Genomic DNA, 62696 nt, shown 5'->3' with positions numbered 1-62696 from the left:
GTCTGCTGTTAGCAGCACTTCCCAGATCACTCTTACTCCCGCTCAACAAATTGATTCTTGTCATCCCTATTTTTTAACTTCTTCTGATAATCCTGGAATTAACCTTATCAACATAAGCTTTGATGGATCTAGTTATGCAAACTGGCGTAGAGGAGTTCTTATTTCCCTTTCGGCTAAGAACAAATTGGGGTTCATCAATGGTACTTGTCAATGCCCATCTGTTGATTCTCCTCTCTTTGAGCTATGGAAAAGATCCAATGACATGGTCATTGCATGGCTTCTTAACTCACTCAGCAAGGATATTGGAGGAAGTGTGATTTATTCACAAACTGCTGAAGAGTTATGGAATGAGCTCGAGCAGAGGTATGGTCAAGCTGATGGCACAAAGTTATTCCAACTGTAGAGAGAATTAAACAGCATCAGCCAAGGATCTAGTGATGTGGCAGGATACTTCACTAAGCTTAAAAGAATTTGGGATCAAATGAAGGTGCTTAATACCTTCATGATATGCAACTGTGACTGCAAGTGTGGTGCAAAAACACACAATGTTAAGATGAATGAAGACCAAAAACTGATCCAATTTCTAATGGGGTTAAATGATTCTTATACTAGTGTAAGGGGAAATATTTTGATGATGAAGCCTCTTCCTAGCACTGCTCAGGCATACTCTATTCTCCTCCACCAAGAGACACAAAAGGAGGTACACTTAACTTACATTCCATTTCTGATTCTTCTGCTTTTATGACATCTGGACAGAAATGGACACCACAAAGGAACTCAGGAGACTACAAAGTACATAATTCTAATACCTCAGTTGGAGGAAAAAGGAGTGAGTTATTTTGCAAGTACTGTAAAAAATCTGGGCATATCAAAGAAGAGTGCTACAAACTAGTGGGATATCCTCAAAATTTCAAGTTCACCAAGCCAAAGAGGGGGAACTTTGGGAATCAACAAGCACACACAGCAACAGTTGGAAATGAACTTACCACAGTTGGAGGAGATATTGTTTCAACTCTTGTTAGCAGCCAAGGATTTACTAAGGAGCAGTGTGACCAGCTCATTCAGATGTTCCAGTCTGTTCAGGGAGCATCTACCTCTTTTTTCGAGTCCTCTGCTATAGCTAACCTAGCTGGTATACATCATGCTTGCTTTGTTTTCACTTCCTTTTTGTCTAAACTCACCAATGTTCCTTGGATTCTTGACACTGGTGCTACACAACACATGACATTTGATAAGTCTTTGTTGCATGGCATAAGAGCACTTCCTTTTCCTCTCTTGGTCAATTTGGCTAACTCATCCAAGGTAAAAGCTTATTCTATAGGCAGCCTACACTTGTCACCTGAATTAAAATTGGATCATGTACTTTATGTTCCAGCATTTAAACATAATCTTCTATCAGTAAGTCAACTTGTTCATCAATTACCTTTTGATCTTTTATTTACTAAAGGAGGATGTATACTGCAGGCCCCCTCACTAAGGAAGGACCAGCTCTTTGGTAAAGCTGCAGTAGGCCTCTATGTGCTGAAGGATAATACCTCTAGTTTCTGCAACAAGCCACAAGCTCCAGTTTCTATTTCTTCTTGCAATATGTCAAAGTCTTGTTTGTTTGAGTCTTTTCCTTTTATTTCAGAGTCAGTTTGTCATAGGCCTGGGTGCCCTGTTTTTTCTGGTCCTGCTTGTCCTGAACAATTAAATGAGAAAATGAATCACAGTTCTGTTGTTTCACAAATGACTGATTTGGAGAAACTATGGCATTGTCATTTAGGACATCTACCTTATCGTGCAATGAAAAACATAAAAGGCATTCCAATATCTTTCAGTAACAAGAAGATTGTTTGTGAAGTTTGCCCTATGGCAAGGCAATCAAGACCACCTTTTCCTAAGAGCAGAATCAGTTTAAAGACCTGTTTTGATTTATTACATATCGATACATGGGGACTCTATAACACACCAACTTACAAATGGGAGAAATATTTTTTAACAATAGTGGATGATTTTTCCAGAACCACTTGTACTTTTCTCCTCTCTGCAAAGTCCAATGCATTCCCAATATTGAAATCGTTTCTAGCCCTAGTTGAAAGACAATTCTCAGCTAAGGTGAAGGTGATTAGGTCAGATAATGCCTATGAATTGGGAACAGGACAAGAACAAAGAGATTTTTTTCTTTTCTCAGGGGATCATTCATCAAACGACTAGTGTTGGGACTCCCCAGCAAAATGGAGTAGTTGAACGTAAATATAGACACATGTTAGAGACTTGTAGGGCTTTGATGTTTCAGTCACATGCACCAAAAAGGTACTGGGGGAGTCCTTGCTCACAGCAACATAATCGATTCCTTTCCCAGGTACTTAGGAATAAATCTCCTTATCGAGTGTTATTTGGAAAAGACCCTGATTATTCCTACCTAAAGCCATTTGGTTGCCTATGTTTCAACTCCACTCTCTCTAGGAACAGGGACAAATTAAGCCCTAGAGCTTTTTCAGGGATCTTTCTTGGTTATCCTTTTGGAAAGAAAAGATATAAAATCCTTAACTTGCAAGATAATACAATCTTCATTTCTAGAAACGTCAAATTCATTGAGTCTGTTTTTCCTTTCTCTTCTCCTTCACCACTGTCTAAATTGTTTCCTGCTTGTTTTCCATCTACTAATGATCATTTTTTTCTTCTTCTTCTACTGTGCTTTCTCCAAATCTATCTTTACAGAGCACACCTCTTTCTATATCTGCCTCTAAGTCTAAATCTTTACAGTCTAAATCTTCCCTTTGTCTCCCGTTTATGATTCCATTGTTGGTTCAGCTCCCAGAACTGAAGTATTACCCACAACACCAGAGGATCAGCTACAGCGCTCACAAAGAGAACATCATCCTCCTAAGTATTTATCTGATTATGTTTGTAATTCTGCTTTCTCTGTTATTTCCCCTAACCCACCTTTTTATCCCTTTTATCATTCTACTTTTTCTGCAATGACACCCCAAAATCAATGCATCATCAATTCTATTTGCCAAATAAATAAACCAACTTCTTATCAACAAGCAATGATGCATCCCGGCTGGAAAGCAGCAATGGACAAGGAATTTGAAGCCTTGAATTCCAACAGAACATGGGACATAGTGCAGCTTCCAGCTGGAAAGAAAGCGTTGCCCTGCAAGTGGGTTTATAAAGTGAAACTGAAATCAAATGGTGCTTTAGAAAGGCTCAAGGCACGACTGGTCATCAGGGGAGATACACAACGAGAAGGTATTGATTATACAGAGACATTCTCTCCTGTGGTAAAAATGACAACAATTCGATGCATTCTAGCTATAGCAGTAAAGAAAAGTTGGGATCTTTACCAGCTTGATGTGAATAACGCCTTTTTGCACGGGGACTTGCACGAAGAAGTGTACATGAGGTTTCCCCCTGGATTGAGTCCTCCTTCTCCAACACATGTATATCGCCTTCGCAAATCTCTGTACGGTCTTAAACAAGCTTCGCGCCAATGGTATTCCCGTTTGTCTTCAGCTCTTGCCACGAGAGGATTTAGTTCTTCGCTCAATGATTACTCCCTCTTCTTCAAATTAACTGGTGATTTGATCACTATCCTTGCTGTCTATGTATACGATATTCTGATCACTAGGAACAACAAAGCAGAAATCAATGACATTAAGCAATTCTTGGACTATGAGTTCAAAATTAAAGATTTGGGAGAAGCTCACTATTTCTTGGGAATGGTGTTGGTACGAGAAATGGAGGACTTGTTGTAACCCAAAGAAAATTTTCCCTAGAATTGCTCTCTGAATTTGATTGCATGAACTGTAGACTTGTTTCTACCCCTTTGGAGCCTACTCTTAAACTTTCCTTCGACTCTGGTACACCCCTTCCTGATCCAATTGTGTATCGAAGACTGTTGGGCAAGTTGAATTTTTTGACGAACACAAGGCCTGACCTTTCTTATACAGTTCAACCCTCAGTCAATATATGCAAACCCCCTTTTCCGGACATTATCAGGCTGCTTTACGCACTTTACGTTATTTGGCTGGGAATCCGGGGCTTGGTTTGTTCATGACACCAGAGCCCTCACTTCAAATTCTGGCCTTTTGCGACTCTGATTGGGCATCTTGTGCCGACACTCGATGATCTGTGAGTGGCTTTTTCCTGAGTCTAGGAGGCTGTCCAATTTCCTGGAAATCGAAAAAACAATCAGTTGTTGCCCTCTCTTCAGCAGAAGCGGAATACAGATCTATGAGGCGTTTGGTAGCAGAAATTACTTGGATTGTTCGTCTTCTTCACGATCTCAGTACTCCGGTAATTTTTGTCAGTCCCTCTTCACTGTGACAACCAAGCCACAATACATATTGCGAGGAACCCCGTTTTTCACGAACGAACGAAGCATATTGAGCTTGATTGTCACTTCGTTCGTGAAAAATTGCTTGATGGGTTAATCTCATTTTCCTATGTTCCATCTTCTTCACAGCTTGCTGGTTTATTTACAAAAGCTCTTACTAGACCGTTGCATCGTACTCTTCTTCACAAGTTGGGTGTCCGATCGGCGTCCTCCCACTTGAGGGGGGGTGTCGCCGGAGATAATCTTTCTGCCGGAATTTCACAAGAAGAAGCAGATAGAGATGATGGAGGAGTGACCTAAATAATATCGATCTATTTTGACTTGAATATGCTCGTATGTTTGTGTCTGAAAGGAGTCAGGGGCTTATTAGTTTTTGGGCTGAAGATGTTTGCTCTTTATTCACTTGGGCTCAATATTATTTTTTGGACCTTCCAGAAGACACCTAAGAATTTATCCAGATTTATCCACTGTAAATTTTTTATTTATATTTGTATTTATCTAATAGTTAGTTAGAAGGCAGCAAATTGTATAGACACAACTGTTATAGTTAGTTAAGAAGATTCCTTCATTTTTGTATATATACACGAGCTGTACTGAGAGTTATTCATTCAATACATAGAAAATTGAATCAATTCCTTCAAAATTCTTTTACTTCTCCTTTAAACGTTTTCACTCACTACTACTGGGAATTAGAAATTGCTAAATAAAATTACACCAAAAGAATGATAGGAATGAGAAGAGAAGGTTTAAAGGGAGATGAGAAACATATATAGCATAATAATACTAACAACAGCCTGCATATTCTCCTACTTTGCCTCTTATTTATACTTTGCTCTATAATCTTCTTCACATAAATCTGCTCCTATTTGAAGCGATCATGCTTGATCTCGTAGTCACGCAGCTTCAGTTTCATATCTTAACAGCTATCAATCGAGTTTAGACTCATGTCTTCACGTTTCATACACCCAAACAAAATCTAATTCACTAATCAAACAATTGTTTCGGCAGTAAAATTTATTTTCGACAGTAGTCAGTTTCATGTCTTCATTGTTGTAAACGCCTTAAGTTTCTTAGATTATAGATATTCGAAGTAGTACTTATTTATCTACAAAAATGCTTTTGCTCAAATTTATTTGACAACATTGAATTCCACCTATGGGGAAAGAGGCGTGAGAAACAGAGAAAGAAAGGGAGAGAAATAGAGAAGAATGAAGCTTAAAATGGGTAATATTGAAGTCTAATACTTATTTTTTATATAAATAATAAATTATACATGATAACCTCTTTAAAAGGGATAAATAAGTTTGTATTGTAGTATAAATAGGTAAAAATTCCCTGGGAAAATGCTGAACGTTTTGAGCTTGATTTTGTTATCTTTATCTATTTTTACAGCTTGAAAATGTGTTTTATATTAGAAGTACTTGCATAGGAGATGAGCACTGTCTTGAGGATTAAAGTTTTAAGATACTTAAAATAGGCAGTGCAGTTGATGTTATTATAAGATATTGTATACAGTAAAATCATGTGTCCCCGATTTTGTAGGCTCGAGGACTCGCATCGAGGAACATACTCAATATGGGTCGAGCTCGAGCCCGAGGGCAAAAGGTTCAAAGATCGAAGTAAACGATGAGCACCGAAGTCGAGTATGACCAACCCCGAGATGATGCCGTTATGGGTTTGTAACAGAAAGAGCAAGATTCTAGCCACGTCCCCAAGATCATGGCGTATATTCCGGAATAGATTTGTATGAGTTGGTACGAATCCGTACTAGGCGGTTAGACAGCTGTCCCAATAAGATTCGTTACTGCAAATAGGAATGTACCTTATTTAGGGTTCCCTTACTATTTAAAGGGGACCCCAATAATTTGTAACCATGATCAATCATTGGCAAAAAAATATACTCTCTTATTTCCTTTCCATTACTCATCATAATTGTCTCTTAACTTTATTGTTCTTATTTTATTATTCTTGTGAACCCACCTCGAGGCCACCACAGCTCGAGGTCAAGATTGGCTTGAACACTGGTTTGATTCAACTTACTTCTTTCATTCATACGTTAGATTTCTTAGTTATTAATTAGTATTGAACTAAATCACGTATCTTTAAAACCATAAAACAAGTTTAATTGTTACTCGTATTTTTGAGGTAAACAGTTTGGCGCCCACTGTGGGGCTAAAGATAATAGTGGTTATTTCAGTACTGATTCTGATAACACACGTTATTTTCACACTTGTTCTTGTCAAGAATTTTTTGTTCTCAGGATAAAACATGTCAAACTCACAAAACGCACCCGTACACGGGGATGATGGTCTTGGATTTCATGGCGAAAACAACAATGTAGCCGCTCCAGGAGCCGGTGTACCACCGATTAACCCTGGGGAAGTTCCAAATGTGGAACCAGTTGATGTTAGCTCACACATTGCTTTGAATGCGGATTTAGGCGCAGACCCCAGAGGAAGTGTATGCAAGCCAAGGAATGCAGGGTATAGGAGATGGGGCAGTTAGCCTCGAAGTAATATTCGAGATGCTACAAGCTCAATAGGTTGCTATCGCTCAGCTTCAGAGTCAGCATAAAACTCCAAGTGTGGTCAAACAAGAAATCACTCGTCGTACTAAGCCGGTGCCTGAAAGATCAAATGGTAATGGCTCGGGGACTGACCCCATGATTATGAGGATGCTTGAGGAACTCACCAAAAGTATCGAGTCGGGGGAGAAAAAGATTGAGGATAATGACAAAAAGGTGGAGACGTATAACTCCCGTGTTGATCAAATACCGGGAGCACCCCCGGTCTTGAAAGGTTTGGATGCCAAGAAATTCGTACAAAAGCCATTCCCTCCGAGTGCGGCTCCGAAGCCCATTCCTAAAAAGTTCCGTATGCCCGATATACAGGTACAACGGGACGAGTGATCCTAATAAACACATTACCTCGTACACTTGCGGGATTAAAGGAAACGAGTTAAATGATGATGAGATTGAGTCGGTTTTGTTGAAAAATTTTGGGGAAACTTTGTCAAAAGGATCAATGATTTGGTATCACAACTCGCCACCAAATTCTATCGATTCGTTTGCTATCTTAGTAGACGCCTTCGTAAAGGCACATGTCGGGGCCATAAAGGTTGCAACAAGGAAATCGGACATTTTTAAGATAAGATAGAGGAATGATGAGATGCTAAGGGAGTTCGTGTACCGATTTCAAATGGAGCGAATGGAATTACCACCGGTCTCGGATGATTGGGCCGTGCAAGATTTTACACAGGGGTTGAACGAGCGTAGTTCGATCGTGTAACGACAGTTGAAGCAAAATCTGATCGAGTAGCCAGCTGTAACTAGGGCAGATGTGCATAATCGTTACCAATCAAATATTAGGGTCGAGGACGACCAGCTGGGAGCCCCCTCGAGTTCAATTCATCCAAATAGATTGACAGTTAAGGCCCCGAGGGATACGGACAGGGAACCAAGATCAAACAGGGAACAATATCAGCTGTATGTCGCGGATCAGAGAAACAACGGTTCGGGGCGTAACCTTCCTTGGAACGATCGAAGAAATTATCGAGGTCAAAGCTCTTGGGGACTTATGAGTAAGAATGGTTTTGATAAACACACCGATCCTGCGGAAGCGCCTCGGTTATCGGAGTATAATTTCAGTGTTGATGCATCGGGCATCGTATCGGCCATCGGAAGGATCAAAGACACCAGGTGGCCCACACCTATACAAACCGACCCTTCTGAAAGAAATCCAAATTTGATGTGTAAATATCATGGCACGCATGGCCATAGGACCGAAGACTGCAGACAACTGAGGGAGGAGGTATTGTTCAACGAGGGTCATCTTCGAGAGTTTCTCAGTGATTGAGCTAAGAACCACTTCAGAGAAAGAGACACCAACAAAAAGAATGAGTAGGAAGAGCCGCAGCATGTTATACATATGATCGTTGGCGGGGCTTATGTTCCACAGGGTCCTATATTCAAACGTACCAAGGTGTCGATTACCAGAGAAAAATGAACTCGGAGTTATGTGCCCGAGGGCATCATATCTTTCAATGAGGAGGAAGCGGAAGGCATTTCTCAGCCGCACAATGATACCCTGGTAATTTCTATTTTGTTGAATAAAATTCAAGATAAACGTGTTCTCGTGGATCCAGGTAGCTTAGCAAACATAAACAGATCGAGGGTCATAGAGCAGCTCGGCCTGCAGGACCAAATTGTACCTGCATCTCGAGTCCTAAACGGCTTCAACATGGCAAGTGAAACAACAAAGGGGCAGATAATCCTACCAGTGAACGTGGCCGGGACCATCCAAGATACAAAATTCCATGTCGTTGAAGGTGACATGAGATATAACGCACTACTCGGGAGGCCATGGATCCACAACATGAGGGAAGTACCTTCGACCCTTCATTAGATGATGAAATTTCCAACAGTGGATGGTGTGACAACAATTTACGGGGATCAACACGCTGCAAAAGAGATGTTTGCAGTCGATGAGGTGATACCGGTACCAGTACCTTCGATCTCAGAAAAATCGAGCACCAAAGATAAGCAGACAGCCAAATAGCAATCACCGTGTCCAGCCTCGACTGAATCGGAGAAACAGGTAATCGAAGAAGAAGAAGAGGATCTCCTTACTCCTTGAACTTTCGTTGTTCCCGAAGATTCAGATGCAACCAAGTCAACAGTCGAGGAGCTGGAACTGGTCATACTGATCGAGTATATGCCCGAGAAAAAGGTATACCTGGGAACGGAATTAACACCCAAACTCAAGAAAAAACTTATTAAATTTCTTATCGATAACATGGATTGTTTTGCTTGGTCCCATTTAGACATGACAAGGATCCCACCAGAAATAACAACACACCGACTAAGCCTCGAACCTAGGTTAAAACCAGTGAAGCAAAAAAGGAGGCCCCAGTCCGAGGAGAAGCATGCATTCATAAAGGATGAGGTAACTAAACTTCTTAATATAGGGTCTATTCGGGAGGTAAAGTACCCCGAATGGTTAGCCAATGTATTTGTGGTTCCTAAAAATGGGAATAAACTTAGAATGTGCATAGATTATAAGGATTTAAATAAGGCATGCCCTAAAGACTCCTTTCCACTGCCTAACATTGATCGCATGATCGATGCCACGGCCGGCCACGAGATCCTCACCTTTCTCGACGCCTACTCCGGGTACAATCAAATCCAGATGATCCTGGAGGACCAGGAGAAGACCTCGTTTATCACTAAGTTTGGAACATACTGTTACAATGTAATGCCCTTCGGGCTAAAAAATGCTGGAGCCACGTACCAATGCCTAGTTAATAAAATGTTCGAGGAACATATAAGTAAATCAATAGAAGTTTACATTGACGATATGTTGGTTAAGTCCCTGCGCGCAGAGGACCATTTAACTCATTTGCAGGAAATATTCAAAATCTTGAGGAAGTACAATATGAAGCTTAACCCAAAAAAATATGCCTTCAGGGTCGGTTCTGGCAAGTTCCTTGGCTTCATGGTACCAAACCGGGGAATCGAGATCAAGGCCATCGAAGATATCACTATCGTATATAGTGTAAAAGCCGTGCAAAGTCTAACAGGACGAATAGCCGCCTTGGGTCGATTTATTTCGAGGTCATCTGATCGAAGCCACAGGTTTTTTTCCTTGCTCAAAAAGAAAAATGATTTCGCATGGAACCCGGAATGCCAAAAACCATTGAAGGAATTGAAGAGATACTTATCAAGCCCACCTCTGCTTCACACTCTGAAGGTAGATGAAAAGCTTTACTTATATTTGGTAGTGTCCGAGATAGCGGTAAGTGGGGTACTAGTTCGGGAAGAGCAAGGTACGCAATTCCCTTCCTATTACGTAAGCCGAACTCTAAGGAGATGCTGAAACTAGATATCCACACTTAGAAAATTGGCACTTGCATTAATAAGCGCATCTAGAAAGTTAAAGCCATATTTTCAATGTCACCTCATATGTGTGTTAACCACTTATCCCCTTCGAAATGTTTTGCATAAGCACGAGCTATCGGGCCGATTAGCCAAATGGGCCATTGAACTTGGCGGGTACGATATCGAATATCAACCCAGAACGTCCAACAAGTCTCAAATCCTAGCTGAACTCGTGGCCAATTTACACCGACTCTCGTACCTGAAGTGGAGAAGGAACTTCTGCTAAAATCGGGTACGTCGTCGGGGGTATGGACCCTCTTCACAGATGGTGCCTCGAATGTGAAAGGATCAGGGCTTGGCATTGTTTTGAAGCCACCTATAGGTAGCACTATTAGATAATCTATTAAAACTTCTAGGTTGACTAATAATGAGGCCGAGTATGAGTCCACGATTGCAGGTCTCGAGCTAGCTAGAAGCTTGGGGGAAGAAGTCACTGAAGTCAAGTGCGATTCTCTTTTGGTGGTGAACCAAGTAAACAAAAGCTTCGAAGTTCGAGAGGATAGGATGCAAAGATATTTGGACAAGCTACAGGTAACCTTGCACCGCTTCAAGGAGCGGACTCTAAATCGTGTGTCTCGAGAACAATACAGTGAGGCAGATGCACTTGCAAACCTGGGATCATCAGTCGAGGAAGATGATATTATCTCGACGACTGTCGTCCAATTGTCAAAATATGTGATCGAAGAAGGTCATGCCGAGATAAATTCTACAATTTTGACTTGGGATTGGAGGAATAAGTAAATCGAATATTTAAAAAATGGAAAGCTCCCATTGGATCATAAAGAGTCGAGGGATCTACAAACCAAGGCTGCTAGATTCACATTGGATGAAAATGGAACATTATACAGAAGGACGTTCGATGGACCATTGGAGGTATGTTTAGGTCCGGGGGACACCGATTATGTTCTGCGAGAAATCCACGGAGGCACTTGTGGGAATCACTCCGGTGCTGAGTCTTCGATTCGTAAAATTATTAGAGCAGGGTATTACTGGGATAGCATGGAAAAAGACACTAAGGAGTTTGTTAGAAAGTGTGATAGATGTCAAAGGTTTGCACCGATGATTCATCAGCCCGGGGAGCAACATCACTCAGTCCTGTCCCCATGGCCTTTTATGAAATGGGGAATGGACATCGTCGGCCCTCTACTAACGGCCCCAGGTAAAGCTAAATTCATTTTGTTTACGACTGATTACTTTTCTAAATGGGTGGAAGAACAGGCCTTCGAGAAGGTCAGAGAAAAAGAAGTTATTGACTTCATCTGGCATCACATCGTGTGTCGATTTGGGATACCTGCCGAAATCGTATGTGATAATGAGAAGCAATTCGTCGGCAACAAGGTAATGGAGTTCCTCGAAGCACACAAAATAAAGAGGATCTTATCGACGCCCTACCACCCGAGCGGAAACGGACAGGCTTAATCAATAAATAAAAATATCATTCAAAACTTAAAGAAAAGGTTGAACGACGCAAAAGGAATATGGAGAGAAGTTCTATCTGAGGTTCTTTGGGCATATCGAATTGTGAGGCCCCGTAAAATTTTTGGCTCAAAACCTAGTATCTTGTGGTGTCGACTCCGAATATGTGTTAGGAATGCGTAGAATTCTTCGCAGCGAGCTTGCTCGCCGCGGTTCGGACCCTTGGTATTGATCTAAGCTTGTAAAAATCAAAAGAATCAATTTTTCCAGAAAATGCCATTCTGCGGCCCAGAATGCGGTCGCAGATCTAGTATGCGGACCGCATTTCTACCGCAGAGTGAAACAGAAGAGTTGTCAAAATTAATGTTGAAAATGCGGTCTATTATGCGATCGCATAACCAATATGCGGACCGCATAATCGTCGCATAAGTTCCTCAAGGATTTGTGAGGGTCAGTTCTGCGGTGTACAATGCGACCGCATAACAGGAATGCGGACCGCATTCCTGTCGCAGACCCAAACAGAATCATCAGAGTTTTGGGGGCAATTCTGCGGTCCAATCTGCGGACCGCATTTCAGTTCTGCGATCGCAGAATGCGACCGCAGATCTTGCTCGGGCTTCTATTTTCTAAATTTTATACCCGACCCCCTTTTTAATAAAACACCCCCAGCCCCTCATTTTTAACGACCTTCTGCATAAAATAAGAGAGAGGAAGAGAGAGTCTTGAGAGAGAAAGTCATCTTCTCCAAATTTGATTATTCAAAACCATCCGGGCCGGGAAATTTCAAGCTTATCTTCATCCCCCTTTTCTTGCAGGTAACATCCCTAACCCTTTTCACTGAATTTCTGGTTTAAACTGAGGGGGGGGGGGAGTCTCATGCATTGGTTTTTGAAAATAGTGGTTGAACTCATACATGCATGTCATTCTATAACCTAAAACCTAGTGAGAGTAATTGGGTAGGAGTAAAAGATGGTGCAAAGATGGGTTGGTAACCTAAATAAGTTTGAGTAGAAATTGTGAACTTCTTTTCTAAGTCATACGNGTGGTTTGTCGTGGGAAATTATCGTTGTGACCTATCAATGCATATGAGTAGTGGAATACATGGAAATGGTATTGATAGCTATGGAAGTTCATGTAAATCATTGTTGTTGTTTCTTGAGGATTATTGTTGTTATTCTTTGTGAATTGTTGTTGTTGTTGTGTTGTTTGTGAATTGTGATTGTTCGGTGGGATCGGGTTGCGCGCCGCAACACGAAGAAATAAGGTATGGGTTGTGGTGATAAGGGTGGCCGAGGTAGTAAGGGTGGCCGAGGTAATAAGGTTGGAAAGCGATCGAAATCGCTATTGAAATGAACTATGAACAAATTGTGAAATTATTGATTTGGAAATGTGGAAGGGGAAACATGAGAGATTGTAAACTTGTTGGTTTGATTGGTCGTTCTTTGTGGATTTGATTGTTATTTCCATTTCAATTACATGCTTGTTTATGAAGGAGAGATTGTATACCTGTTGGCTTAATTGTTCCTTCCTTGTGGATTTGATTGTCGCTTTTATTACTGCTACTTACTTGCTTATGGTTCGAGTTTACTTGGAGCAAAGTTTGTTCATACATACCAGTATAATTCAAATGTACTGACGTCGCTTTTGCCGGGGCGCTATATTCGTGTTATGATTGTAGGTGGATCCGTAGCAGGTACTCCAGTCCACCGATCGTAGCTCCCCTTCGTCATCCATCAGCTTTTTGGTGAGCCCCTTTCCTCTCGGGGCCCTGCGTGGTTCAGGCCACATCATTTTCGGAGTTTTAGTTGATTTTGTGTAAGGTATAGCCGGAGCCTTGTTACCGGCAAATACTGTATTATCCTGTTGTACTATTAGAGGCTCCGTAGACAGTAGATGTGGGTTAGAAACTTGTGTAGATCCGTGTTTTCATACATTGGTAACGAGTTGGTGATTTCATTACTATTATGTAAGTATGTATGTGTTTTTTAAATTAAAAAGTGTTCTTAATTAATTACTTGGCAAATTCTTGGAATAATTGAGTAAGGAAAACATGGGGTAACATGTGGGTTAGGAAAGGCATCTAGGTTCGCTTGGCTGGGGCTACCTGGTCGGGCGCCGGTCATGTCCCTCGAATTTGGGGCGTGACACGAATGCCATCGAAGTCCATCACGGGGGCAACCCCGTTCTTTTTAGTATATGGATCCGAGGCCTTAATCTCGTTCGAGGTCGGAGAACCCAGCGCCAGATTTCGGCATGCATCGGAGGAGTCAAATCACTAGGCTATGAGTTCTAGCCTCGAGCTATTAGATGAAAAATGAGAAGCTGCATCTAATCGGATGGCGGCGCAAAAGCAAAGAATCAAGAGATATTAAAATAGAAGGGTCAACCTTCGACACTTCGGAATCAGGGACTTGGTCCTAAGGAAAGTTACCGTCAATACTCGAGACCCGAATGAAGGCAAACTAGGCCCGAATTGGGAAGGACCGCACCGAATCATCAGAGTTATCGGGAAAGGATCTTACAAAATTGGCACGATGGGAGGCGAACAATTGCCAAACAACTGGAATGTATCACTACTCAAACGGTATTATTGCTAAGGTATGACTTTCTCCTTTTTCCATTTGTATTTAAGACTAGCTCATTGCAGATGTTCGATCAAAGACAACGAGGGCACTCTTATACACGAAGACCTTAGGTTTTAAAGCACGCGTTGCACTCTTTTTCCCTTAGATCGAGTTTTATCCCAAATCGGTTTTTCCGTCGAGGTTTTTAACGAGGCAACAACTATGTGCTACCTAAGGAGAATTCAATAGTATCCAAGGCTTCTTTTTAATTAACTTCGAATACTGGGGGAATCACCCTCGGAGGTTATATTTTCGAGGAAAAAACTTCACGCCAAAGAGGTCCTCGATAGGAAAACTTTGTAATGGGCCAAACGATCAAACGAACCGTGTTCATATAGGATAGTCGATCCCCAATGGCAAAACATGTACGCATGTATCGATTATTCAAAGAAGCATTCTTTCTATATCAAAACACTTTGTGTCTCAAAGAAAGTTGCTACTATACGAACTCTATACTTGTGATTCCGTGAGAAATGGCTCAAGGGCCAAAACGCAAATACGCCTCAAATACTCGGGGACTGTCATCGACAACGCATTCGAATATCTAAACTCGAATTCATAAGACCTCAAAGAGGCATCCCCCGATGCAAAGGCCAAGGCCATCATACTCGGGGACTAACCTTTTGGACAAGTTCGAAAGGTTATCGGGAAACAAGTCCAAGAGACATACCCGAAGGCTACGGCCATATTAAAAACTACGGTCATACAAAAAGGCTACGACCGAAATAATGCGGCTCGAAGACGTCCGAATTCCGCCATAAATTAAAAGCCTTCAAATACTTTGAAAAACTGGTTAAATAAGTCTACCCTCGGCAAAGCAAATAAAAAAGGGCTTCGATAAAATCAACCCTCGAATAATTTAAAAGCTTCGATAATATCAGCCTTCGAAAAAGCCTCAAGAGGTATTAAATTATCTTAACACAAACGGATTAAGAAAAAATTGGGTTCTGATCGATTGAACCCTCGAAAAACCCAACGGGTACAAAAAACACATGCTAAGTCATAATGAAATTTTCACTAAGTCTTTTAGCCGAAAAGAGGGAAAAATTATAGCCGTTTTAGAGGCCGAATTGGACCAACTTAAAGAGCCTAAGGGCCGACCTAAAAGATCCTAAGGGTCATATAAAAGAGCCTAAGGGCCAATGTGAAAGAGCCTAAGTGCTGATTAGTAAGCCTAAAAGGTCGATATAAATAAGGTTCAAGACCTCGCTCTCACTCAATTCGAACCCAAGCGTTTGATCATCCCGAGCCTAAACTAATAATGGCTTGATCATGGCTCGGAGACTCACCATTATCCGGCACAAGCCCGTAAAGGTCTATTCCCAAAAGCTCGAACTTATTCGAACTCGGCCATGGAAATTTCAAAGAAAAAATCTCAAACACACAATCAAAAAGGATGAAGTCATTACAAGAATTTTACAAGGCAAGAAATATCGAGAAAACAATCAAGGAAATTCTTCTACTATATATTTGGAAAAAGATATATACAAGGGACCGATTAAAGGTCTTACAAAAAGGACAATACAAGAAGAAATGAAAAATCCTATCTATGCCTAGGGCTGGTCTCTCCCTCGGGAGCAGCTTCCTCTTCGGGCCCAGCTTCATTATCAGAACTGTTCTGGCTGCCTTCATCATCATCATCGTCGGAGGAAGAGACGAGGAACTTGGCATCGGTCTTGAGCGCTTTTGCTTGGGCTATCTCCTCGGTGAGGTTGAAGCCTCGAGCATGAATCTCTTCAAAGAAGCCTCGAGCATGAACCTCCGGGATTGGCACGTGGCCAAATCACTTATTCGTTTCTCCCAGTTTGAGGCTTCCCTTAGTTCCACTTGAGCAGCCTCGGCATCCTTTATATACACAACAACGATCTTATCAGCCATGGCCTTCGTCTTTTCGACCTCGACCCTGGCTTCAACAACCTCAGCCCCGGTTGCGGCAAGTTTGACCTCGAGCTCATCGATCTTCTTGGCCTGGGCCAGATTTTTCACTTTGACTCCCCGGAGCTGGGTCTCAGCCGCGGCCAGTTTGGCTAGAGTAGCCTCTTTCTCAACAGCAAGCCGATCCATGTTTTCCTTCCACTGATTGCAGTCGGCCTTAACTTGATCGACCTCCCTTCGAAGCTTCCCGATCATCTCCAATTTTTGCTGCAGCTGAGACACTAAAGTGTTAGCCTCCACAGTCGGGTCAAGTAGACCATACTCTTGCATAATGACGGTTACCTGCTTATCTAACTCGCCCTCATTTCGATGAGCTTTGTCTAAGTCCGCCCGAAGGTCCTTGAGCTCCTCCTCCTTTTGGCTACAAAGGATCCTCAGGGCCTTCCCTTCATCCGAGGACTTTTTGAGCTCGACCTCGCATTGGCTCAACTCGGCCCTAAACTTGGTAATAGCCTATGCAGAAAAAAAGATATCAGTTAGTATGAAAGAAGAAGAAAAAATTGCAACGATGAGAGCTAATGCTTAACCGAGAGAAAAGGCGATGTGCCTCTTCAAGGAGGTTAGATGCATCGTTGAAGTTGGCGGCATCATCGACCCCAGTAAAGCAATCCCGAAAAGGATCTTCTTTACCGAGGACACTGCTCGGATCGGGCGTTCGCAGAGCTTGAGCTTCCTTTATTGCCTCCTCAGAATAAGAGAGTAGAGCAGGGGAGTGACCAATTGGCATGGCCCCGAGCAAGTCACTCGGGGCGCTTTGTCTAGCCTCAGGGGTCTCGGTACTTGCCCCCTTTGGTGTACTTGTTGAAGGCGGGGGAATAATCTCAATCTCAGGTGATTCGAGGGCCTTGCCCGCATTTTTCTTCGAAGCCTCCTCTTCACGAGGCAGGGTTTCCGGTTCCAAGGGCTTGACGGCCTCAATGGCTTCTAGGTTCGGGTTACCAACGCTATTTCTTCGCCCTCGTCCTCTTCTTTGTGATTAAGTTGATGGATTGAATCTATGTTCACTTGAATAAGTTTCCTCCTTTTCCTTCGAGCAGGGGCCTTCTTATCTTGGGGGTCTTCGGGTTTCGAAGCCCTTTTCCTCTTGTTATCTTTTCTCGATTTTGGAATCGGGGACTCGGTCTCTTCCCCGGGCGGTGGCCACATTTTGGAGATGTCTCCAATGCCTGCATAAATGAAAAATAGGCATAAGTAAGACAACGCCTCCAATAAAAGGGAAAGCGTCAAAGGCCTAGGAGAAGAACTAACTGTGGTATTTGGCCTCCCATTTGCCCCTCGACAAGTCACGCCATTTGCACTCGTCATACGAGGAGGTCGCAGCCAATTTTCGGACCTTGTCTTCGAGGTCGTGGATAGCACGGGGCATCCAAGCAACAGATGCAAAAAAGGTAAAAGGCATTACAAAAAATGGAAACAAAATATAAGAAGATACTGGGAAAAGAACTTCACTAACGATTGGGGTTCTATTTTTTTGGGAACGGGATTTTTTCCTCGGGGATGACGTCCAAGGTCCTCACTCGGACGAACCGGCTCATCCAGCCTCGGTCCTTATCCTCATCATTACTAGAGAGAAGGCTTTGCTCGATCGACGTTGGAACTTGATCAAACCTCGAAAAAGCTGAGGCCGATACAATTGGATGAGGTGATTGAGGGTAAACTCTAACCCCTCGGCCTTGCTAGAGAAGTAGCGGAGCATAATCACTATACACCAGAAAGAGGGGTGGATCTGGCCGAGGGTGACTTGATATCTTTTGCAGAAGCCAATCACGACTGGATCATGGGGACCCAGTGTGAAGGGGTAAGTGTAAACACTTAAGAACCCCTCCACATAAGTAGTAATGCTCTCCTCGGGGTCGGGGATCTGTACCACGACCTCGTCCCCCCAGCCACAGTCTTTCTTCATGGCCTTGAGATGCTTCTTCGTTATCGAACGAATATATCGGGATACATGCTCGTATCAGCCAGGGATTGCGGGGGGGGGGGGGTTCAATATTGAAGTCCTTCTTTATAACGTAGGGGCCGGGGATAATCTCGTGAAGGGCCGGCGCCATAAGTTTGGCCGGTCGGGAAGAGGAGGAGGAAGCTTTCTCCTTTTGAGGAACTGTCTTTGAAGTTTTCGCCATTGATTCAAGTTAGAAGAAGTGGAGATAGGCGGAGTTTGGTTTTTTCTGACACTAAAAGGAACGGGAGTAACGGGTAGAGAGAGAAAAGAGATGAAGAGAAGGGTATATAAAAAGTTTGGAGGTGGTTTGAAGATTAAAGTAAAGCTTTCTCCGAAATTAAACCTTGTATTTATAGGCGAGCGGCGACGGTTCAATGGTGCTAGTGGCCGACCACCACTCGAGAAGCATTTAATATTTTGGGGAAGCAAACCGACGGGATGTTTCGGTCACTTCGAGCGCCTACGTCACGGGAATGACGTCATCGTCAGGAACTCCGAAAAATCGAGGTTCAAATCGTTTCTTATCATTTTACTCTAAGAAATGCGAGGACTATCTGTATACGGTAAAATCATGTGTCTCCGATTTTGTGGGCTCGAGGGCTCGCATCGAGGAACAGACTCAATATGGGCCGGGTTCGAGCCCGAGGATAGAACATAAGGTTCGAAGATCGAAGTACACGATGAGCACCAAAGCCGAGTATGACCAACCTCGAGATGATGCCATTATGTGTTTGTAACAGAAAGAGCAAAATTCCCGCCACGTCCCCAAGATCATGGCGTAAATTCCGAAATAGATTTGTACGAGTTAGTACGAATCCGTACTAGGCAGTTAAATAGCTGTCCCAATAAGATTCTTTACTGCAAATAGTAATGTACCTTATTTAGGGTTCCCCTACTATATAAAGGGGACCCAAATCATTTGTAACCATGATCAATCACTGGCAAAAGAATATACTCTCTTATTTCCTTTCCATTACTCATCAGAATTGTCTCTTAACTTTATTGTTCTTATATTATTGTTCTTGTGAACCCACCTCGAGGCCACCACAACTCGAGGTCAAGATTGGCTTGAACACTGGTTTGATTCAACTTACTTCTTTCATTCATACGTTAGATTTCTTGGTTATTAATTAGTATTGAACTAAATCGCATATCTTTAAAACCATAAAACAAGTTTAATTGTTATTCGTATTTTCGAGGTAAACGGATATATATGAAGACGACTTAACCCCGTTTATTTTATCTGGAAGATGTGTATTAATATTGAAAGTACCACTTATGTACTGAGCGTTTTACAAAATATTGTTTGGGTTAGGTATGACGGAAATTATTTTCCATATAGAAAAAAAATACTTATTCTTTGAGTAAATATCAATATTTTCTGATTTTGGTTGGTTAGTGAAATTCTCTTTGTAAAGTTTTTATTATTAAAGATTGATTATAATTAAACCCTAAATCAGTCTTGATGAAATTTTCGAGTAAGAACTGATAATAAATGTCTAAATATTGGTTGAAACAAGTGATATAAAAGTAAAAGTTAAGATAGTTGTAAGGAAATAATTTTCATTCATAAGTGGAAGAAGTCATTTTACTCTGTTTGTTAGTGAGTAAAAAACATTTCTGAAAAAAATATTAAAGATTGATGATAATATAGCCAAACCAAGTAATATTTTAATTTTTCATGAAATTTTTGAGTAAATATTGATATTGATGTCTAAGTGTTGGTTGTAGGAAGTGATAGAAGCCATGGGAGATCAACTGAAGCTAGAAAAAAGTGAGAGATTCTGAGAGGAAATTGGAGAAGAAAGAGCAGAGCTTCTTCATTTCTGAATAATCAACTGTACAAGGACTACAATATTTAACTACTAACTACTTAACAAAAATAACCGCCTCTTTACAAACTAATTATCTAACTAACTCTAGTTAACATGATAATTAGACTTAACTACAGTTAACCATCAGCTTGTGACTCGGCTACTGGTCAACACTCCCCCTCAAGCTGATGATTCAAACAAGTTCTTCAGCCCAAATTTGCCCAGCAGGTACTCATGTTGAGCTTTACCCAATCCCTTCGTAAGCAAATCAGCTAGTTGATCTTCTGTATTTACATGTTCAGTTCTCAGTAGTCCCACGCTAATTTTTTCTCTTACAAAGTGACAATCTATGTCAATGTGCTTTATTCTTTCATGAAATATTGGATTATCAGCTATTTGGATTGCTGCTTTGCTATTACATATCAAGGTTGTTGGCAGTTCAATCTTGACACCTAGCTCATTGAATAAACCAGTTAACCAAATGACCTCTGCTGCACATGATGCCATACTTCTAAACTCTACTTCTGCTAAACTTCTGGAGACAGTACTCTGTTTCTTAGACTTCCAGGATATCAGTGCGTTCCCAAATTTGACTAAGTACCCTGTAACAGACCTCATTGTCTGTATGCATGCCCCCCAATCTGAGTCACAGTAAGCAGTCAGCTTACTTGAAGATTCTTCAGGCATAAGTAGTCCCAGACCTGGTGCCTGCTTTAGATATGTTACTACTCTCAATGCTGCTTCCATATGAGACACTTTAGGACTATGCATGCACTGACTGACCACTTGCACCACAAAGGCAATATCTGGCCTGGTCATAGTGAGATATAGCAACCTTCCTACCAGTCTTTGATATGTACCAGGATTCTTCAGCACTTCATCTGAGTTAGTGTTCTTGGTATTGAAACACTTATCAAATTCAGTGGTTGTTAACTTCTGGTTCAGTTCTAAGTGTGTTCCCGCTGGCTTTGCACCACTTAGTCCTGACTCAGAGATTAACTCTAGTGCATATTTTCTTTGACACATGAGAATTCCATGTCTAGACATTACAAACTCAATACCTAGGAAGAATTTTAGCTCTCCTAGATCCTTCATCTTGAACCTTTTCTTGAGATCTGATCTTGTTTCACATAGTAACTATTGATTGTTCCCAGTGATCAAAAGATCATCTACATATACCAGTATGACTACTATATCACTCCCAGCCTTCTTTGTAAACAAATAATAGTCATAATGGCTTTGCTGGAACCCCATACACACTAGGGCCTCTGTTAACTTCATGTTCCATTGTCTTGGAGCCTGTTTAAGTCCATAGAGGGACTTATGAAGTTTGCAGACTCTCTTGTGATTCTCCCCCTGTCTAGCAAACCCCTCAGGTATATGCATATAAACCTCCTCAAAAAGATCACCATTGAGAAAGGCATTATGAACATCCATCTGAAAAATCAACCAATGTTGAGAGGCTGCTAAGGCAATAATGGATCTAACAGTAACTATCTTAGAAACAGGAGAGAAGGTTTCACCATAGTCTAAACCTTCCTTTTGACTGTATCCCTTAGCAACCAGCCTAGCTTTGAATCTTTCTACCTCCCCAGATGCTTTGTACTTGACTTTATACACCCATCTGCAGCCAATGGGTGTCTTTCCAGGTGGAAGATCCACATCACTCCACGTTTTGTTATCTTCAAGTGCATCAATCTCCAACTGCATAGCTTTCACCCACCTAGGATCAGCAGCAGCCTCTCTTAAGGTAGTAGGTTCTGTAATAGCTGAATAGGCTGTGAGAGCCTGTCTCAAGGTTGGAGAGATATGTGAATAATCAACATAAGAAGAAATAGGATAAGTTCATTTTGAGCCTTTGGAAAGAGTGACATAATCCTGCAACCACGTAGGTGGTTTGCTTGGTCTGGAGGATCTCCTGCATCCTTCAAGGTTCTCAACAAGATCAGACTGACCAACAGATGACTCAGGACAGCCATTGTCTTGAAGATTAGGCATAGTAGAAGGGATAGATTCAGAAGAATTTCTGCCTGGAGAGAAAGAAGGAACTTCTACAGAATAATCAGATGGCATTTGATCTGTAGCAGGTTCAGTTGACCTTTCTACTGTAGGTATTGAAGAAGAAGTAGGGAAGGCATTCAACTCAGGAGAAAGTAGATCTAGAACAGGAAACACCATAGTTCCTGAATCCCTAGTATGCTTGAAGGGAAAGATAGATTCATGAAACACCACATTTCTATTAACTACAAAGTGCTTGGCATGTAGATCATACAGTATGTAGCCCTTTTGAGTAGAAGAGTAGCCTAAGAACACATCTGGTATTGCTCTAGGTGAAAACTCATCAAGGACTTTAGGAGAAGTAGAGTAGCACAGACAACCAAATACCTTGAGGTGAGACAGAGAGGGTGGATGCAGATACAGCCTTTCAAAGGGAGATTTGTTTCCAATCACCTTAGAAGGTAGCCTGTTCAGTAGATACACTTCTGTAGTAACACATTCTCCCCAGAATTTTAAAAAGTCACGGATGCTTGAAATCTAAGAGATCTGGCCATGTCCAAAATGGTTCTATGTTTTCTTTCCACTACCCCATTCTGTTGGGGTGTGTAAACACAAGAGTTCTGATGTACAATACCAAGATTAGACAACAAATTCTTGAATGCAGTGCTAAAGAATTCACTTCCATTATCTCTTCTCAGAGTTTTAACAGTAGTAGAGAACACATTGATCACTTGAGTAAGAAAATCTCTTAGGACTACAATTGCTTCTGATTTGCAGTTCAATAGAAATACCCAAGTAAACCTGCTATAGTCATCAACTATGGAAACAAAGTACCTTTTACCATCATGAGTAGGTACTCTATATGGAACCCAAATATCACAGTGAACTAGCTCAAAAATAGATTTAGAAGTAGAATTACTTAGCTGAAAGGTCATCTTAGTTTGCTTAGCAACAGGACATACAGTACAGGGCTGACTAACAGCTCCTGTTGTCAGACCATTCAATGCTTCTATCTTCTTTATTACATCTATAGGAGCATGTCCAAGTCTCTTATGCCACAAACTACAAATACTAGAGACATGTGTTCTAGATGAAATACTGGAAGCAGGTAAAGAACTAGATTCATCATTTGCTGAAACAGCAGGGACTTCATTTGTTGTGTTGGCACATTTATTTGTTGGCTGAGATGAGTTTGCAACAAAGGTACTCCCATGCAGTATGTATAAACCATATTTTTCTCTACCAATCCCCTTCACCTGACCACTGAAGAGGTCCTGAAAGATACAGAAATCAGGAAAGAAGCCAACCATACATTTTAGTTCCTTAGTAATATTTGAAACTGAGAGTAGGTTGAACTTAAAGTCAGGAACATACAGAACATTAGAGATTTCATGGTTGTTTAGTACAAAGGTATTTCCTGTGTGTGACACTGATGCCACACTACCAGTAGGTAATTGTACTTTTGTTTTCTTCTATGTTTGGGAGTGCTTTATAATCATGTAGTATTTCAAGGCTGGAAGTCATATGATTTGATGCCCAGTGTCAACAATCCACTTGTCATTAACACAATGAGACATAAATGCATTCACTTTGTTTAGAATAAGTGCAGCTGTTGACTTGTTTAAAGCTTCTGATCCTTCTGTGCTTCCCTTGGATAACAGGTGAACTATTTGCTGATACTGTTCAGGGGTGAAAACAGGAGTAGACAGTGGCATTTGCTGACAGAATGCAGGCTGACTAGCTGGCTGTGTTTGTGAGACACCTGCATTAGACTGACTACCAACTCTACCTTGTTGAACCACATTAGAAGCTACATTATTTCCCATACCATATCTGTCTGCATAGTTCAGTTCTGGGCTGTACACCTGATTAGCATACTGTCCACCATTAACACTTTTCTTCCTGGACTTGAAATCAGGAGGATATCCAATTAACTTATTACAGTTTTCCTTGTTATGTCCCTTGTAATGACAATATTCACATTGAACTTGATTCCTTTTCTATTTGTAGCCTCCAGTGTTATTTGTCCCTTTGTTACTGTACATGGCTAAATTCTCCAAAGCTTCAGAAACTTGGGCTACTTGTGGCATAGTAACAAGATTTCTCTGACTTTCCTGATCAACTAACATAGAGTATGCTCTGTTTATACTAGGGAGAGGAGACATCATCATAATTTGGCTTCTTGACTGAGAATAGGACTCATTCAGTCCAGTAAGAAACTGAAGCAGTCTTTGATACTCAAAATGTTGTGCATACATCTTTGATTCAGGACAAGGACATCCAGGACATGGCATAAGAGCATCAAATTCATCCCAAAGTTCTCTTAGTTTTGAGAAATAATCAGTCACTGTCATAACTCCCTGAACTAAGTTGTGAACTTCTCTATGTAGGTACAGAATTCTGGACCCGTTAACTTTATCAAATCTCTCCTTTAGATCTTTCCATACTTTATGAGCACTAGATGCATATAAGACACTACTCAACAAACTTGGTCTCACAGCATTCATTATCCATGACAAAACGATAGCATTCACTTTCTCCCATAAATCATGAAGTTCAGGTTCAAACCTAGACTTAGGAAACCTACCATCAACAAAACCTAACTTGCCTTTACCTAATAAGCCAATTTGTATTGCACGACTCCACAAGGCGTAGTTATCAGATCCGGTAAGCTGAAGAGAGATCAGAGAACTACCTGGTGTGTCATTAGGCTGTAGGTACAGAGGATGGTTGTGATCGACAGCAGGAAATGAGGAGCTGGCCACAAAATTGCCATTCTCTGAGGTCGTAGTTGTAGCAGTACGAGTTGGAGTGGTAGAGGCATTGACTTGATCACCTTCAATCGCCATTGGTACTAGAAAATTAGCTTCGAAGAAAGAACAGCTTCCAAAACCCTAGCTTCGATTCTGAGTTACTCTGAGGCAATTCTGCAATTTGAGATGCAAAATTGAAGTAACCTAAGCGAAGAAATTAGTTTGCTCGTTCAAATTAGATCTTATACCGATGGCTCTGATACCATGATAGAGCCATGGGAGATCAACTGAAGCTAGAAAGAAGTGAGAGATTCAGAGAGGAAATTGGAGAAGAAAGAGCAGAGCTTCTTCATTTCTGAATAATCAACTGTACAAGGACTACAGTATTTAACTACTAACTACTTAACAAAAATAACTGCCTCTTTACAAACTAATTATCTAACTAACTCTAGTTAACATGATAATTAGACTTAACTACAGTTAACCATCAGCTTCACTAACGATTGGGGTTCTATTTTTTTGGGAACGGGATTTTTCCCTCGGGGATGACGTCCGAGGTCCTCACTCGGACGAACCAGCTCATCCAGCCTCGGTCCTTATCCTCATCATTACTAGCGAAGAAGGCTTTGCTCGATCGACGTTGGAGCTTGATCAAACCTCGGAAAAGCTGAGGCCGATACAATTGGATGAGGTGATTGAGGGTAAACTCTAACCCCCCGGCCTTGCTAGAGAAGTAGCAGAGCATAATCATTATACACTAGAAAGAGGGGTGGATCTGGCCGAGGGTCACTTGATATCTTTTGCAGAAGTCAATCACGACTGGATCATGGGGACCCAGTGTGAAAGGGTAAGTGTAAACACTTAAGAACCCCTCCACATAAGTAGTAATGCTCTCCTCGGGGTCGGGGATCTGTACCACGACCTCGTTCCCCCAGCCACAGTCTTTCTTCATGGCCTTGAGATGTTTCTTCGTTATCGAACTGATATATCGGGATACATGCTCGTATCGGCCAGGGATTGCGGGGGGGTTTTCAATATTGAAGTCCTTCTTTATAATGTAGGGGCCGGGGATAATCTCGTGAAGGGCCGGCGCCACAAGTTTGGCTGGCCGGGAAGAGGAGGAGGAAGCTTTCTCCTTTGAGGAACTGTGTTTGAAGTTTTCGCCATTGATTCAAGTTAGAAGAAGTGGAGATAGGCGGAGTTTGGTTTTTTCTAACACTAAAAGGAACGGGAGTAACGGCTAGAGAGAGAAAAGAGATGAAGAGAAGGGGATATAAAAAGTTTGGAGGTGGTTTGAAGATTAAAGTAAAGCTTTCTCCGAAATTAAACCTTGTATTTATAGGCGAGCGGCGACGGTTCAATGGTGCTAGTGGCCGACCACCACTCGAGAAGCATTTAATATTTTGGGGAAGCAAACCGACGGGATGTTTCGGTCACTTCGAGCGCTACGTCACNTGGCTTTTGCCTCTATTGTTGTTGCGGTGGCAGTGTCTCGATCTCCTCACTTCTAAGACACTACGGCAACCGACTTTATTAATTATGTATATGTTGCTCCTCAAGAGAATAGAAGTATGAAAAACGTGGCTCCCATTTTGCTATCTTTAAGATGGTCAATATTCACTTCCCAAATTATTGGTAGAGAAGTGACAAGTTATTGTTAACTTGTCTTGCTCTAATCGTGGTGGTGCTGATAAAACAAACAGGAATTCCGCTTTTTAAGATTACTAGACGAGGAAAGGCCCGTATAAGGGCCCAACATTGTAATTTTATTAAAATTATTATTTATTGGTCTTTAGTTAATTAAATTTTGAGGTTTAACAAGCTATATGTTTTAAAATTACTTTTGAATATAAAAATATTTAGTTTGAAATCGTCTTCATATAGTATGGATAGATGAAAATTATTTAATAATTATTTTTAAATCGCTTTAAGATAGTACGGGTAAATATGAAAATCTTGTAAATATCGATACTTTTTTTTGTTGTTGTATTATTTAAAAATTAATTTTATTTTCTCTATGGAAACTTCTATTTGAATAAAACAAAATTAATAATTTTCCAAAATGATAAAAAGATTGGAAATGAGCATTTGCACTGCACAAACAGTCTAATCAACACATGCATAGTGCGTTTAATGGAAAGTTGTGGCTAGAGAAATGTGAGATCCACGTGTATTTTGCATTTAAGAAATACAAACATGAATTTTTATGAAATGACATATATGCATTTGGTCAACCATCTTTCCTTTTCTAATAAAAATTTATGTCCTCATAATTCATATAGGTGGACAAGTTAAAAATACCTATGGACACCAAATAACTCTCTAAAGATTTTGGAAAATATTGTCTCCTAACTTTTTTTAAAAAAAGTGCCTCCTCACAAGTTACTACGGAGGTGACAGTTGGAAGGGCTCTAATTGAATTTTTTTGTTTTCTTATGAAAAGGCAAAGTGCTCTAATTGACTAGTGTCTCAATAATGATTAGTTTTGGGAGTGAAATAAACTTGGTTGTAGTCTAGATTTTTTTACCTTTCTCTTTTCCAGTTATCTTTCTCTATTTATCTAACAAAACAGAGGCAAGAATACCATTCTATTAGTTACTCAAATGATCACTCAATTATCGGAAATTACTTATTAAAGTCATCTTTCATTCAATTGTAACCGCAAAGTCACTTAACTATGCTTATAGCACTCAGAAGATTACTCAACTAGATTTCTCAAACTTTTGATTGTCAAATACCTATATTACCCTCTAAATCATCAAACTTTTGTCTTCTTTTTATTTTTTTATTAACTGTTTAATACTATAATTTTTTAATTTATATATAGAAAAAATAAATTTTGTTTATAAATTGAAAAATAAAAATACTACATATATATATTGTTGGAATAATAAAATATTAAGCATAGTAAAAAAAATACTTAGAACAATTTGTTTGTAGTAATAATTTTGATATTAGAAACAAAAATTCAAAAATTTATTTAAAAATTGAGAATAAAAGAAAATAAAAGTTGTAAAATATATATTCCATGCACGTAATATAAAAATAATTATTTAAAATAAAGGTATTTTTATAAAATACATTATAAATTATTGAATATTATGCCCAATTATATTATTATTCTAACATTATATAAGCTAAAAAACTAATTTTTATTTTTTATTTTCTAAATAAAATATATTTTTCCTATAGGTAAGTCAAATATGTAGACTAAAAAGAGAAAAATTTTAAAATTTTTGTTTACCCTCAAAATAGGATAACAATTGACTTTGTACGTGGTTTTAAGGATACGCGGATTCGTTTGATACAAAACGATAAATTGAATCAGAATGAACAAGTAAAGGTACAATAAATTCAAACCGTGCGAGGAGAATGATTCTAACCTTAGTATAACGTTCACCCTCGATCCGAGCTCACAGTGGCCAGTATTGATGAATAAGAAAAAGAGCTTTGATAATAGTAAAATAATAATGTGTTTCTTTGGAATGCGTGTTACAATGTGTGTCATGAATTATCAGACCCTCTTTATATAGTAGGGGAGTCCTTCTCTAGGTACAACTCTATAAAAAGTAAAAAATCTTATGATTAACTGATTGTCGGTTCTTCATCGATACGTGCCGAGATCTCCAATGTGATATCCGGTCAGTCACGGATATTACGGCCTTCTATTGGCCATGCTTGATTGCTGACAATGTTCTTCGAAGTCGTTCAAGGCTAGGACCGATCCCGAACCATGACCCCGATATTCTCGAGGGTGGGCGTCATGCCTCCGGATTCTGACTCAATGAGACCTTTGGCTTGATTTCGGTCCTTTGACATCATGTCTCAAGCTTGGCTTATCTTATCGGAGGCCGGGGTGTACCATGAGCCCAGTTTTACCCGTTTACAGACAGTCTCCTCATTTCTAGGAGAGTAAATGACGCGAAACGACATAAGCTCCCGATTCCTTCTTCGATACGTCGTGACAAAAATGACAAAACACCCGAAATGTCTCGTTAGTCATGTCTAGGGGTGTTCATGGTTCGGTTTGGATCGGTTTTTCCCTAAAAAGAAACCAAACCAAGTAAGTCGGTTTTTCAAATATTAGAACCAAACCAAACCAATTAAGTCGGTTTTTTCTCGATTCGGTTTATGTCGGTTTTTTGGTTTTTTCGGTTATTTGTCGGTTTTTTCTTAAATATGAGACATACACTACCAAACACATATTCCGGAGATCACATTTTCAATGTAACACTATCAAATCAATTGCCCTTTGAGAAATCTATTATTTACAAAGATATATTGATGATACTTGAATCAAATAGTGATGAATAATTTAAGGACTCAATTAAAAATATATTATTTTTAACACGAAATGGATTCTTACACTTAACAAAAGAAAACTACCAATCAAACTAGAATGTAAAGGTAAAGAACTATACTAAAAGTGCAACCTATTAACATTTACCATTAAATTTTTGAAATTTTATATAAAAATATACATATATATAGGTGTAATAATAAATTTGAAATAGCTACTCCTATAGTCGGTTTGGTTCGGTTTTTTCCTGATTAAACCAAAACCAAACCAAATTTGATCGGTTTTTAAAATTCAAAACCAAAACCAAACCAAACCAAAAATTATCGATTTTTTTGATCGGTTTGGTTTGGTTTTCGGTTTGGTTCGATTTTTCGGATTTTTATGAACACCCCTAGTCATGTCATAATGGCATTAAATGCGTGTCAGCCGTCGGTTGGCTGTCCCTGAATACAAAACGTCGCTGAACCCCTATAAATACCCCTTTCTTCTTTCATTTTTCACTTCACGTTAAACCTTCCACCCTCGTACCCTTAGGATTTCAATACTCTCTAGCGTTTTTACCTCCGTCACTTAAGGTTCTTCAGTATTTTGCAAATTTGTTTACTCATCTCCTACTCAAGCCAACAAGTCTGATCCTTTAACTTTCAATCTTTCTCCATCTTTTCAAAGCTTTTCGTCCATAACAATGGCAAAAACCTCAAAATTTGTTCCTCAAAAGGACGCCCTCCTTCTTTGCGATCGACCGCTGAGGTCGAGGAGACCGCTCCTGAAGTGGTTGTTGATAAACTGATGGAAGATCCCCCTTGAAAATGTTCATTCCCGGGGGTTTTTCGGTCACCAACGACTTCGAGGTTGAGAAGCCTTCTTCGGTAAAGGGTCGGGGCGAGGAGGCATCGAGTACATTTGCTCAATTACCGAACAGGTCCTCCCCTCACTCCTAAAAGACTACAACTAGGCCGACAAAGACATAGTGGTCCTCGACTCCGAGGAGGCCATTACTACCCATGTTGAGGGATATCTAAGTTTTTACACTTATCCCTTTACATTGGGCCTGATGGACCCGGTCATCTTAGACTTCTACAGAAGGTATAACGTATACCTTGGCAAAATTCATCCATCTCTATGGAGGATCGTGATCCTCCTTCGATTCTTTGTGAACAAAATCGATGAGTGCTTGTTCACCATCGATCATCTACTCCGCTTGTACAGTCCCCAAATCTTCCGAGGGGAACTAATAAAGCTTGTACGTCGGGCAAGCAAAGCCCCATTCTCGAGCATCAACAAGGACCGAGATCGGGGTTGGAAAGGACGTTTTACCCGGGTGAGGACCGCTGACCTGGTACCTTCCGAGTGGAAGTCATTTCCCAAGAGGTGGAACGTATCACGTAAGTATAACTCCCTTTAAGTGTTGATTTTATGATTTATCTTCCCTTTTGTTATCGGTGTTTATTATGGTGCAGCCCTTGCTCGAGTTCCCAATGCTATTCCTCGACTCAAAGAGTGGGTCGAGGATATTGTGTCACAGATGCCCTACTCCGAGCGCTCGTGCCGCAAACTTTCTAAAGGCCGTTGAAAGGCCCGTTCCCATGGTAAGGTTCCTTCCCAGAGCAAGTCATATTGAAGTTCTTCCCCTAGCATCGTGTTCTCATTTCTGTTATTTCCTTTTGTAGGTTTGCCTAAGACCATTGAGCTTAGGCCTCCGGTTGGAGGCGAGGGCTTGCCTGTTAAGTCTCCTACTCCGGGACATGCCGGAGAAAAGAAAAAGAGGAGGGCTCCGAGTTCCCCGGGCTCGGAGAAAAAGAAAATGAAAAGGAGGCTGGTCCGTAAACCAAAGGAAACCTCCAGCTCCCAAGTGCTTGACTCGGACTCACTTCTCCGGCCTAGGGATGAGCCCAAGGAGGATGATCTCTTTACGGCCCACGAGCCGTCTGTGCCCAAGGAACGGGCGACAGCGGAGGGGGAAACGACGGAGGCTAATCCCTCTCAAGTTCATGAGGCTGATGCAATAGTGAGGGTTGAGAACCCTCAAGATGCCGGTTCTGCCCTGCCCGATGTAATAGATGTTACGAGATCGCCTTCATTCACAGAATCAATGTTTAATGAAGCCCGAACGACGAAGGAGCGATCTAATGAGGGGGTTCATAGAGCGGACGATCCCGTTCGAAGCTTTTTTGACCGCGTAGACCCATCCGCCCCTGAGGACTTTACTGGTTTGGGTGAATTAGAGGTGCCGAGAAGAGTCCATCCTTGGATATTGGTGGGCCGAGCTCGAGCCCGAGGTTGGCCAACTGGTTTCCGGCTCCGAGCAGGATCCTGGTTGGAAGCAGTCCATCATTATCACCGTCCCGAGGACGCCCGAATTCTTTACTCTTCTGTCGGAGTAGCTAGTTACCTCTGGTGCCGGCTATCGACGAAGACCAGGCAAAAATGAATGAGGTGGATGCGCCATGCCTGTTCAATGAAGCACAACAGGCGCTGAACCGGGTAAGGTGTTGCCAAACTTTTTATTTTTCAGCTTTAGTTCTTGATGATTCTAATATTTCTTCTCATATTCGCAAGCCCGGTGCTTCACCATGAGACCTTTCTCCGGTATCGAGATGAGCTGAGCCAAACTGAGGTCGAACCCAAAGAGCTTGCTGAGAAGAGAGACATGTACAAAATTCTCAGCGAGCAACGTGAAGGAGAGGTCAAGAGCCTTCGAGCCGAGTTGGACGCGGTTCAGAAAGAACATGCCGACCTGGTAGAACAGGTAAAAATCTTTGAAGTTAGTGATGATGAGCTAGACACGGTGACTAATGGTCAGAACCCGCAGGTCTAACAGAAGATTAACTGGATCAACCAACTATGAGCCGAGATGGACGTGATCACGGTAAAGGCCGAGGAATGGAAAGGCAAGATGGTTCGTCTGGCCTCAAAAAAGGAGACTGTCCGGGAGCAGCTGGCTTCTGCTGAGGCCCAACTTCGAGCGATGAGGGAGAAGTCTGAGGCCTGATCTCAACAAATCGAAGATCTCCAGTCTCAATTGGGTTCAGCAGTTGCCGATCAGGATACCCTTGCCAATGAGCCTAAGGCAGCTAAGTCACCGGCGTACATAACCAAGGCCGATGCCGAGGAGATGGTGGTACCGCCTGAAAGACATCATTGACTACGTGAAGTGGCAGTCCCGAAGAGAAGCCCTCGAAGAAGTTCATGCTCAGGGTTTTAATTTATCGGCCGAGATCGAAAATGTTATGAAGCTCAAGGCCGAGGCCAAGAGGTTGTCATATCCCTAGGACGAGGAAGGCTCGAGGGTTCCGGTGGATCCGAGGGCGGAGAAGACCTCGATGGTCCCGATGATAAGGTGGGCTCCGGCGAGGACCAGGCCGCTTAGGTGCTTTGTAGAATTTTCTTTTGTTTTTTCACTTTTGTACTTTTTTGGTGAGGCCGTTTGGCCTTTTGTAAAGATCTTTACATATATACAAGGCTCTTTTTCCCTTCGACAATTTTTAGGCTTGTTTCTTTTTGCTCTTTCATTACGATTGCAAAGATTTAAAATGCCTTAGCATGTAATAATAAAGCCTTGTTCGGAGGATCGAACAAGGCTAGTTCTCAAAGAAATTTTGCTTACGATTAACGGGGGCTTGGTATGACCTGAAGCTTTCACCAAAAGTGCTTACTTAGAAAATTTTAGATTAAAATTTTGTTGAGGGTAGCCTTTTGAACCGGTTTGAAAATTTTTTGAAGGCCTTGTGTTTTGGTTACGAGTTTCGGATGTCTCCGAGCTGTTTCTAGGATGGTCGTAGCCTTTTAACTTTGGGTATTGCCAAATAGGCTCATTACCTCGGGCTTTGATACCCGAGCCATCCGGGCTTGCCTAGGACGACAGTCCCCGAATGAGGGTGGCTGTAGCCTTTAAGTTTTCGTGCCCCTAGGCTTTAATAGCCCGAACCGTCTGAGTTTTCTTTGGACGACAGCCCCCGAGTGGGGGTGATCTCTTGGATCCGGATAGAGGTGGCCCTTGTGCCCGATATCCTTAGGGAACAAAATGTAGTAGTTTCTTAAAAGACAACAAATGTATAAGCTTCAAATTATTGCTTAAGTGGTCTATGTGGGCATGGTTCATTTGACCGTTTTACCTTTACAATAAATCCTATCCACTAAGCCCAGACTTGCTCAAGCACAAAGTTTCCTTTCTTGCTAAAATCCTTATCCGAGGGTGATGGCCCCGGTATCCGAGTCCGATCGTAGAGTGGGCTCAAATACTGTTGATGTAATCCTCGACTCCGGTTTATAGCCGATCTTGAATTCTAAGTTAGCACGATCCACTGCTGCCTCATTAAAAAGCTTGCCGGAAAACCCATTTAGGACAAAACCGATTCAAGAGAAAAGGAGTGCAACGCGTGCTTTCAGGCCTAAAAGTTGCATCATTCCTTAACTGTTACCTGCAAGTGTTAGTCGAATCTGTAATACATGTAAAGGAAAGAAATGAATGGGGTCGTACCTTAGTAGTAGTATCATTTCAAGTGGGCTACGTTCCAGTTGCTCGGTAATCGCTCACCGTTTAGCATTTCGAGTTTATGCGATCCTTTGCCGGTGATCTCGATTATTCGATATGGACCTTCCCAAATCGGTCCCAGCTTCCCTTCATTCAGGTTCCGGGTAATTAGTGTCACCTTCCTCAACACCAAGTCCTCGATATTAAAATGTCGAAGGTTGGTTCTTTGATTATAAAATCTCTCGATCCGTTTCTTTTGGGCAGCCAACCGAACGAGGGCGGCCTCGCACCTTTCATCTAAAAGTTCCAAACTTGTACTCATAGCCTCGTCGTTTGACCCTTCGGTCGCAAATCAAAACCTGAGACTCGGTTCTCCTACTTCAACTGGTATTAGAGCTTCGGCACCGTAGACCAACGAGAACGGGATGGCCCCGGTACTGGATTTTGAGGTCTTACGATATGCCCATAGGACTTCGGGCAAAATTTCCTTCCATTTTCCTTTGGTGTCGGTCAACCTCTTTATGAGGTTTTGGAGTATGGTTTTGTTCGTGGACTCCTCTTGCCCGTTCCCACTAGGGTGATAGGGTGTTTATAGGATCCTCTTGATCTTATGGTCCTCAAAAAACTTGCTCACTTTTCCCCCGATGAAATGCTTCCTATTATCGCACACGATCTCGGCCGGCATTCCGAACCGGCATATTATGTGGTCCCAAATGAAGACAAAAACTTCCTTTTGCCTGACTTTCTCAAATGCCTTGGCTTGCACCCATCTAGAAAAATAGTCAGTCATAAATAATATAAATTGAGCCTTACTGGGTACCCATGGCAGGGGGCCAATAATGTCCATTCCCCACTTCATGAATAGCCAGGGTGATAAGACCGAATGCAGCAGCTCCCCGGGCTGATGAATCATCGGAGCATGCCTTTGACATTCGTCGCATTTTCGCACGAACTCCTTCGCGTCCTTTTCCATGTCGATCCAGTAGTAGCCGGCTTTGATTACCTTCCGGACCAGCAATTCGGCGCCCGAATGATCTTCGCATGTGCCTTCATGAACCCCTAAAAACATACTCGGTATCTCCCGGTCCTAGACAAATGGCTAGTGGGCCATCGAATGTTCTCCTGAATAGGGTACCGTCTTTGGACAAGCTGCATCGGGCCACCTTCGTATGTAGAGTTCTCGATTCTTTTGGATCCGAGGGCAGTTTTTCGGTCTTTAGGTAGTCTATATATTTGTTTCTCCAGTCCCAGCTCAAGCTTGTCGAGTTTATCTCGGTGTGACCTTCTTCTACTATCGATTTCATGAGTTATACGCCGTTCTCGAGTTGAATTCTGTCATCGACCGATGATCCCAAATTAGCAAGAGCATCGGCTTCGCTGTTCTGTTCTCGAGGTACATGTTGCAGAGCCCACTCCTCGAACCGATGTAGGGTTACTTGCAATGTATCCAGGTACCTTTGCATTCGTTTCCCTGACTTCGAACGTCCCATTGACTTGGTTCACCACAAGGAGGGAGTCTGATAACTAGGGAATATGATGCATTTTACACTCCTTCATGCTCAAGTTTTGATTAGAAATGTGTATAAAATAGTCCCAAAGGCTCACTAGTTGTCCTTGATTGCAAGTTTGATCAACAAGGTGACAGAGTGTAAAAAAAACCAGCTCAAAAAGGAGTGAAACTTGCATAAGTACCAAGACAAGACAAAGCTCAGTCAACCAGGGCCAGTGCGGCCGCACACCATTCTATGCGGTCCGCACAAGTGATGTTCAGAGAGGTTGTTATTCAGGCCAAAAGGCAATGCGGCCGTAAGGGGTTTTGTGCGGTCCGCATTGGGATCATTGCGGCCGCACTCGATTTAGTGCGGTCCGCGGAGCCAAGGTTCAGAGAGTGGTGTTTTTGAGGTTGAAGCTCAATGCGGTCCGCGGTCCTTTTTGTGCGGACCGCAATGGAAGCCACCGCGGACGCACTCGATTTCGTGCGGTCTGCATTGCCAAGTTTAGAGAGCTGATTATTCAAGTTCAGAGCCTTAGTGCGGCCGCACTTGTTTTTGTGCGGTCCGCACTAGCCCCGCAGGGGTATTTTTGTCTAGAATTTTTAGCCTAGTATAAATAGATTCTTTTCCCATTTTTAGGTAATCAGATAGTTTTGGACGTAGAGTTGCGCTTGTGACTTTGTTTCTTTTACTATTTTGAGTAATTTTAGCTTAATTTCACCATTGAATCTTCAAGTTTTATTTAGCAATTAATTATTATGAGCTTATGTTCATCCATTTCTTTGTTTTTCTCCTTAATCATAAGTAGCTAGACCCATCAGCTAGAGCTGTGGCTCAACCCTAGTGTGGATAATTGATGGGTATTATGTTTTAAGGTTTGATTGTCTATGGGTGCTTGATATTTGGACTAATTTATGGTTTTATTGTTAAATTAGTGGTTGCAAATACTAGTTTATGCTTTGCTGATTTTGGCTCTTCTTGAGAAAGAGAGCCTAAGTCTCTAGAATTAGTCCAACAAGGAATTGGGGCGTACTCAAGAGAATTGATAGCCCCAATTAAAGGGTTAAACCGAGAGCTAGTAATACCCGACTTGAACCTTGATTGCTTGCACAAATATTCATACCCAATTGATCTTGAGAAAGTCAATTAGGGCAAAATCACTCGAACTGCCGAGAGGCATAGAGTGGGTAGAATCGTACAATGGTTATATCGTAATCCCCAAGTATGACAAACTAGCCTTAGACATAAGAACCCGTTAATTATCCACCTAGGTGAATGTCACTTCCCTAGTGCCTTTTATCTCATTAGAACATCTTCAATAGCTTCCTCTTAGCATAACGTAGCTCAATTTAGCCTAATGGTAGTATAAATTTAGAAGTTAATCAAAACCCCAAAAATGTTTAGAAGTGCAATTAGGATCAATTACACAACTCTAACTTAGATAGAAACTCAATTCCAACTTCTAGCTCCCTGTGGATATCGATCCCGACCTTATCGGGTAAAAGCTGCTTCGACCTCTCTTGCTACTCTTTAGTAGTACAGGGTTGGCCTCAATCACTTTTTGGCGCCGTTGCCGGGGAAGCTAACGGTCTTGATTATCTATCTTAGTAGTTTTGTGAATTGTTCTTTTTTCCTTCTTTGTTACTAATTTTTGTGTGTCACAACTTCAGGTGCAAAATGGCAGCAAACAACAATGACCCTTTTGGCAATGTGATTGCGGGGGAGGAGGTAGACGATGTTGGAGATGATGAGGTGCCTCTTGTACCTCAAGGGCAACGTAGAGGCCGCCAGGCTAATGCAAATGAAAACATTCCAGAACCTCCTGCGCCACCTCCAAGAGTGGCTCCTCGAGTTCTTCCCAACCAAGGCTATGCGAGTGCAATTGTCCCGCCCCGAATTCGGGCGGGCAATTTTCAAATTACCAATGTGATGTTGACACTTTTGGAGCAGCGTGGGTACTTCACGGGTGCTCCCACTCAGAATGCTTACAAACATCTCAAGGGGTTCGTGGATACCTGTTGGGGGAGCAAGCAAACCAATGTGTCCGAGGATGCACTTCGATTGAGGCTCTTCCCATTCTCACTTAGAGGGAAGGCATTAGATTGGCTTGAGCGACTTCCCAACCATTCCATCACCACTTGGGATGAGTTGGCGGATAAGTTCATTGCCAAATTTTTCTCACCGGGGCACATGGCAGCATTACGGGACGAGATCTTAGCCTTCAAGTAGGAGCCCACCGAACCATTGCACAAGATTTTGGAGAGATATAGAACTGTGGTGAAGGAATGCCCCAACAATGATATGACAGAGGCTATGATACAACAGACCTTCTATCGGGGCATCAATACAACAAATCAATGCATAGTGAATCAATTGGCTGGGGGTAATTTCATGAAGCTGCCTTATGATGAAGCTTGTGCAATTCTTGACGAGATGGCTGACACATCCTCCACGTGGCAAAGTAGGGCCAATGTTCCACAGGGTGACCCCACGGTCACTCATTTGCACAAAGAACTACATGACCATGGACAGGCTATAGTAGAACTTACAACAACAATGAACCAATTAGCAAAGGCACAGTTGCAACAAGTTCAGAATCTTCGCCAAGTAAATGCCCTGGAGGGTGTCAACATGCTTGTGAACAATAGAAGACAAAGAGGTCAACAGAACCAAGGGAGTTCGGATCAATTTGGCAATGATTGTGGTGGATTCCAAGATGATGGTTATGATGGGCAGAATGAAGAGGTACAATATGTGAATAATTATCAAGGCCAAAGAGGCAATTCTTCTAACCAACAGCAACAATGGAGATCCCAGGGCAATTGGGGTAACCAACAGCAAGGCAACAATAATTGGAACAATCAACAACAAGGGAACAACAATTGGGGAAATCAAAACAACAATCGGAACAATCAGGGAAACTGGGGCAACAACAACAATTAGGGTGGAAACAACAACAACCAGGATAGATGGAACAATAACCAAGGAAATCAGGGGCAAGGCTTTCAAAGGCCCCCAATGTACCAACAACCGAGTAACCCACCGCCTTTTCCATCCCAGGGTCCTAGTTCTTCCAACAATGAAATGGGGAGAATTGAAATGATGTTTGAACAGATGATGAAAAAGAATGCTGACTCCGATGCGCAATTGGCTTCTCATAACACTTCAATTAGAAATTTGGAGGTTCATATAGGCCAAATCTCACAGTCCTTGAACACTCGCCCTAAGGAGGCTCTACCGAGTGATACGGTAGTTAACCCAAAGGGTGGCAATAATCATGTTATGACGGTAACTACTAGGAGTGGACGAGGCGGTGATGTGAATGCCTCCAAACAAAAGCAAGTTTTGGGTGATGAAGTTGAGTTGCAAGAAGATGAAGTTCCTTTGGTAGTTGAGAATGTGGTTGATGAAAATGTGAATAAGGAAGTGCGGATCGATATTCAATATGCCGAGGTGGAAACACAAAATGACGTGAGCCCGTCTAGGGAACACGTAATTGACATGCCGGAGCCGGTTGTGCCAAAAGTCAAGGCACCCTTGCCTAGGCCACCTCCACCTTATCCTCAGAGGCTAGCCAAGCAGAAAAATGAGAATCAGTTCAAAAAGTTCATTGACATGATGAAGAGCTTATCCATTAATGTACCTTTGGTGGAGGCTTTGGAGCAAATGCCTGGCTATGCTAAATTCATGAAAGATTTGGTGACAAAGAAAAGATCCATGGACTGTGAAACTATCAAGATGACCCACCAAGTTAGTGCTATAATACATTCAATGGCTCCGAAGTTGGAGGATCCCGGTGCTTTCACTATCCCTTGCACTATTGGAAGTGCAGACTTTGCTAAAGCTTTATGTGATTTAGGGGCTAGTATCAATTTGATGCCCTACTCAGTTTTCAAGACTTTGGGGATTGGACAGCCGAGGCCAACGTCCATGAGGCTGCAAATGGCAGATAGATCGATGAAGAGGCCTTTGGGTATTATAGATGATGTGCTTGTCCGGGTGGACAAATTTATCTTGCCAGCTGATTTTGTGATCTTGGATTGTGAGGTAGATTATGAGGTTCCGATCATATTGGGGAGACCTTTCCTTGCTAGGGGGAAGGCTCTAGTAGATGTGGAAGCAGGGAAACTCACTTTCAGGGTGGGTGACGAAAAGGTGGTTTTTCATGTGTGCAAGTCAATGAAGCAGCCCAATTGTACCGAAGTGTGCTCATTTGTGGATCTTGTCACGGCTGTGATAATTGATGATACTAGTGCAATGATCAATGTGGAGGACCCTTTGGAGGCCGTATTGTTGAATCTTGATGTCAATGATGATGAGGGCCGAGTGGAGTGCATGAATGCTTTACATGGAACGGGCTCTTATTCTTATGAGCCTAGGAAACTCTCTTTGGATCTTGAAAATAGAAAGGCTCTTCCAACAAAGACGTCAATTGAGGAGCCTCCGGTGTTGGAGTTGAAGCCGTTGCCTCCACACCCCAGGTATGAATTCTTAGGCCCTGGTTCCACTTTGCCAGTTATTCTTTCCTCTTGTCTTACTAACATGCAGGTAGATGCCACATTGGCGGTGCTCAAAAAGCGGAAGAAGGCAATTGGATCGACTTTAACTGATATTTGGGGAATAAGCCCCGCATTCTGTATGCACAAGATTATTCTTGAAGATGATGCAAAACCCTCCCTAGAACATCAAAGGAGGTTGAACGAGGCAATGCAAGAAGTTGTGAAAAAGGAGGTGATCAAGTGGGTAGATGTCGGGGTTGTGTACCCTATCCCTGACAGCTCGTGGACTTCGCCGGTGTAGTGTGTGTCGAAGAAGGGTGGTATGACCGTGGTGACCAATGCTAATAATGAACTAATTCCAACCCGGACAGTGACCGAATGGAGGGTGTGCATGGACTACCGCAAGCTGAACAAGGTGACTCGCAAGGATCACTTCCCACTACCTTTCCTTGACCAGATGCTTGATCGTCTTGCTGGGTGTGCCTTCTATTGTTTCTTGGATGGATATTCTGGGTACAACCAAATTTTGATTGCTCCGGAGGATCAGGAGAAGACAACCTTTACTTGTCCATATGGCACCTTTGTCTTTTCTCGGATGCCTTTTGGGTTGTGCAATGCACCGGCGACATTCCAATGGTATATGATGGCCATTTTCACCGATATGGTGGAAGATATTTTGGAGGTGTTCATGGACGACTTTAGTGTTGTGGGTGATTCATTTGATGAATTCCTGAAAAATTTGGATAGAGTGTTGGCCCGGTGTGAAGACACCAATCTTGTGCTAAATTGGGAAAAATGCCACTTCATCGTTGAGGAGGGCATAGTGTTGGGTCATAAAATTTCAAAGCATGGTATAGAGGTTGACAAAGCCAAAATTGAGGTGATTTCAAGGCTTCCTCCCCCCACTTCTGTCAAGGGGGTTAGAAGTTTTCTTGGGCACGCGGGGTTCTACCGGAGATTTATCAAGGACTTTTCGAAGGTAGTGAATCCTTTGTGCAAGCTACTAGAAAAGGATGCCAACTTCGTGTTTGATGAGGGATGTATACAAGCCTTTGAACTTCTCAAGCATAAGTTGACCACCACCCCGATTATTACTGCACCCAATTGGAGCTTGCCTTTCCAGCTCATGTGCGACGCGAGTGATGTTGCGGTTGGGGCAGTTTTGGGTCAAAAGTGAACAAAATGTTTCATCCGGTGTACTACGCGAGCAAGACAATGAATTAGGCTCAAAGGAACTACACGGTAACTGAGAAAGAGTTGTTGGCTATTGTGTTCGCAATGAAAAAATTTCGGCCATATCTTATGGGATCCAAGGTCATAGTGCACACCGATCATGCGGCTCTTAGGTACTTGATGACAAAGAAAGACTCCAAGGCTAGACGATGCGATGGGTCTTGTTACTTCAAGAGTTTGATTTGGAAATTGTGGACTGAAAAGGTAGTGAAAATCAAGTGGCGGATCACTTGTCCCGCTTGGAGGAGGAAGGAAGGCCGTGTGATGGCCAAAAGATCAATGATGCATTTCCCGATGAGCAGCTACTTTCTGTGTCAATGAGTGATATGCCACGGTTTGCGGATGTTGCTAATTACCTTGTGACTGGCATCATCCCGTGTGAGCTCTTTTCTAACCAAAGGAAGAAGCTCAAACGGGATAGTTTGGATTTCTATTAGATGAGCCGTACTTATTCAAGATTTGCACCGACGGAGTGATCCGGAGGTGTGTCCCTGAGGAGGAGCAGTCGAGTATCTTAGAGGCTTGTCATTCCTCTCCCTATGGTGGCCATCATGGAGGGGCGAGGACAGCTTCGAAAGTTCTGAGTTGTGGGTTTTATTGGCCAACTTTGTATAAAGATGCAAGTGATCTTGTGAAGAGGTGTGACCAATGTCAAAGAGCGGGTGGTATTTCGAAGAAAGATGAGATGCCACTCAACACCATTCTAGAAGTGGATATTTTTGATGTGTGGGTTATTGATTTCATGGGCCCATTTGTAAGCTCGTGCGGGAACACCTACATTCTAGTGGCGGTTGACTATGTCTCAAAATGGGTCGAGGTCGTGGCTTTGCCCAACAATGAAGCTAGGAGTGTGGTTGCATTTCTAAAAAAGAGCATTTTTACAAGGTTTGGCACTCCTCGTGCAATCATAAGTGACGGAGGGTCGCATTTTTTCAATAGAGCTTTTGACACCTTGCTTGTTAAGTATGGTGTCAACCACAAAGTGTCTACTCCTTATCATCCTCAGGCGAGTGGCCAAGCTGAAGTTTCAAACAGGGAAATTAAGAGCATTTTGTCTAAAACGGTCAATGAAAATAGGACCGATTGGTCTAAGAAGTTGGATGATGCTCTATGGGCTTACCGAACTGCTTACAAGACTCCGATTGGTATGTCTCCGTACCGGTTGGTGTTTGGGAAAGCTTGCCATTTACCGGTTGAGTTAGAGCACAAAGCCATGTGGGCTTTGAGGAAATTGAACCTTGAATGGGATATGGCAGCAAATCTCCGTGTTGAGCAACTCAATGAACTTGATGAATTCAGATTCCATGCCTACTCCAGTTCTTCCTTGTACAAGGACAAGATGAAATACCTTCATGATAAATATGCTCGTGGAAAGGAGTTCAAAGTGGGTGATTTGGTTCTCTTGTTCAACTCTCTGTTACGTTTGTTTCCGGGAAAGCTTAAGTCAAAATGGAATGGACCTTTTGAAGTGGTGTTTGTGACTCCGTTTGGTGCCCTTGATTTGAAGAACAAAAATGGGGAGATTTTCAGAGTTAATGGGCACAAGGTCAAGCACTACTTGGGAAAAATTGATGATAGCCATGTGGTGGCATTTCTTCATCTCAAATGATTGGATGGTAACATGCGTCGTGCCGCGACGTTAAATCAGGCGCTTCTTGGGAGGCAACCCATGTGTTTTTCTTTTCATCTTTCTTTGATTTTTATTCTAGTATAGGACTTATTTTTGGACTGACAGGTTGTGAGATGCTACAGGATTGTGTTAATGCAGTGCAGGGCAAACTGGAAAAATTGACAAGTCTCTGAAGTTTCAATGCGGACCGCGCTACATTTTGTGCGGCCGCAAAGAACGCAGTGCGGGGGCACAAAAACAAGTGTGAACCGCACTGAGGATGGATGAAACAATAGCTCTCTGAAGTTTGCCACCGCGGCCGCATTCAATTTTGTGCGGTCCGCGGTAGATCATTGCGGTCGCATTCAATTTTGTGCGGACCGCAATGGTTGCCTTCTCAAACTTTTATAAGTCTGTGTGGTGCGGACCGCAGTGCTATTTTGTGCGGTCCACATTGGGTAGGTAGGCTGGGCCCCAGGACTTCTTCTATAAATAGTACCTGAGGCCCACCGTTTGAACTTTTCGATCCTCTTGCTCTCAAAGCCCTAAAAATCACTATGCATCTTCCTTCTTGCTCGTAATTAACTGCTAAGATTCGTCTATCTTCAGTACTTCTCACATCTGGTAACTTTAACTTCTTCTTAATTGTTTAAGTTTGTTATTTTCTTCTAATTTTTGTTTTTCTTGTGTCTTCTTCTTGCCTTTCCCGTATTTCTTTCGATTTGGTAACTTAGGATAGTTAATTTCTTGATTAAATTAGGATTAGGTAGTTAAAACACTGGGAAAACACTTAGGGACTCTTTAATTAGTGACAAATTGGACTAAAAACGATTAAACAAGGAACCCTGAGTTAGTGCTGCTAATGGGTACTCAATGCGGACCGCGGTGGAAATTGTGCGGTCTGCAGTGCCCTTGTGCGGTCCGCAATGGTATTTTGTGCAGACCGCATTGCTAGAAGTTCTGAAACCTGATCCTTGAGGACCGCGGCTGCATTGCATTTTGTGCGGTCCGCGGTGCCTCAGTGCGGACCGCATTGTCATTTTGTGCGGTCCGCGGTGCATTTATTCAGAGAGTGGGTAGTCTGAACCCCACCTCTGTGCGGACCGCAATGGATTTTGTGCGGTCCGTATTGGCTTGTGTGTGGCCGCGCTGCATTTTGTGCGGTCCGCACTCTGCAACAAATAAACTGTCTGCAACACATTTCTTTCACTGCAACTTTGAATTTCATTGTATATACTGAGACTAACAAAGCATGACTGAACTTGTTTGCAGACAATGGTAAAATCAAGAGGCCAGGGTGCTAAACAACCAGGCAGAGGAGAGTCCTCCCGGGGGAGGGGACGTGGAAAGATAAAACTGATCCCCCAAGTTCGGGAAGCAATAAAAGCAACAAGGAAGGCGATCCGGGCCGCTGATAGAGCTGCTTCCCACTCATCGGGAAGTGAGTATCAACCTTCCAGGGAATTGTCTGATTCTGACTCTGTCCCAGAGTTTATGGATGACTTCCCGGACAGGTTCAAGCTGATAGATGAGCCCACTCCTCAAGCATCCCCCACTGCTCAGGCTTCAGTGCATGTATCTTCTGGGTCGTCTGAGGGCTCAGCTGAAGGCAGTAAGGATGAGTACTCCACCTCTCCCACAGCTTCATTATCCGGAGAGTGTGCAGTAGGAGAAGAAGGGGCAGATGTAGAAAGGGGCGAGCCTCAGGTGGGAGGAGTAGCAAGAACTAGAAACCCGAAGGCGTGGCAGGATCGTTTTGTGAGTGAGATGGCTTACCATAAGTTTAGAGAATGGTGGCCTGTGAGGAAATTGATCCCGGAGCGTAGTTTTATGGATAGAGATCTTTTGCCTCACAACCCCAATGTGAGAAGACAGTTTAGAGAGAGAGTGGGTTAGGAGTACTTCCTAAGCAACTGTGTGGATGCTAACGAACACCTGGTCAAGGAATTTTACACCAATGCTGCTCACATCAAGAAGGGCACCAAAGTGACCAAGGTGCGGAACTTAAAAGTGCTATTTGATGGCAAAGCAATCAATGACTATTTGGGCTTCAACGATGAGGATGAATCACTTTATCTGGAGAAGATGGCATTGGGTGAGGAGGTCCGTCCCTGGTTGGCACAGTACTTGGCAATCCCAGGTACCACTCCCGATTGGTTGAATGCGGGAGAGAAGATCTTGAGAAGGAGTTTGAATTTCGAGGCTAAAGGGTAGGAGACTTTCGTGTGCAGCAGACTAGACCCCACTACCCATGACAACTCCCTCCATCTTCACCGGGCTATATTGGTAGCATCTATTATGGCGGGGTACTCGATTAACGTCGGGAATGTGATGTCTCGGGTTATTACTCAGGTAGTGAGTGAAGGTGACCGAAAATACCCTTTCCCCAGCTTCTTGACCATGTACCTGAAGGACTTAAATGTGGAGTAGCGGAGCTTTGATGTTGAAGTGAAAGCAAAGGCACTATTCTCTTGGTATAGCATGCAGGGTGATGACAACCCCAAAGGCAAGTCCTGCAAAGGAAAAGCCACTACTACGACTGGCCAGTCTGAAGAGCCAGTAGTGGTAGTGGCTCCTACTCACCCTCCTTCTACCTCAGCAGACATGCCTCCAGGTCCATCCAGTTCCACAGTCCCAGACATTCCTTCAACTTCTTCCTACCCATTGACTGCCCACCGTCTGAGTCAGGCCTTCCTCAGCATCAACAACTGGATGCAGACAGCCTCCTCTAAGTTGTCTGTACTTACTACCATGGTGGCATCCCAGTCAGCACCTCCTCCTCCACAGGTCCCACAGTCTATCGAGGACGCCCTCAAGGAGATTCTGGAAAACTAGAAGAAGATCCTTGATACTCAGAAAGTGCTTACGGAAGCTGTGGATTCTCATGGGAAAGCTCTCAAGGAGCTTGCTAGGGAGGCCAAGAAGATGAGGAAGACGCAGGCTTCTAAGGAGTCCGTGAAGGAGTTACGGGTTGAGGTTGACAAGTTGAAGGCAGATCACCTGCCTTTGGATTTATTGCTACATGACCCGGTGCTAGCAGCCCATCCCCAGCAAGTGCAGTCAGAGAGGCCTCCCAAGAGGCGGAGGGTGATTTCCCGTGCAGATGACGCAGTCATACAATTGGAGGACCCACCGGAGGCTTCCTCCAGTCAGCCACAGGATGTAGCCCAGGAGCCTGTCCAGGTCCAGGCCAAGGTCCCAGCAGCAGAGCCACAAGACACAGGGAGCCAGTCTCAGGTTCCCGAGAATATTGAGGACCCAGGGACCACTCAGGATCCCATGTAGACAGATGGCCCATAGGGAGTTTCTGTATCCTCTTTTCTTTATTTTTGGTGCTTATTTTGCTTAGTTGGCATTGAGGAAAATGCCAACTTACATTTGAGGGGGTAGGCCCTACTTTGATCTGATTTGGATGACTGTACATATTTGATAGATTTTTTGCTTTCTTTATTTTTCATCTTTGGTATGTATATAATTTCAACACTTCATTACATCTTTCTTACTTTTTATCTTGGGTCTGTATATAAAAGTTATGTTACATTGTATATATTCATTCCCCTATTGTATATTCGATTAAATCCCCTCTTGTAAATATTCATTCTATTTTCCGCAGTTTTTCTCTCTTAGCTTCTTATTCATGTTCGTAGCTTCTTGTTTTGGGATTTTTGCAATAAGCCTTTGGTTTTCTTAATGCCACGGTTCTTTCCGAAGGTGGAATTTGTGTGAACCGGGTGGCTCTTCCCGATGATGGATGGCATGACTACCTTCTTAAGGGTTTGAGTCTGTTTTTCGTTTCTTTTTTGCTTTTAGTAGTTAGTGGTTAAGGGTGCCTCAAGCAAAGCTTTCACTTGGGCCTAGCACATTTGCCTTTGATCTCATGGTCAAAAATAAATTGTTGTGCATAGGATGGTGAAAGTCATGACCTTGAGACTCTTGCGTTCACCGATAGTCATCAAGTGGTTTTTCGGGACCATTGTGTGCTCAAATCTTATCTAAGGTCGTTGTAGGCCCCCGACTCTATGTCTTTAGTAATCCCATAGCTTGTGTGGTGAGAAATTGCATTGCAAGTCCAAGTCCCGAGCCATTGGTCTAGAACTTGCCCTGAATGTTTGTTGAGGCGAAATCCTAAGTGAATTTTGACTTGAGATATGATTATAGGCTCTTCTTGATCCAAATGATAGCTTGAACACTTCCATAGCCTACCAATGATAAAATCCCTAGTCAACCCTTTTGACCCTTAGACCTTTTTCCTTCAGGAACCTTAATACAAGCTGATAAGAATGGATCTTGGGCCTAACTCAACCCCAAAAGCTAGCTTATGAGATGAGGATTGCCCAATACCATATAAGGAGACCAAGATACCCATAACCCATCGATGTGGGACACAACTCAACACCCCCCTCACGCCCAGGCCTGCAACTGAAGCGTGGACAACATAAATGGGGGCACAACATCGGTAACACTAAATTGGGATGGGCCTGGCTCTAATACCATGATAAGAATGGACCTTCGGCCTAACTCAACCCCAAAAGCTAGATTATGAGGTGAGGATTGCCCAAGACCATATAAGGAGACCAAGTCGCCGTGCTTCAATTCCGGCAACCTTTTTAGGGCCGTTTTCCATCAAACCAATTTACATCGGTGTTGTGCAAAAACCAACACCACTACAAGGTCCCCCAACCCCCGGCGACCAAACCCCAACAAACACCTCCTCCGGCAGACGTCTCACGCGCCTCCGCGCGCCGATAAGACAGATTTTTTCCGGCGAGTTCTACTCCATGCGCCGGCGCGTGGAGCACTTTCCGGGCTGTTTTTGACTTCGTTCCTTCAGAACAGTTGGCTCTCCCTCAAAATCCGAGCCTATCCATAATTTTATTTTTTAATTCCGACCACTTTGAGTTTTTCCGGCGACTACACTGATTTTTTCCGGCAGATACAGTAATTTTCCGGCAAAAATAGTGTTTCCTTCATCTGTTTCAGCGGGTTGTCAGTTGAGTCTTTCTGTTATTTGGTGATAATCCAACGATGTCTTTCGGAGTCGATGCTTTCGGGTCTAAAAACCCGGGTTCTGGCAGTTCCATTGTTATGATTACCTCAGAACCTTTAATGGGAGGTTCAAACTACTTAGCTTGGGCTTCTTCTGTTGAGTTGTGGTGTAAAGGTCAAGGAGTTCAAGATCATTTAACACAAAAGGCTAGCGAAGGTGATGAAAAGGCCAAAACACTATGGGAGAAGGTCGATACTCAGTTATGTAGTATCCTGTGGCGATCTATTGATTCCAAGTTGATGCCCTTGTTCCGTCCATTCCAAACATGTTATTAGTTTGGGAAAAGGCTCGTAATTTATACACTAATGACATATCTCATTTCTATGATGTAATATCGCGAATGACAAGCTTGATTAAACAGGAATTGGATATGTCTACTTACTTGGGAAAAGTACAGGAAGTCATGGAAGAATTTGAGACGTTGCTGCCAGTTTCTGCTAGTATTGAAAAGCAACAAGAGCAACGACAGAAGATGTTTCTAGTTCTTACACTCGCTGGACTCCCTACTGACCTTGATTCAGTACGTGACCAGATTTTGGCTAGTCCGACTGTCCCCACAGTTGATGAATTATTCTCTCGATTACTTCGCCTTGCCGCAACACCAAGTCACCCAGTGAGCTCATCACAGACACTTGACTCATCTGTCCTCGTATCCCAATAAGTGGACAATCGGGCATCTCATACTATGGAGAATAGACGAGGAGGAGGTCGTTTTGGAAGATCTAGACCCAAGTGCTCTTATTGTCATAAACTTGGACACACTCATGACGTGTGCTATTCTTTACATGGTCGCCCACCCAAAATGCTTATGTTGCTCAGACTGAGACTACAGGTAACCAGGGATTTTCTTTATCTGAAGGGGAGTATAATGAGTTCCTTCAGTATCGAGCAAGTAAGCAGACATCTCCGCAAGTAGCCTCTGTTGCTCAGACTGATACTTCTGTTGCTGGTAATTCTTTTGCTTGTGTTTCCCAGTCTAGTACTCTTGGACAATGGGTTGTGGACTCAGCCGCTTCTGATCATATCTCTGGTAATAAATCACTTTTGTCAAATATTGCGTATTCACAGTCTCTTCCCACTGTTACTTTAGCCAATGGGTCTCAGACCAAAGCAAAAGGAGTTGGACAAGCAAATCCCCTACCCTCTGTCACTCTAGATTCCGTTCTCTATGTCCCTGGCTGTCCTTTTAATCTTGCATCTGTTAGTCGTTTGACTCGTGTCCTCCATTATGGTATATATTTTATTGATGACTCCTTTAATATGCAGGACCGCAGTACAGGGCAGACGATTGGAACAGGACTTGAATCAGAAGGCCTTTACTACCTTAACTCACTCAATTCCTCTAAGGCATGTCTAGTTACAGATCCTCCAAACCTTATTCACAGACGTTTAGGACATCCAAGCTTATCCAAGCTTCAGAAGATGGTGCCTAGTTTGTCTAGTTTATCTACATTAGACTGTAAGTCGTGTCAGCTCGGGAAACATACCCGAGCCTCCTTTCCTCGTAGTATTGAGAGTCATGCAGAGTCTGTTTTTTCTTTAGTTCATTCTGATATATGGGGTCCTAGTAGAGTCAGTTCAACCTTGGGATTTCGTTATTTTGTTAGTTTCATTGATGATCATTCAAGATGTACTTGGATTTCCTTATGAAAGATCGTTCTGAGTTGTTTTCTATATTCCAGAATTTTTGTGCTGAAATTAAAAATCAATTTGGTGTTTCTATTCGCACTTTTCACAGTGATAATGCCTTAGAATATTTATCCTCTCAATTTCAACAGTTTATGACTTATCAAGGAATTATTCATCAGACCTCTTATCCTTATACCCCTCAGCAAAATAGGGTTGCAAAGAGAAAAAATAGGCACATCATTGAGACTGCTCGCACACTTCTCATTGAATCTCATGTTCCGTTGCGTTTTTGGGGCGATGCAGTTCTCACAGCTTGTTATTTAGTTAATCGGATGCCTTCCTCTCCCATCCAGAATCAGATACTGTATGCAGTATTGTTTCCCCAATCACCCTTATACTCTGTTCCCCCTCGTGTTTTTGGGAGCACTTGTTTCGTTCATAACTTAGCCCCTGGGAAAGATAAGTTAGCTCCTCGTGCTCTCAAGTGTGTCTTCCTTGGTTATTCTCATGTTCAGAAGGGATATCGTTATTACTCACCTGATTTTCGTAGGTACTTTATGTCCTCTGACGTCAAATTTTTTGAGTCTAAACCTTTCTTTACCTCTTCTGGCCATTCTGACCACCTTGATATATCTAAGGTTTTACATATACCGACCTTTAAGGAGTCTACTATAGCTCCTCCTTCACCTACCGCCACAAAAGTCTTACCCATTCCAATCATTGAGGAGTCTAGTGTGGCTCCTCCTAGACTCCCTATCATAGGAACACCACTCTTGACATATCATCGTCGTCCGCACCCAGCATCAGGCCCAGCTGATTCACGTCCTGCACCTGATCCTGCTCCTACTGCGGACTTGTCTCTTCCTAGTACACCGATTGCACTTCGGAATGGTATACGGACCACCCTTAATCCTAATCCCCATTATGTCGGTTTGAGTTATCATCGTTTGTCATCACCCTATTATGCTTTTCTATCTTCTTTGTCCTCTGTTTCCATCCCTAAGTCTACAGGTGAAGCATTGTCTCATCCAGGATGGTGACATGTTATGATTGACGAGATGTCTGCTTTACATACGAGTGGTACTTGGGAGCTCGTCCCTCTTCCTTCAGGTAAATCTACTGTTGGTTGTCGTTGGGTGTATGCAGTCAAGGTTGGTCTGGATGGTAAGGTTGATCGTCTTAAGGCTCGTCTTGTTGCCAAGGGATATACTCAGATATTTGGGCTCGATTACAGTGATACCTTCTCTCCCGTGGCTAAGATAGCATCAGTCTGCCTTTTTCTATCCATGGCTGTTGTTCGCCATTGGCCTCTCTATCAGCTGGACATTAAGAATGCTTTTTTACATGGTGATCTTGAGGATGAAGTTTATATGGAGCAACCACCTGGATTTGTTGCTCAGGGGGAGTCTCGTGGCCTTGTATGTCGCTTGCGCCGGTCACTTTATGGTCTCAAGCAGTCTCCTCGAGCCTGGTTTGGTAAGTTCAGCATAGTTATCCAGGAATTTGGCATGATTCGGAGTGAAGCTGATCACTCTGTATTCTATCGGCATTCTACTTCGAGTCTTTGTATTTATCTGGTGGTCTATGTTGACGACATTGTTATTACCGGCAATGACCAGGATGGTATTACTAAATTGAAGCAACATCTCTTTCAACACTTTCAGACTAAGGATCTGGGCAAACTAAAGTATTTTCTGGGTATTGAGGTCGCTCAGTCTAGCTCAGGTATTGTGATCTCACAATGAAAGTATGCCTTAGATATTCTTGAGGAGACAGGAATGACAGGTTGTAGACATCTTGACACTCCGATGGATCCGAATTCTAAACTTCTGCCAGGACAGGGGAAGCCTCTTAGCGATCCTGCAAGATATAGACGGTTGGTTGGTAAATTAAATTACCTTACAATGACAAGACCTGACATTTCCTTTTCTGTGAGTGTTGTGAGTCAGTTTATGGATTCTCCGTGTGATAGTCATTGGGATGCAGTTGTTCGCATTCTTCGGTATATAAAATCAGCTCCAGGCAAAGGTTTATTGTTTGAGGATCGAGGCCATGAGCAGATCGTTGGATACTCAGATGCTGATTGGGCAGGATCACCTTCTGATAGACGTTCTACGTCTAGATATTGTGTCTTAGTAGGAGGAAATTTGGTCTCCTGGAAGAGCAAGAAACAGAATGTGGTTGCTCGGTCTAGTGCAGAAGCAGAATATCGAGTGATGGCTATGGCGACATGTGAGCTAATTTGGATCAAATAGTTGCTCAAGGAGTTGAAATTTGGTGAGATTAGTCATATGGGACTTGTGTGTGATAATCAAGCTGCTCTTCATATTGCGTCAAATCCAGTGTTCCATGAGAGAACTAAACACATTGAGATTGACTGTCACTTTGTTAGAGAAAAGATACTCTCGGGAGATACTGCTACAAAGTTTGTGAAGTCGAATGATCAGCTTGCAGATATTTTCACCAAGTCCCTCACTGGTCCTCGTATTAACTACATATGTAACAAGCTCGGTACATATGATTTATATGCACCAGCTTGAGGTGGAGTGTTAGAATAGTTATGTAAATAGGAGTAAATAACCCTAATCCAATATGTATTAGGAGTAGGATATGTTGTGTATATATATATAGGGCTCATCGTATCGTGTTTTAACACAAGTTAATAATATCAATATTATTTTCTCCCGTGCTTTCTCACACAAGCCTTTACCCGTTCTAAAATATACCCTCTCTTGGCACCCGATCTTTCCTTAGCACATGGAAAAAGCATAAGTTTGGGGGAGAGACGAGGATGGCAACAAAGTGGTAAAAAGGTACAAAATGAAGAAAAGGAAAGGCAATGAGAAAGAAAGAAAAGCAAAAAGACAAAAAGAATGTTCAATGTAGAAATGAATAAAAAGGGATTCAAGAAAAGCAAAGAATGAAAGGTGTGAAAAATTGAGAAAGAAGAAAAGATTTGAATTGAATAAGAAAGAGTGACAATGTGTCTCTCTAACCCCTTAGAAAGAAGTGAAATGACTCAAAAAGTCAAGTGAATGTGTGCCAAAATGAAACAAAAGAAGTGCTTAAAGGAAAATGGAACCTACTTAGACCAAACATTGCCTACCCAGAACCAAAAGCCTTCACTATGTCTGCACAAAAGCCCTATATGATCTCTAGTTGAATGAATCTTACATTAGTGGTGACTCACATAAGGGGCAAGCATATAGTACTTAGAGCCGGACTCGTGACTTTTCCTTGAGAGAGATGAGTGTGTTTCCATTAACCTCGTTCTGAGTGCCACTATCCTAAAGGTGAGATTTGCTTAGGGAGAGTTGAGGATGTGTGAGTTTGGGTTCCACAATGACCAAAGTAATAGAAAGAGTTCTTTGATGTGTTGAGTCAACTCTTGATGCTCTTGTGTCGCACTTAATCCATGGTGTTTAAAAGAGTAAATGTTGTTAATGATTCATTTGTATTGAGGGCAATTGTTAGTCCCAATTGATGCTAGATGAGGTAACTTTAGGACAGCTGAATTTTCTTGGATGTTCTCTTAAGGGGTGGGTCTTATTTTATTTGCTTGAGGACAAGCAAAAGCTTAAGTTTGGGGGAGTTGATAACTAGGGAATATGACGCATTTTACACTCCTTCATGCTCAAGTTTTGATTAGAAATGTGTACAAAATAGTCCCAAAGGCTCACTAGTTGTGCTTGATTGCAGGTTTGATAAAAAAGGTGACAAAGTGTAAAAAGAAACCAGCTCAAAAAGGAGTGAAACTTGCGCAAGTACCAAGACAAGACAAAGCTCAGTCAACCAGGGCCAGTGCGGCCGCACACCATTTTGTGCGGTCCGCACAAGTGATGTTCAGAGAGGTTGTTATTCAGGCCAAAAGGCAATGCGGCCGCAAGGGGTTTTGTGCGGTCCGCATTGGGATCATTGCGGCCGCACTCGATTTAGTGCGGTCCGCGGAGCCAAGTTCAGAGAGTGGTGTTTTTGAGGTTGAAGCTCAATGCGGTCCGCGGTCCTTTTTGTGCGGACCGCAATGGAAGCCACCGCGGCCGCAATCGATTTCGCGCGGTCCGCATTGCCCAAGTTCAAAGAGCTGATTATTCAAGTTCAGAGCCTTAGTGCGGCCGCACTTGTTTTTGTGCGGTCCCTGCAGGGGTATTTTTGTCCAGAATTTTCAGCCTAATATAAATAGATACTTTTCCCATTTTTAGGTAATCAGATAGTTTTGGACGTAGAGTTGCGCTCGTGACTTCGTTTCTTTTACTATTTTGAGTTATTTTAGCTTAATTTCACCATTGAATCTTCAAGTTTTATTTAGCAATTAATTATTATGAGCTTATCTTCATCTATTTCTTTGTTTTTCTCTTTAATCATGAGTAGCTAGACCCATCAGCTAGGGTTGTGGCTCCACCCTAGTGTGGGTAATTGATGGGTCTTATGTTTTAAGGTTTGATTGTCTATGGATGTTTGATATTTGGACTAATTTATGATTTTATTGTTAAATTAGTGGTTGCAAACACTAGTTTATGCTTTGCTGATTTTGGCTCTTCTTGAGAAAGAGAGCCTAAGTCTCTAGAATTAGTCCAACAAGGAATTAGGGCGTACTCAAGAGAATTGATAGCCCCAATTAAAGGGCTAAACCGAGAGATCGTAATACCCGACTTGAACCTTAATTGCTTGCACAAATGTTCATACCCAATTGATCTTGAGAAAGTCAATTAGGGCAAAATCACTCGAATTGCCGAGAGGCATAGAGTGGGTAGAATCGTGCAATGGTTATATCGTAATCCCCAAGTATGACAAACTAGCCTTAGACATAAGAACCCGTTAATTATCCACCTAGGTGAAGGTCACTTCCCTAGTGCCTTTTATCTCATTAGAACATCTTCAATAGCTTCCTCTTAGCATAACGTAGCTCAATTTAGCCTAATGGTAGTATAAATTTAGAAGTTAATCAAAAACCCAAAAATGTTTAGAAGTGCAATTAGGATCAGTTACACAACTCTAACTTAGATAGAAACTCAATTCCAACTTCTAGCTCCCTGTGGATATCGATCCCGACCTTATCGGGTAAAAGCTGCTTCGACCTCTCTTGCTACTCTTTAGTAGTACAGGGTTGGCCTCGATCAGAGTCGCACTTAGCTTCGATCACCTCTGTCCCCAGGCTTTTAGCAAGTTCGAGACCTACAATCATGGCCTCACACTTGGCCTCGTTGTTAGTCAATTTTGCAGTTCTAATAGACTGTCTAATTACATTACCTGTCGGTCGCTTCAACACAATGCCAAGTCCAGACCCTTTTGCGTTCGAGGCACCGTTTGTAAAGAGGGTCCAAATTCCCGAGGAAGTCCCCGAGTTCAACAACTCCTTTTCGACCTCGGGTATCAGGGCTGGTGTGAAGTTGGCCACAAAGTTCGTCCAAATTTGAGATTTGATGGTGGTTCGGGTTGATATTCGATATCATACCCGCTAATTTTCACGGCCCATTTGGCCAACCGTCTTAAGAGCTCGGGTTTATGCATTATATTTCTTAACGGGTAAGTAGTCACGACACATATGAGATGGCATCGAAAATATGGTTTCAGTTTACTAGAGGCGCTTAGCGAAGCAAGCACCAATTTTTCTAAGTGAGGATACCTAATTTCGGCCTCGCCTAGAGTTCTGCTAACATAATAGATAGGAAATTGCGTACCTTCTTCTTCCTGGACCAGGACTTCACTTACCGCCTCCTCGAATATCGCTAAGTACAGGTACAGTTGTTCGTCTGCCTTCAGAGTGTGAAGCAAAGGTGGGATCGAGAGGTACCTCTTGAGGTCCTCCATGGCTTTTTGGCACTCCGGGTCCATGAGAAATTATTCTTCTTCTTCAATAGTGAGAAGGACCGTTGGCGCTTGTCGGAGGACCTCGAGATAAATCGACCTAAAGCGGCTATGCGTCCGGTTAACCTTTGTACGGCCTTGACGTTGTCCACTACGGTAATGTCCTCTATGGCCTTGATTTTATCAGGATTGACCTCGATCCCCCGGTTGGACACCATGAATCCGAGAAATTTTCCAGATCCGACCCCGAATGCATATTTTTCCGAGTTCAGCTTCATATTGTATTTCTTCAATATGTTGAAGCTTTCCTGCAAATGCTTCAAATGGTCCTCTGCTCACAGGGACTTAACCAACATATCGTCAATATAAACCTCCACTTATTTTCTATCTGTTCTTCGAACATCGGATTTACTGGGCGTTGGTAAGTGCACGCTTTTTTTAGTCCGAATGGCATTACGTTATAGCTAGGTACCGTACTTAGTGACGAAGGATGTTTTTTCCTGATCGTCCGGGTCCACCCAAATTCGGTTATACCTGGAATAGGCATCTAGAAAATTGAGGATCTTGTGGTCGGCTGTCGCATCGATCATGCGATTGATGTTGGGCAAAGGGAAAGATTCCTTGGGACATGACTTATTCAAATCTTTATAGTCTACACACATTCTTAATTTATTCCCTTTTTTAGGGACTACCACTATGTTTGCTAACCAATTCGGGTACTTAACCTCCCGAATGGACCCTATTTTAAGGAGTTTAGATACCTCGTCTTTGATGAATGCATGCTTGACTTCGGATTGAGGTCTCCTTTTCTGTTTGACTGGATGGAACTTCGGGTCCAGGCTCAGCTTGTGAGTGGTTATCTTCGAGGGAATCCCTGTCATATCAAGGTGGGACCAAGCGAAACAATCTGCGTTAGCTATAAGGAGTTTAATGAGTTTTTTCCTAAGCTCGGGACTTAACCCCGTGCTCAGGTATACCTTTCGATCGGGCAAATGCTCGATCAATATGACTTGCTCCAGTTCTTCGACCGTTGATTTGGTGACTCGTTCCCTGTTTCTTCGATTGGGTCAGGGCCAATGTTGGTAATTGCTATTTGGTTTCTTTCTTGGCGACTGAACCCATACCTTTTGGTGTTGTAAGTGCGGATATTGGGATCATCTCTTCGACTGCAAACATCTCCTTTGTGGCCGATTGTTTCCGTAAATTGTTTTAATCCCTCCTGGCGTTGGGAATTTAAACACATGGTGCAGGGTCCATGGCACTGCCCTCATGTTGTAAATCCAGGGCCTCTCGAACAGAGAATTGTACCTCATATCTCCTTTGATCACATAGAACTTGGATTCCTGAATAGTTCCGGCTTCGTTCACTGGTAATTTTTTTTCCCCTTTAGTGGTCTCACATGCCATATTGAATCCGTGTAGAACTCGAGCTGCAGGCACGATTTGGTCTTGTAGACCGAGCTGTTCCACGACTCTCGATCTGATGATATTGGCCGAGCTACCTGGATCAATTAACACATGCTTAACTCGAGATTTATTTATGAGTACAGATATTACCAATGCATCATTGTGGGGCTGCACGATGCCTTCAGCATCCTCATCGTTGAAAGACAAGGTTCCCTCTAGCACGTAATCTCGAGTCCATTTTTCTCTTGTGATGGATACTTTGGTGAGCTTTAACATCGGCCCCGGGGGAACGTCGGCCCCACCGATGATCATGTTAATGACGTGCTGAGGTTCCTCCTACTCGATCTGTTTACTAGAATCTCTATTCTTGAAATGATTTTTGGCTCTATTGCTCAGGAGCTCTCGGAGATGTCCGTTGTTGAATAGACGGGCTACTTCTTCTCTTAATTGTCGGCAATCCTCTGTTCTATGGCCGTGAGTGCCATGATATTTGCACATTAGGTTAGGATCCCTTTGGGCTGGATCGGACCGTAGAGGTCGAGGCCACTTGGTGTCCTTGATGCGCCCGATGGTCGATACGATGGTGGCAGCACCGATGTTAAAGTTGTACTCCGATAACCTTGGCGCTTCTTTAGGCCCGACGGGCCTATCTAAACTATTTTCGCTCATGAGTGCCCGGTTGTTTTGACCTCGATCGTTCCTCCTTTCACTTCTCACAGGGTTTCGCTCAGACCCATTACCTCTTTGGTCTCCATTGTATGGCTGATACTGATCCCTGTTTGATCTTGGTTCACGATCAATGTCCCTCTTGACTCTGTCGACAGCTATGACGGGATAAATGGACCCGGAAGGGGCCCCAAGCTGATCATCTTCGACCTTGATTTTTGATTGATACCGGTTATGTACGTCGGCCCAAGTAATAGACAGATATTTTACTGGATTTTGTTTCAATTGATGTGAAGCCAACGAGCTTCGAACATTGAGTCCTTGGGTGAAGGCCTGAACAGCGCAATCTTCCGCGAACGGAGGCAGGTCCATCCGTTCCATTTGAAACCGGGACACAAATTCTCTGAGCATCTCATTATCCCTCTGTTTCACTTTGTAAAGGTCTGACTCCTGGTCTCGACCTTGATAGCCCCGGCGTGTGCTTTTACGAAGGAATCCACAAGCATAGCAAATGAGTCAATAGAAGTAGGAGGTAGGTTGTGATACCATATCATAGCTCCCTCTGACGAGTTTCGGCGAACTTTTTCAGCAGGACAAACTCGATCTCATCATCCTCCAAGTCGTTCCCTTTTATGGCGCACGTGTAGGAGGTCACATGCTCATTTGGGTCGGTTGTTCCGTTGTACTTAAGAATCTCCAACATGCGGAACTTCTTAGGGATCGGCTTCGGAGCTGCACTCGTAAGAAAAGGTTTTTGAACAAACTTCTTGGAATCCGAGCCTTTTAATATCGGTGGTGCTCCTGGGATTTGGTCTACCCTGGAATTGTAGGTTTTCACCTTTTTGTCATTGACTTCAATTTTCTTTTCTCCCGATTCTACCCATTTTGTCAGCTCCTCGAGCATCTTTACGATCTCGGGGTTCGTCCCCAATTCATTTTCATTCGGCCTCTCCGTGACCGGTTAATTTCTGCAGGTGACTTCCCGGGACGGCTCGGGCTCAATTCTGCTTGGCGCGCGGCTTTGGTTCTGCAATTGGGCTATCGCTGCTTGTTGAGCCTGTAACATTTCGAAGATCACCCACAAGTTGATCTCATCACCTTCACTGTTGTGCATATTTTGGGCAATCGATCGGGCATCCCTACGGACGCTGTTTTCAGGATCGGTAGGCAAATTTACATTGATGGCCACATGCAAGCTAGCGTCGATCAGGTCCGCGGCTGGAACTCCAATGAGATCGACGGGGGGCACCTCGTTACCGGGTGCTACATTATTGTTCTCGCCATGGTGGTCGGACTCAGCATCCACGTTTAGAAAGGCAGACTGGGAGTTCGACATTTCAAACTTTAACCTGAAATCAAAGATACTCCAAACAACAAGTGTAAAATAGGGTGTGTATGGGAAGTTGTATCTAATTGCCACTATTATCCTTAGCCCCACGGTGGGCGCCAAACTATTTACCCTCAAAATAGGATAACAATTGAATTTGCACGTGGTTTTAAGAATACGCGGATTAGTTTGATACAAAATGATAAATTGAATCAAAATGAACAAGTAAAGGTACAGTAAATTCAACGTCGAGGAGAATGATTCTAGCCTTAGTGTAATGTTGACCATCGATCCCAGCTCATAGTGGCCAGTATTGATGAACAAGAAAAAGAGCTTTGATAACAGTAAAATAATAATGTATTTTTTTGGAATGCATGTTACAATGTGTGCCATGAATTATCAGACCCCCTTTATATAGTAGGGGAGTCCTACTCTAGGTACAACTCTATAAAAGGTATAAAATCATCTGATTAACCGGTTACCGGTTCTTCATCGATACGTGTCGAGATCCCCGCCGTGATATCCGGCCGGTCACGGATATTACGGCCTTCTGTTGGCCGTGCTTGATTGCCCGACAATGTTCTTCGAAGTCGTTCAAGGCTAGGACCGATCCTGAACCATGACCCCGATATTCTCGAGGGTGGGCGTCATGCCCCTGGATTCTGACTCGATGAGACCTTTGCCTCGATTTCGGTCCCTTGTCATCATATCTCGAGCTTGATTTATCTTCTCGGAGACCGGGGTGTACCATGAGCCCAGTTTTACCCGTACACAATTTTAATGTAGGAGGGTAAAATAGATATTTGAAAATTAAAAGTTTGAAAATCTGGTTGAGTGACCTTCTGAGTGATAGTTAAGTGACTTTTCTATTACAAACGAAAGAAAGATGACTTTACCCTCAGAAGGTCACTTTTCTGCTAACAGAAAGTGACTTTTTTGTTAAAAAAGTTTAAGACAAATATAGGGTTTGGACCATAGTTACTGGGTTCGGCCGAACCTGCAGGTCCTGTGCTAGCTCCACCTCTAGTTTTTAAGACAGCCAAGTTAGTACAGTAGGATATACAAGAAGTTTTCTGATACAATTTCCAGTTCTTGTACAAGAAGAATCTGGTGTATACTTTATGGTAAAAATAACACGGTCTAGCCAGTTTTCGGACTGGTCATTCAAAAATAGCCAGCGTTTACCAAGTCAATGAAAAATAGCCACTATTTTGCTGCAACAGAGACCGGTCCAGCATAATATACTGGAGTTCGGTGCACCTGTGTATGAACTTCCAGCATATTATGCTGGAACTCCAACACACGGAAAGTTCCAGCATAATATACTGGAGATTCGAGCACTTGTGTATGAACTTCCAGCATATTATACTGGACCGGTATACTTTGTTAGAACTCCAGTATATTATGCTGCAGTTCTAGTGTACTTATGCTGGAACTCCATCATATTATGCTGGAGTTCCAGCATACTTATCCTGGAACTCCAGTATAATATGCTGGAGTTCAAGTATACTTATGCTGGAACTCCAGCATAATATACTGGCGTATTTTCCGGGTTTTGAACAGTGTTTTCGCTCAGATTTATCTTTATATGAAAAGTGGCTAAATTTTGATTACTTTTGAAACTGGGCTATTTTTGAACGACCACTTGTAAGTCTGGCTATTTTTGAATTTCTCCCTACTTTATGTTATTACTTTGCGGAAGACCACTCAAATGTCAACTGATATCAAATCTAAACTAGGAGGTTATTGATCATAGAACATAAAATGTCACCTTAAGCAAAATCTTACAAGCACCAGCATTGCATATTGGATTAATGCTTTCCAAGAAGGAAGCTTCACTGATTGATTAAGTGAATACATTATATGGAGGAACCTTATTTTTTCTCAAACCATTTAAATAGGGAAAGGAATTGGCTAGTGACAAAATGACAAGAAAACTAAAGGTTCCACCACCAAGCTTGCTACTAAAAACAACAACTCTACTTCCATGCACAAGAAGCAACCAAATCTCTGTTCATCCAAGCGAGGTACAAAGCTCCATCTCTTTCTTCAAGCCTATATTTGTCACAGTAGTTTTCTACCAATGCTTTGATAGTAGAATTCACCAATGAACTCAACGGATATGGGCTGAAACCAGCCATTCTAAACCGCGACTTCCACTTACCAAGAAGCTCATGCCGCTCCACTCTCTCAATTCCCTCGCAGGCGATGATGTTAACAATATCTTTTGCTAAACAATGCTGCTCAACATTGATGCGCTCCTTATGCGCCCTTGAGAGAGTCGCATCAATTGATTCAAACATGGCAGTATAGTAATCTAACGTTTCAAGGAATCGAGGAAAGAAAGCTGCAGTATTTGTATTAGACTCCTGCTCAACAAGGGTAACCACCTTGGGATTCAAGCTCTTAACCAGACGTATCAGTCGATCCCGGTGATTTTCGGTGCTCACGCTTTCGTCTGGCATGTGATGCAACACAAATGCAAAATTTACTGCCAGTGCTTCGCCAGGTCGAATTCCAAGGTTTTGTAGCTGAACATCAGAAGCAGATATGGCGGCAGCATGAAACTCAAAAGGCACCTTGAAGGACTCAGCAAGCTTAGAAAGCCTCTTGCCCACAATATTAAGCCCTCCTCCACGCGCATACGCTGATTTGGAATCATCAATACCCGTTATGCGGATATGAGGTGGACCTCCAGGCCGAGCTGCAAAAGCTTGGATTAGAGTAACCCACTGACTTCCTTGAGAAATTTGGAAATCAATGATGTGAACTCTTTGTTCATCCTTCATTGCTTCTGCAATGGCACCATTTGCCGACATGTATCCAAATTTGAAGTAGGGGCAAACTTCATGAAGAATATGCATATATGAAAGCAGTTCAAAACTAGCTGGTTCTTTGCATCTTAGGGATTTGTATATGGAACTTCCTGATGCTGCTAACCTTGCTACAAGCCCTTCAAGGATGTATGCTCCAAGTCGCTGAATTGGTTCCCCTGACACTGACACCATTTGACGCAACTCTGATATCAACCACTGAGCTGTAAGCAAATCACCATCTGATTCTGCTTTTGCGCACTCAATGAGCACATGTTTCAAATCCCCTCTAGGTATCGCCTCCATCATTTGTCTCCAACAGTCAATTTCTGGGGAGGTCATACAGCTCGGCAGGGAATTATCACAACTATCCAGAACGTCTGAATTAGGTCCCAGCATTACAGTTTCCAATTCTTTTAGCTTGTGCCTGAAATCATTCACATCATCTGTAATGCATGATCCACTTACTGGGGAGTTGTAGTTAGTATCAGGCGAGTAATGTACATCTGATAAGCATGACTGAGATTCTTGATGGGAAATCAGACTTCCATTTGGAGTGAAACTGACAGCTGATATTGAGTTTTGAACAGCATACTCGCCAGTAGGTGAGGAGGACTCCATTGTGCAATACCGATCAGAATAAGTTTGAATGGAGTGATTACCTCCTTGGGTTCGATTAATACTGGTCATCTGCGTGTCTAACATTTGAAACTGAGGTAGATAGGATGCCTCCGTTTCTTGCACAGATTGATAAAGAGTATCAGACATGGCTGATCTTCTAAGTCGCTGTGACGCTTGCATTGAAAAGATGCTAACTGCCACTTTTGTATATGATGTATTCAATCTTGCATCTGCTCACTCTAGATGTTTACTGCACTCTACAAAGACCATTTATATAGAGCAAGGTTCTCTGGCTGCTGCAACGAGGGCCTTTAACATTCCTTCACAGCGACACCAACCTCACAGACTGTGCAGAATTAGGCAGTGCAATTGAACCTACACATGTCAATTACTTGATACATCAAAGTAGCGAAAAAAGAGAAAAAATGAAGTCAGAGATAGAAACTTAAGTTTCCAATAATACTAGAGCATGAAAATTCATAAGATTTCTACTAAGTACATAACATCAGAAGGTTGGCAGGAAAACCATATTAATGCAAATAGAACGCCAAGAACTAAAAAATAATGAAAATTTGTAAAGCAATTAGCGCACACCAAGAAGAAACATATGTGTTCACATCTAAAAGATAAACTACAATAAACTATTTTAACTCCCATTAACATCAATTTAGATTGCTTTATGTCCCACAGGCGGATTATATTTATCTTTTGCACCAAAATTAACCAAAAAAAAAAAAGGTCAGTCCGGTTGTACTAAGCTCCAACTATGTGCGGGGTCCGGGAAGGGGCCGGATCACAAGGGTCTATTATACGCAGCCTTACCCTGCATTTCTGCAAGAGACTGTTTCCACGGCTCGAACACGTAACCTCCTGGTCACATGGCAACAACTTGGTCCAAAAATTATCTAATTCAGGCCTATAATCACTGGGTCCACAAACATTCTCCTAGTCCCACTACAAGACCTTTCTCACCTGTGTTTTAGCTTCGAAGCAATAACTAGGTTAGGGAAGGAGGGAACCCGGGGGATTTGTG

At 42.6% G+C, this 62696-nt stretch overlaps 2 protein-coding genes across 3 annotated transcripts in view; both read right to left on the bottom strand.

Annotated features, from left to right (window-relative positions):
• Positions 20171 to 21085, bottom strand: LOC109232535 (uncharacterized mitochondrial protein AtMg00810-like). The gene has a single exon (XM_019398301.1). The coding sequence runs from the start codon at positions 21083 to 21085 to the stop codon at positions 20171 to 20173; it is 915 nt and encodes a 304-aa protein (XP_019253846.1).
• Positions 59985 to 62696, bottom strand: part of LOC109232074 (scarecrow-like transcription factor PAT1) — a 3407-nt gene continuing 695 nt past the window's right edge. Inside the window, exon 2 of one of the 2 annotated variants that reach the window (XM_019397737.1) lies at positions 59985 to 62054. In XM_019397737.1, coding sequence (XP_019253282.1) covers positions 60209 to 61843 — 1635 coding nt within the window. In that variant the 5' untranslated portion in view covers positions 61844 to 62054 and the 3' untranslated portion in view covers positions 59985 to 60208. The remainder of the gene's footprint in view (positions 62055 to 62696) is intronic. The other variant, XM_019397736.1, reaches the window with a different exon arrangement.

The sequence above is a fragment of the Nicotiana attenuata genome, chromosome 9, assembly GCF_001879085.1.
Source record: "Nicotiana attenuata strain UT chromosome 9, NIATTr2, whole genome shotgun sequence".
NCBI classification, from domain to species: Eukaryota; Viridiplantae; Streptophyta; class Magnoliopsida; order Solanales; family Solanaceae; genus Nicotiana; species Nicotiana attenuata.
This window is presented reverse-complemented; position numbering and strand designations above follow the sequence as displayed.

Excerpts from the sequence above, each read along its gene's own strand:
- LOC109232535 (XM_019398301.1), bottom strand. The coding sequence starts at position 21,085 with ATGAAGGATCTAGGAGAGCTAAAATTCTTCCTAGGTATTGAGTTTGTA.